The sequence below is a fragment of the Diplotaxodon limnothrissa genome, linkage group LG8, assembly GCF_057381915.1.
Source record: "Diplotaxodon limnothrissa isolate DT_005_m linkage group LG8, D_limnothrissa_male_GT1.1, whole genome shotgun sequence".
Taxonomy (NCBI): Eukaryota; Metazoa; Chordata; class Actinopteri; order Cichliformes; family Cichlidae; genus Diplotaxodon; species Diplotaxodon limnothrissa.
In genome coordinates this window covers 10,862,663-10,925,972 of record NC_140603.1, presented here as the reverse complement: position 1 = coordinate 10,925,972, position 63,310 = coordinate 10,862,663, and the positions used below count along the sequence as shown (strand labels likewise).

The following is a 63,310-nucleotide window of genomic DNA, read 5'->3' as shown; positions in this document are numbered from 1 at the left end:
AGCTGTAAGTAAGCTATTAAGACTCGACTGTACACTGTGTTCGTGTTTTCCTCCGAAACAATAGGTTCCGTAGGAGCAGTCTTTCAACGCCTCTCCCTGTCTCTCGCTAGCAAAGTTGACCCAGGCAAGAAAGTAAAGCTAGTTTTCGGCTATAAGCCCGACACGAACCCGACGTATTAGCCAGAGGTCCCTTTACTACGGTTCGGACCCGCCTACCTGTTTTATATACGTGCGGAATAGTTTTCTATATGAGATCGCTGCAAAAAGTGCAGCCTTACCTAATGTCCACCCTACTGTTACTCATTTTATATTAAGATTTAAATATCTAGTTGGTATTGATATGACGAGTAACCTTCAGTAATAGTAATAAATCACACAGCAATAGTACATTCATGTAGTAGTAAAAAGCTTGATAATATATTTAGTAATCCAAAATATTTCAAATACGTTACTCTCACTGAGTAACGTAACAGAATACGTTACAAAATACATTTTGGGGCATGTATTCTGTAATCTGTAGTGGAATACATTTTAAAAGTAACCTTCTCAACACTGCTGAAATCGGACCAAGAGGAGGGACGGATGGATGGACGCCTATTTGTGTAAATTCAATGGTCCTTGAGCAAGAACCTTTCTACACTGTGTTCAGACAGACATTCTATATACAAGTTACTGTTTTAACTCATGTTAAATGAACGGTTTTATTGTTGTTTGTAATTCTTAAAAAAATCATACAAGGACCTTGACAACTGGCCGGAGGAAACTGAACAGTAACTTCTTGAATTAGACCATATGAGCAGCTTTATTCAGTTTTCAGTTATGTTCAAATATATTGGTAAAAAAAATTAAGCTCGTTCAAGGGCCTGAAAGGCTTCTCTGACTCTGATCTAAGCTGGTCAGTCGAAGTGAATTTAGTCTTTGCTAAGGACTCCACTCTATACTACATTAAATCCACAACCTCTTTAAAAGCCAGGTGAATGATGTTCTCGTCAGAGGCAAAATCCAAATGAAAGTTTTCCAAACAGTCAGATTCAGCTTTTCCCATCCCTGTGCCAGACAGCTGATGGCTGAGTGGTGTGTGTTTATTTTGATGGCCACTGCCTTGTGCGTTACAGGGTCCCACTTGTATACACAGCCAAAAGCTTGTGTGTGAGACACTGGAAAATGTACAGAAAGGAAAAAATCAAGAAGGCGTAGGCAGAGGTACAGGAGAAAAAGTGTCACCCTTCTTTAGTACATCCTGTCTCCCTCAGATTGGACAACCTGACATTTAAGCGAGCTCTTAGGCCCAACAGTATATATCAGAGTTCTGGTGAATGTGTGGTGTACACAGAGCACTGGCCTGTGGTTATGGCTAAACAACAACAGAAAGGGTTGTTTGTGGGTTGCTCTGTTGGTTTGCCACTGGTCTCACTCTGTGGCTTCATATGTCCAGTCTCGAGTCTATCTTGCTTCTTCCTCTTTTATCCAACATTCCACACTGTGATAACACAACAACATGTGGATGATTTGGGTGATAAATATAGAGGGAACAACGCTGAGAGCCACACCCTGCACCGTGTGGCCACATCGCTTTAACCCAGCCTCAGTCTTAAAGGGAACGCTGGCACCGAAGGCTTTTCCCCCCCCCCACTGCTGGCTCATTTTGGCTTCTTGGTGTGTATGTGTGTGTGTGTGTGTCCCTCCTCCTTCCACTGTTTCATTGTAGCTTATGTGACCCCTATCTCTGTTTGTTTCAGCCTCATTTTGGCTCCATTCTGGTTTGCTCTCTGCGTGTGTGCGCTGGATCTGTCTCTGCATTTGCTGCTTCATTTTAGCTGCTTGTTATCTTGTGGGTATGTGTGCCTGTATGTGTGGAGACGCACACCCCTGACCCCCTCTGTGTCTCCCACTTTGCTCTGTAATAAGAGCAGCTGTGGTTGTCGTGAGGCCAGCTCTGATTCAATTGCAGTGCAGGACTTAAGGCTATTATCCTCTGTATGCTGGAGGAGGAGAGCAGCACAGCTGCTACAGCAACGACAGGTTTGATGCCGCCTTCCAGAGATGACTGAGAGCGGGATATTTCAGACATCAGACAGGGACAAACAGCCCTCTAACACAGAATATCCCTGTTAAACCAAATGCAGTCAAGGTATTTGGTCAATTTAGTCAATTTTGATACATTTTGTCCTAAATTTCTCAGTGAAATATGTTTAGATATTATGAATTTATTATCAGCAATAAACACGAAATGATATACGTAAATACTGGACAAATGTAGAGACTTAAGTCCTGTTCAATAACCAGTGTCCATCAGTAAAGTCATATTTTAACCAAAATTAAATCTGAAGGAAAAAAACAACAAATAAGCAGACAGTAAACATTACAGTGACATTGAATTTTACTGAAAAAAGCTTAAAACTAAAGAGGCATGTTCAGTTCATAAACAGTATAAAGGACACATACATTAGGCTAATTAGCATTTCGCTAGGCTAATTAGCTTTTAGCTAACTAGCTTTTAGCTTACTAGCTTAATGTTTTAGGACTATTTGTTTTGTTTATTTTGTCCATTACAATTAAATTCAGCTTTTTTACAAAAATGCTATAACAAATGTATCAACCAAAACAAATGGAAGTACATTTATTTCATTGTTGTAAGCGATTAGTTTTTTGGGTTGCCGGTTCGAGCCCCGGCTTGGCAGTCTCGGTCGTTGTGTCCTTGGTCAAGACACTTCACCCGTTGCCTACTGGTGGTGGTCAGTAAGCTCTGTCAGTGTGCCCCAGGGTGGCTGTGGCTACAATGTAGCTTGCCATCACCAGTGTGTGAATGTGTGTGTGAATGGGTGGATGACTGAATGTGTAAAGCGCTTTGGGATCCTTAGGGACTAGTAAAGCGCTATACAAATACAGGCCATTTACCATTATTTTTATTCCCCAGTTTAAAAAATATGCATGCTACACACTACCAAAAAAAGATAAAAAAGAAAACTACAAACTAACTCTTGCCTAAAACCTCAATTTCTTTTCCTTTTAATTGTGGTTATACTCTACAATGTGTAGTCCTGAGTAAGATGTCTCAGGTACGAACGCCAAATCCCCAAAGATTGGAGTGGAAAATAGTGAATTAAAGACACACTGCTGCTTTAATGATTCCTTTTTTTTTATTATGATTAAAGTTCAACAGTAAACACTAATTTACCTGCAGTGTTTGTTTGCTTGTTTGCATATTCTTCATTCCATAATTAGTGCTGACTCACTGATACAAAGTATTTGCATTATTTTAAAATCCCAAAATTTCACTATACAGGGAGTGCAGAATTATTAAGCAAGTTGTATTTTTGAGGAATAATTTTATTATTGAACAACAACCATGTTCTCAATGAACCCAAAAAACTCATTAATATCAAAGCTGAATGTTTTTGGAAGTAGTTTTTAGTTTGTTTTTAGTTTTAGCTATTTTAGGGGGATATCTGTGTGTGCAGGTGACTATTACTGTGCATAATTATTAGGCAACGTAACAAAAAACAAATATATACCCATTTGAATTATTTATTTTTACCAGTGAAACCAATATAACATCTCCACATTCACAAATATACATTTCTGACATTCAAAAACAAAACAAAAACAAATCAGCGACCAATATAGCCACCTTTCTTTGCAAGGACACTCAAAAGCCTGCCATCCATGGTTTCTGTCAGTGTTTTGATCTGTTCACCATCAACATTGCGCGCAGCAGCAACCACAGCCTCCCAGACACTGTTCAGAGAGGTGTACTGTTTTCCCTCCTTGTAAATCTCACATTTGACGATGGACCACAGGTTCTCAATGGGGTTCAGATCAGGTGAACAAGGTGGCCATGTCATTAGTTTTTCTTCTTTTATACCCTTTCTTGCCAGCCACGCTGTGGAGTACTTGGACGCGTGTGATGGAGCATTGTTCTGCATGAAAATCATGTTTTTCTTGAAGGATGCAGACTTCTTCCTGTACCACTGCTTGAAGAAGGTGTCTTCCAGAAACTGGCAGTAGGACTGGGAGTTGAGCTTGACTCCATCCTCAACCCGAAAAGGCCCCACAAGCTCATCTTTGATGATACCAGCCCAAACCAGTACTCCACCTCCACCTTGCTGAGTCGGACTGGAGCTCTCTGCCCTTTACCAATCCAGCCACGGGCCCATCCATCTGGCCCATCAAGACTCACTCTCATTTCATCAGTCCATAAAACCTTAGAAAAACCAGTCTTGAGATATTTCTTGGCCCAGTCTTGACGTCTCAGCTTGTGTGTCTTGTTCAGTGGTGGTCGTCTTTCAGCCTTTCTTACCTTGGCCATGTCTCTGAGTATTGCACACCTTGTGCTTTTGGGCACTCCAGTGATGTTGCAGCTCTGAAATATGGCCAAACTGGTGCCAAGTGGCATCTTGGCAGCTGCACGCTTGACTTTTCTCAGTTCATGGGCAGTTATTTTGTGCCTTGGTTTTTCCACACGCTTCTTGCGACCCTGTTGACTGTTTTGAATGAAACGCTTGATTGTTCGATGATCATGCTTCAGAAGCTTTGCAATTTTGAGACTGCTGCATCCCTCTGCAAGATATCTCACTATTTTTGACTTTTCTGAGCCTGTTAAGTCCTTCTTTTGACCCATTTTGCCAAAGGAAAGGACGTTGCCTAATAATTATGCACACCTGATATAGGGTGTTGATGTCATTAGACCACACCCCTTCTCATTACAGGGATGCACATCACCTAATATGCTTAATTGGTAGTAGGCTTTCGAGCCTATACAGCTTGGAGTAAGACAACATGCATGAAGAGGATGATGTGGACAAAATACTCATTTGCCTAATAATTCTGCACTCCCTGTAAGTGCTTCCCTATAGGTGATTCAGGCATGGATACTATCCGAATCTTCCTATAATGTGAATTTTTACTAATGTAATTGATTCAATCTAACCTGGCAATTATGTTTTAGCTTCTTCCCTTAAGCGAAACCTTCATGACAAAAACATGGATGTTGAAGATGTGAACTACAGCAGCTTGCTGAGTTAATGAAGTATCCTTTCTGCTAACCTGAAAAAAGAACACCTGTAACAACTACTAAAATGATTGAAATAGCCTCAGATTCCATAAAAGCCTATACAAGTTTACAAAATAGACAAAAATTTTACTGATGAAAGCCAGAAGTACTAAAATGAACAAAAAACAGCTTTGAATTTTCCTTCCCAAGGGCCACACTCCTACTCACTTTCCTGAGTCAATTACAGGCTGTCGCAGCTCAAGGAGACAGGACGTTGTCTTTTAGAAGGGGATCTGTATTTTTTATTTCCCCTGGTCTTTCTGAGTAGTGCCACTGGAATGCCTGGAAGGTGCAATTACAGCCTAGTGCATGAACTGGGAATTTCTTACACCCGATTTTGAACCGGAGGCTGTATCATTCTTAGAAAGCCAACGCTGGCAAAGATAAAAATGGATTGCCAGATCATAGGCTATAGAGGAATTTAAAAACAGGAACTGGGGTGAGAGAGGAAGGGAAGGAAGTGAGCAGATCAAATATTGGTACAGCAAGGAGGAGAGATGAGTGAGAGAGAAAGCAGGAGATGGGTGAGGGGAAATGAGTAATTAAGGGTGGAAGGCAGAGACGAGCTGCAGAGCTCTGCTGCTTAATTAGTGGCAGAAGGAGGAGACACCTGCCAGATGAGCACTCCTCCTCTTCCTCCCTTTTACAAACAGACAGATCTTGACGTAAAAAAAAGTAATCACAGTGGAAAATAAGAGCACTTAAAATCAGCCATCTAATAGCCAGTCAGACCCATTTTTTGGAGGAGATCCTCCTCATGTACCACAGGCGGATGTACCACTATGAATAATGTAAAAGGAAGGGGTGGAGGACACTGGGCGTGAGCGCAGGCATGGCAAAAAAACAGGGGTAGTTCCTCCCCCTCCTTCCCTTCACCACCCCTCTTCTCTTTCCATTCTCCTCCCCTCCCCGTGTTCACCCAACCCCCTAGCTGCCGGCTGCACTGCAGAAGGTCAGTGGGAGAAGGAGAGGAGAGAGGCAGAGGGAAACGCAGGGGTGGGGTGCGTGGATGTACAGGAACATGCCGACAGGAGAGCGTGCGGACGAGCGATGACAGCCATGCTGAGCCCAAAGATCAGACAGACCAGGAGAGGTAGGTTCACTCTCTCTGCCTTCACATGGACGGAGATACATCACGTCACATCTCACAGGGACTGTGGTGAGAGTTTTAGATGATGGATTAGTAGATGCACTAACTCCTTATGACACTGCATCGCACTTTTACTATAAAAAACAATTGCTCCTATACTTATGGTTTTCTAATACCCATGGAGAAGCACTTTTTCTCCCCTCCATCTGTTTGGCTCACATTTCTGAATGAAACAGGCGATCTGCCCATACAGGGAACCTCTCGCGTATATTAGCATTTTACTACAGCTGGTCGATGCCGTCGGTGTGAATTCTATTAGGAGGCGTGAGCAGCATCTCTAGTTTCATCACTGCAGCGCTAGGCACTATCAGGCTGCCGTCAGCTGCCGCTGAAGCTGCAGCCGTGTGGCATGTGTGTGTCTTTGTGGATGGATACATTAATATGTGTGTGAGAGTGTGCGTCTGTCTCCCATTTCTTTTTTGGCACCAATAGAAAACTACAATTATCTAACTGGATCTGATAAGATGACATGAATAGTTCCCAGGAATGGCAGAGCGATGTTTAAATCCTCTGGAGTGGCACAGAACTGGTTGCAAAGTCAGTTAAATCTGTAGTCTGACCTAAACAAGGGGTTTTATAGACAAAATCCCTCGTTTCCTATAGCATAAAGGTCAAAAATGCATTTTTATGAATCAAGGAAGGTAGTCTAGGGAAGAATATTTCGTATAAGCTGACACTACTTCACATCCTCGCTGCACATCTGAGACAGTGAAAATGAAAGAGATTATAGCGACTGTGTGAGCCCCGCGTGGGAAACATTCTCTGCATACCGTCTGTAAATTAGTGCTTCACTGCTGACAGCATCACATTTGTTGCATGGAGTATCGCACAGACGCATATCACAAGTTGAGCTAAGGTCACAGTAGGTCGAGAAGGGACGGGGCACCAACCAGCGTGGTGGCGACGCTGTGGATGATTAGGCTGCTTGTACAGGTAAGCCGAAGAAGACACTCATAATATAAATTAACGATGTGTCACGCATGTATTGATCATTCCTGGCTCCTGAATTCATGACAGCAGAAGGTCAAGCTATGTAAACCATACAGCGTAAAAAAAAAAATCCTAAAAAAACAGTAATATTCCGGCAGCTGGGGCGGCAAAATAACACCATAAAATAACAGAAAATAACTTTCTCATAAAAATACGGTTATTTTCAGTAATGACAATACAGTTTGTTGCCCTAATTTTCCATGGGATTTGCCTTTGTCAAGTGCTTTTAAACATTAAATTAGGAACATTTTAACGTGATTAAACAATGAAATTACCTATAAACTATGGGCTCAAAATGTGGTCATAAATATTTTGTACTTGTAAAAAAGATTTGTATGTGTAAAAAAGATTTGTGTGTGCGTAAAAAAGATTTGTATGTGTAAAAAAGATTTGTGTGTGCGTAAAAAAGATTTGTGTGTGGACTTAGAAAAAAAAAACCCTGCAAGTTACAAGTACGGATTTTTGACCCTATTTTTCTTCCCTTCATCTGATTGGTCAATGTCATGTCAATCACAAATGTAACAATCCAATCAGAGAACAGATGGGTTTGGCTGTCGAGGGGCGCTTTTTTTGAACTGCAGGTCTTTGAAGGGAATAAATGCCCTTTTACATGCCAACCCAGCGTTTTCCTTCATCACCATGAAGGAAAACAGTCTGTGGTCGTCCGAGTTTGGTGATTTTTATGTCACAGGTCTACGTGTTTAATACAGGGACTTCCACAGCCTTTTCAACAGCCCTGCGGACTGCGGGGTGGGGGCGGGCAGTGTTTTGGAAATGACAGTCTTCATTACAAAGCTTTCTTCGTTATGAATTAGCATACATGTTTTTATTGAACATTTGAAGAACTAGCAAAAAAAACAAACTCTTGTAGAGGACATAAAGTCAGAGATAGAAAAGACAAGGAGCAGGTGCATCTAGTACAGGTAGAGCTGCTGCAAAAACCCATAGAGCCCAGCAGCCAGCGTAACAAATTCTAGATCCTTTGCTTTTAGTTAGCAGTTAGCATTAGCAGCGTATCCTGCATCCGATGTGAAAGGACTTTTATGCTGCGCACTGTGACTCACAGCAATGGTCCTGGGTCAGCCCTGACTTTGTGTTAAACTAATCCTAAAGTAATAATGTTATTTCTAACCACTGATATACCACAACTTTTTCCTTTCAACAGCTACTGAAAGTTAGGGGACCTAGCTGCTATCGGATATTTATATAGCGATCCTCCAGCTTCAAACGGTATCACCCTTCAAGGACCTGCAGTTCAAAAAAGCGCCCCTCCGACAGCCAAACCCATCTGTTCTCTGATTGGATTGTTACATTTGTGATTGACATGACATTGACCAATCAGATGAAGGGAAGAAAAATAGGGTCAAAAATCCGTACTTGTAACTTGCAGGGTTTTTTTTTCTAAGTCCACACACAAATCTTTTTTACACATACAAATCTTTTTTACGCACACACAAATCTTTTTTACACATACAAATCTTTTTTACAAGTACAAAATATTTATGACCACATTTTGAGCCCATAATAAACAAGGTCAATGAATGCGGCAATATGAATACTAATACTTAAATGTACAGAAATATACAGTTAACAGTTGGTTTAAATAATAATGGATTGCATTTATATAGCGCTTTTCGAGACCCTCAAAGCGCTGTACAATTCCACTATTCATTCACACACTGGTGAAGGCAGCTAGAATCGTAGCCAGAGCTGCCCTGGGACAGACTGACAGAGGCGAGGCTGCCATAGCGCACCATCGGCCCCTCTGGCCATCACCAGTAGGTGAAGTGCCCACGGACACAACGACTGAGAGAGTCCGAGCCGGGGCTCAAACCGGCAACCTTCTGATTACAAGGCAAACTGCCAACTCTTGAGCCACGATCGCCCTAAATAACAGTGAGAATATTATTAATATCTAAATATGCATATGTACAGACAGATACATTTAAAAATTTTAACTCATTTTTAACCTTAATTTTTTATTCCTTCCTAGTTAAATTTACACTTTTTAATTTTTCATATTTATTTCCTATCTTATTCATAGCCTTTTCCTTTTTTTTCTTTAGGTCACGAGCAGTTGTCTAATCATTTCACTGCATATCGTACTGTGTATGACTGTGTACGTGACAAATAAAATTTGAATTTGACAAAAAAAATTTTTTTTTGAAAAACAAGAAAATTATGTTTTATTACATTTACAGTGATTTTACGTTAATTTACATTTGAAATGTAAAATCACAGTCTATTTATGTGAATTTAATGATATTCTAGAAAAACAGTACAAAACTGTAAAATACACAGTAAAATACTTTTATATTGCAATTTTTTTCTACAGTGTAGCCTGTATGTAAACGATGGCTGTGAAGTCACCCGTTGCTTTGTGATTTCTGTTTTTCTGAACATTTCAGTTGGCACTGTTTTGGTTTTTGGACGGCAGGTTAGAGATGGGGATTACCGTACACTCGTTTCATTACAGCTGTCACAGTCTGGCGAGGGCAGACTGTATGAATTGAAAAAGGACCCAAAACGCAGACGCCAAGGAACAGGGAACAGAACTTGAAATGTTAACAAAAGGCGAGCCGTTTAATAAGGCTAGTAGAAGAGGTACCTAGGCAAGAAACTTGGAAGCATGGCATGGGAAACATGGCGTGGACAACAGACGACCTGACAATCACACACTGAAAACAGAGGACTTAAATACACAGGAGGTGATTAGGGGAAGTGGGAACACATGGAGGAACAGCTGAGGGTAATAAAGCAGGACGAGGCAAGGGAAGCAAAACTAGAAACACTCACATGAGACATGGACCTTCAAAGTAAAACAGGAAACACACTGACTGAATTCTAAACATGCAAACTTAACAGCAACTGGGGAGACAGAATATAGGAACCTGAAATATGGTACAAAACCATCACAGTGGACATAACATGGAACACAGGGAAGCCATATGACGAAGCCAAAGAGCAAAACCTAAGATAACCATAACTGAGATCTAGGGAAACACGAAACAGTACCACAAAGGACTCAAAACATAATCCATAATATAAAAACACGAGATCTCTCCAAAATGAAACAGGAACATGAGAGGCAGACATAACAACATAAGACAACAGACATGAAACACACGAAGGGCAAGGGAGATTTAACATAGTTGGAACACGAGGGGGAAATAATAAGAACTAGAAACACTTAGGCATGATAACAAATAAACTTAGGAAACCTGATAAGCTTAAACATACACTATGAACATCAAAAGAACTGAAACTCAAAACACTGGGTCATAAGACCCAGGACCGTGACAACAGCACTGTTTTAACTTCTTACTTATTTTAACTGAATAAGATGAATTGCAAACAAACTGTCCTTATCGTGTCAACTTTAAGTCTTAATATAACATAAACTAATTGCATTATATTAAAAAAAATAACCTTTTCTCTTGCACAATGGACACAAAGAAAGGAAAAGTCAAAGTCAACTTTATTGTCAGTTCTAAAATATGTGGAATGTGGCATACACAATTGAAATGTCATTTCCGTCTGATCAAAAGTCTACAGCTAGACTGAATCAAAAATAAAACAGTTATAAGAATATGAGTTATACATGTGAAAAGAAATATTTAGTATAAAAGTATAAATATTAATTTCGCAGGATAAATTTGTGATCGGAAGTCCTCCAATGACCTTTCTCCACAATGGAACGATTTTACAATTTACATCTTTAATGACCCCCAAAAAACAAGAGTTGGTGGCACAAGCTTGAATCCAGCTGGAATCTCTCCAGTCCACTCTATAAAGACCAAAGATGTTTTGGTGTGTCAGTCTACAGAACATGTCTAGTTCTGTTGCTGGACATATTTACATGGGAGTCTATTGGGACTGACTCCACTTTTGGAACCAACCTCAACTACCCATTTGAGGAAATTGCCATTTCCACATTGGCTACATTTTTTAACCTCAGAGGTTGCTACTTGACGTGAACAACCATATGCTGTGTACAAGAAGTCTTGACAATGTCCCTGGTACAGTGTCCATTTTGGTTTTAGAGCTAATGGAGGCAGTTGCCCTTGTAACAAATTGGAGGGTAAATGACAGCATGTCACCCAGATCCTATAGGGCCTTGTGTTTTTGCAGATATTGAAGACGTAACACAATGTTCAGTCTGGCTGTTGCACACTGCTCTTCAGATGCTTCTGCTTCTTATTTAGCAAACAGACAAACCGTATCAGATTTATCTTTCTATCAAGGAAGCAAATAAAGGTCAATTTCTACCATGTCTAAACTACAGACTTGATATTATTTACCTTTTAGCTTCTATCTAACTGTTGGCTTTTAGCAATAACTGTGTCAGCCACTAACACATTGAAACTGTAACAGGGTTGTGGTTACAATGGTTGGCTACAGAAATAGTAGCAGATTTAATTGCCCACATATCAGCTGCGTCTTTTTGATCTGTGTTACCATGGTTTTGTGATCAAAGTGCTCCAATGTAGCAACACCCTGACATAACGCCTGTCAAAGAAACATGAACGAACACCCTCACAACTACATGCTGTGAGCAAGACTGTGGAGGAAAAATTCACACATATAACGTACATGTAGAGACGATAACGCGCACCCACCAGTGCAGATCACGTCCACCCCACTGCAGTTTTAACATAACAGGCTGTATATTATTTGCAGCCCCCACCCAAGAAATGCTACCACACACACATAACAGCTAACGCATTAATCAGCAGTGATAGGCTAACGTATTGATGCACCTGTAACTCCCTGTGCTGTTTTTTTTCGCAAGCCATAAATCACTGGACAAAAACCAGATTAATGAAATTGGATTCTTCCAACATGCCAATGTTTGTGCTTGCGTGCATGTGATTTAGCCATCAGTGTAGTGCTACTGAGCTACTCTGGAGCACTCGCCCGGCCATGCTAATGGATCCACTCCTCTCTGATGTGCATAACAGCCTTATATCAATTTCCCACTGGTGATAAATATACAGCTCCAAACTGTATAAAGTGACGTCACAGGCAGTGTGCGCGTTCAGGCATGTGTGCGAGGCATCATGTGTCTTCATGTGTCAGACCACTTGTGCTTTGTTTTACGTTTGTTGACAACCATTTGTTCACATTGTGGCATTAGTTCCATATGTGCCACTGCTGAGTCCAGGACAGGGCACTCCATCGCTGCTATTTTGAGGGTTGCATGAATTTCAGTCTCTGTGAGTTTGTCTATTTCTGTGGATGAACAATCAGCATCACCGTTCTCCTGTTTATACACGAGCAAACTGAATGAAGCTACATCCTCACATGGTTTTGCTTTGTGGAGTCCTCTGTCCTGTAAAGCCTTCTTTAAGGCTCAGTTCACACAAATTAGCAAACATATGCACTTATCTGCCATGTTTATACTGCGGCTTTATCTTCCACATAATACAATGGTGAATAAAACATTTTAACAATGAGCAGTAGACCTAAAAATTTCATCAATACTGGTGAAGTTATAAAAATCCACTGTTAACATGCCACTGTGAAGCAGTGAACATTATGTAAATTACTGGCCAAAGTAGGAATGTCATGATACCAGAAATTTAATAGTCAGTACAAATATCAGTCCTTTGTAAACATTTTAGCATGTAGAAAATAACTGATTTACAACGGCAGTGCTAACTGTCTCAATACATAAATAATAATAGGTAGTAACGTGTATTTCAGGACAACAATGCAAAGTACTTCCTTACATGATTCCTTAGCATGTAAGGATAGACTAAAATTCACAGAAGAGTTGCAGCTAGGGTTGCAAACTGACACTCTGGTGTGCCAGAAACACAGTGCACAGCTAGCTGGGCATAGTGTAAATATGCACTGTATGTTCATAATCAATACCTCATCTAAAACAATAAATGACAGAAATCACATGGGAAAAAAAGAAAAATGATCAAACAAAATACTGTAAATACAGGTTTCAATTACTCAGTTTATTAAGCAGACCAAATGGCACCGTATTTTTATGACTCACATATTACTCCTCACATCAGTTGTGACTGGACACAAGCACTCATCTGATATAATTACGGTCAAATCATATTTGGTATTTGTAAGAGTGCCAACTGTTGGTCAGAAAGTGACGTTGCAGGTAACAATCAATAAACGGGACATTTTAGTTAATATAAGGGATGCACCAGTTTTGCTCATTATACTGCATGTCCCGGCTAAAACAGGACAATTGGCAACCCTAACTGCAGCCTTGGGGATGCCTGCGGTGCTAAATAAAATAAGTACTGTTTCCGTTTTTGAATGTTGGTATCGTAAGTATCAGTCCTCATGACATTACTGGGCCAAAGCACTTTGAAAGAAGAATGAGTTTCAGTAGTAGCATTACTAATATCTAATAGTAATCATAGTAACCTCGTTTTATTTGACATGAACCAAAGGAAAGGTTCCACATCAGTTTGTAGCTGATGGCTGCTAGTGGACTATCCTGGCTTAAAAAAAAACTTCTAATGTATTTACATCCCTGTACTTGTTTGACTTGAAGTCGCTAATGTTAGTTGCTAGTGCTAGAGGCTTGTTGACCTAGGAGCTACTCACTGGGCTAGTTGGTAAACTAATGTAGCTGCTGAGCTAAAAGCTAACACAACTGTAATCTAAGAACATGCTAGAAGTAGTCAGTCACATTAGCTTTCTGTGCTTTAATTTTTAAGCTAGCTGACTTAGCTATCATTTAGTCAGCTTGTTTCTGGGGCTTTGAACGGTAAGTTTGGTCAAAAGGCACATTTGTACAACTAATTGGTCTTGAAAAGCACAAAGCATATAGCTAATAAGCTACAACAGCTTTCTACATTTTAGACTCTTGATTGTAACTCAGGGGTGTAGTGTACTGGACAGATAAATATAATTATTGGTAAATAGCACAAAAAATATGTTTTTTAAAGTGATCTACAGTATATGGCCTTTTTTTTTTTTTAACAATTTCCTTTTAACCAGCTTCAATTTTCATGATATCGTAACTGGATATGTAGCCAATCCATCAGGTATTCCTTGATATACATACAATTATTCCGTGACAGTGAAATAACATGATGCATTCTCTCAGTTACATAAGTTATCATCAGAGAAGTCATGATGGACAATAATGGGTATATTGTACTGCACAAAGTCATCCATGATGATGAGCCCTTGCAATTTGACTCAGCGCTTCCATAACCACACTGAATTGCAGTGATTGTGTATAAAGTGCACTTTTACAGCAAAATGGCCTTTTTTCCTTCATTGTAGCTGATAGTTGTAGAAGTGACCACAGACCAGCTCCACCCAAACCAAGGAACGTCTGAATCACTCTGAATAGAAGGTCCAAATTGGCACAGTGGGTAGTTGTGCTTGATACGCACACACACACACATGCACACACACACAAATCAAAAATCAGTTGTGAGTCAGGCGTGAATCATCGCCCTGCGTATGTTCCATTGAGTCCAAGATCCAGGCAGCTTATGTGTTGAACAGTGGTCCTCTTTTATGGGAGCAGTGGCAGGTTGAGGAGCGATGGAAAGGCAAGAGGGACGGGATGTGGTGCGAAAAAGGAGAGGTGTTAAAAAGGACAGGGAAGGTGAGTTACACAACTGCAATACAACTGCAATTTGTTAGTTGTAGCGATGATCCCAGTCAGGGTAAGACTGATTTGTTTACACCGCTGATGCTGCCCACATGAGACACTTCACCATGTCGAAATATCCAGCTGATCTGTGCAGGGGTTGTGCTATCACATTTGTGTAGTCAAGGCAACACTGGACAACCAAAACATCAAAGAATAGTGACAGCTAAGGAAAGCATAGCTTAGGATTCAAAAGAAAACTAGAGATCTACAAAGTAAAATGATATAAGAGAGATTCAAGTTATGCTTCTTCTGCTAAATATTAACTGGTTAGAGAAAAAGCCAGCTGCAGAAGAGTCTCTTGTTCAAAACAATAACAGATAACCCTATGCTTTGCAGTGCTTCAAATTGACTTCTCATGAAAAATGAAAATTATTTTACATGTAAAAGATTATATGCAGCCAATTAAAGTTTAGCTGTAATTCAAAAATTAGTTACCGTGCCAGTTTGATAACAAAACTGTCCTTTAAATGCATGTGCGCTGGGTGCTCTTTGATTCAAAAGACGAGAAGAATTAGAGCGAGTCAAAGTACGAGAAATGGAGGGTGTCGGGCAGAGGAGTGAAAATAAAGAGCCAGGGGAGACGGGAACTGTTAGCAGTGAAAAAGAAAGAAAGCCAATCTAGAGGAGAGAGGTAAATCATAAAGAGAGGTGAGTCTGCTGATATTAAAGCTTTTTAAAATATGTTATAATTACTTTAAAATGATTCAAAATGAACTCAACAGCAGAATGTGGAGAAATAAAGAGTCTGACCAAATTTCAAAGTTGTCTTGCATAACGTTGCAGAAATATTGACCCATAACAAGCAGCTAGTCCCAACCAGACCCTTGTAATCTGTCTTCGTAGCTTAAGAGGTGATAATGAGTCCATGGGTAGCACTGCCCACACTGCATATGATGAGCTTGTGTTATTAATGGCAGCCAAAGGAGACGGCTCTTTGCAAAAAAGGTATTTATTTTTATGTTTAACTAGCAACGCTGCCTCTATCCTCCTCAGTAAGTTGTGGGTCGGTACTGACAGACTGAATGCATCTGATTCCTTCTTTTGCAAGAGCAACTGTCTAAACAGAGATGTGGAAAAAGAGTGTTCCATGTATGAAAACATGAAATAAAGGAAAACGTCACTTCATATTAAAATGGAAAATGGGAAAATGTTACTTAGTCAGTGGCTCTGGCTCTACTGAGCCCTCAGATTCACTCCCCATCCCTAAACTGGTTATCTTTCCTCATGAGTCATGTGTCAATGTGACCATATAAATAAATCCCAATTAGAGGCACTCTCCATGACTTCAAGAGTCTTTTGAAAGAAAACCATCTAGAGCAATACGTGAATTCGTGCCAATCTTTAGTGTTTTGGAAAAAACTGAAGTCATAGGTGATTACAGTCACCTGACCAGAAGGCTTACCTTACTTTACTCTACAATAGTGGAGTATACCACTACAAAAGCATTCTAGTAATAAGCTGCTCTCCCTTGTGGGTTGCTGTTAATAGACTGTATATTATTATCTTACATATTACACCTTTAAACATGCCCTGAGCAGCAGCCCAAACACTAGCACCACGATGCAGTACTCTGTATCTGCCGCCAGTGTTTTCCAAATATCTGCACAAACATTCAGAATAAAGGAGCAAGCTAACAATGAAAAGCTGGATTAAACAAAAAGGGTAATATGACACCACTCTTTGTTGAAACCAGGGAACATGAATAATGCTTGGTCACTGGCAAAAAGGCTAAATTGCACAATCATAATGAAAGCCACACACTGAAGCAAATTTCAAACTGAATCCAACCAAGTTAAAGTCACAGCTGCACTAGCAAATTATTCTTGCAGTTTAGGCAGCATTTGTGTGCTCTCTAAAACCTTCTTATTAAAGAATGCAGACAGGACAGCATTAGACACAGAGTGGAAAAAAGATACCACTTTAAGGTAATATATTACTGAATATATATTACTGATATATATTAAAGAGGTTTCCACAGCAAGCCTGGACCCAGTTTGCATAAAAAAAATAGTGGGCCACACCACGTCTGTCAGAATCAACAGGCTTTTCAGGGTGTCAAAACAGGCTGTAATGTGCAATAAAAATGATATGAGCCATGTTCGTTAAGCTCAATGTATAGGCTGAAGGTAAAGATGTGGGACAATAAAAAAGAATAAAAATTGATTTTCTTCCCCTTCCATGCCTCAGTGCCATCGATTCCATGTATACGTGTGTGTGTGTGTGTCTGAGGTATGTGGGGGGGCAAAGAACACACACCAGCAGGGAGGATGTCAGCAGAATTGATTGCTCTAAATAATACATGATCATCAAATAGCCTTTCACTAGTTTGCCCCAGGTTTATTTATCTGTGCCAAACCTTTTTGTAAGTGTGTAAAAATAATGTATCCTTTAGCGTCTGATGAAAACACACCTCAGTGTAGAGTCACGCTCCTTTATGTCTACAGAAGTTTTATTTAAATGTCAGTGCAATAACTACAAAAATGACATTATTTAACCGCTGATGTCATACCAGGAAAATCTGAGTACCTCGGTAGCTATAAAGCTGCCACACACTCCCTTTTAAAACCCATCTTTGACTTGAGCTCAGGTTACACACATTTATTGAGGAGCATTCAGTCAGCCAGTCAGTCCCATGTGGTCCTATTATCTGAGCTCAAAAGCCTCAGCTATTCTGCTGGGTTGTACCTCTGCACAATAAGTCTATTCCAAGGACCTCTGAAATTGAAGGGGGGGTATCCCTGTCACCCGAGGCTATGCATGGTGTGGGTCTGTGTGGGTGTGTGTGTGTTTTTCCCCTTAGTTTTTGTGTCTGCTGCCTCTCTGCAGTCCCATTCCCTTTTATGTGGAGCAGCCTGGGTTAAAAGGCTGTCATGACTAAAGCCCCTGGTAGAGCACTATGTGCATTCAGGATAAAAAAAGAGGGACAACATACACCTACTAGAACACAAACAATAAGACAAATGGTAAATAAATCAAAACAAACAATATCCTTTGCTTTCAGCTGCTTGTGTATAAGCCTAAAAAATATGCTGTGTGTTGTGTATGTGTCATCAGCCAGGTCAAAGAGCATGGTGATGAGCGAGGTGTCGCGAGGATCGTGCCGCCCAGCCTCCCCGAGCCTCCACGAGGGGGCTCTGAAGGCGGGGTGGCTGAAGAAGCAGCGCAGCATCATGAAGAACTGGCAGCTGCGCTGGTTCGTGCTGCGCTCGGACCAGCTCTACTTCTACAAAGACGAGGAAGAAACCAAACCGCAGGTAATATTTCAGCCACGTTCACACACAACGGAAAACAGTCAGAGGGTGGCGAAATTAAAAGCTGGAGCACTGCTCTTTGGCCGGCGTGATTATATTTACATAATGAGGTGCAGCTTCCTTTTGGAGGACGGGACAGCTGAGTCATGCAGCTCAAACATATGGAGTTTAATGTGCAGCTGAATACATGAGAAACCTTCATGTAAATGATTTGATCTGAAGCTTTTGTTCAGTCTGAGTGTCTGAGTGAGGGAAGGGGAAAAAACTAATTTAGGTCTTTCAAATCAAAGCATGAGCAGCTCACGCGGCAGAGCAAATTGCCCATTAATTAAAGAAACTCTTGTTGATCCCTAAGTACTCTCGAGCAAGCCCTGTTTTCCTCTGACGTCATCTCTGTAAACGACTTTGTTCCCAAACATTTTTTCTGTATCATTGGAACTGATTGCAGTTTTGCCAAACAGCACGTTGAGCCATTACCTCAAGAAAAAATTATCCTAATTCCCATCTGTGAGAAATCTGCTTGTTTTAAGTCACTCTACAGTTGAGCACTGGACTTAAACCCACCTTAAACATTCATTCATTCCATTTATTGGCTACTTGGGGGCAATAGAGAGGTTTATGAAGTAAACAGGCTACTTAGTTTTAATGTTACTCTTTCTGGGTCACAAAATAAACTTTTAAGATATTTTCAGGCAAGAATGTAGCTGTGTAAATTTCAAATAACTGCTCGATTTATGAAGACATCACATATATAAGTGCTCCAACGTTTTTGGAGATGTCTGTTACCCACATATATGTGGGTAACATTATATGTGGCTCAGTATTTCATTTTCAGATTTTTAACATTTCTTTAGGGGTGGGAAAAATGCAACATATAACAACATATATCAATATCACTTCTTCTTGAGCACCTTATGCAGCTGCACTAGGCAGATACTGCCACTACAAATGATTACATTTGAATAAAGCAATAAATATAAAGCAATAAACTAACAGTAATAAATCAAAGACACACTGAAGATACGCAGAAAAAACATTTATCCCTATTTATCCCTAAAAACTTGAACAATGACTAATAAAAGTGCAGAGTGCAATAAGGCACATTCTTAAAGCTTATATTTATCCAATATTATTATTTATATTTGCTAAACACCTCATTTTTTTACATTTACATGTAAGTAAGTAACAAATTCCAATTCTGCCTCCTCATGGTTCTCATAGTTAAAAACATCAAGGCTTGGAGCTAATTATGTACAATGAGTGACCGCTACCAACAGTAACACTGCGTGTTTACATCATTGTAAAATTGTCTACAGAGTAAACCTCCAATCAATCCCATTGCTTCTTTGTTGAACTGTGGCAAACAGCTGACTCACATTTTCCCACTCTGCATTCCTACAAAACACAAACACACACACACTTATATCGAATACTTTTAGGTGGAGATTCAGTGAAGCTAATAGGTTTAGTTGTAGATGCAACAAGGAGTGATGTAATCCAACAATAAAAGACAGAAGGTTCATGATTGACTGATGCCCACACACACACACACACACACACACACACACACACACACACACACACACACACACACACACACACACACACACACACACACACACACACACACACACACAATGACGTGTTCCCCACTTCTCTGTCTCCAATTTTGAGGAGAAAAAATGACAGTCTTTAATCAGAGCTTGCCAATACTCATCCAGCTCATATTGATTCGCAACTTCCAAGGGATTCAAGTCACATGTGCTGAGTGTGGCTGACTGCACATGCGCACACACACAACACACACACACACCATCACAAACCCACTCATGCATGCACACCCTCTGAGTTGTGTGAGAAACTGTGATTCTGGCCTTTTTTTTTAACCCTCTCATCTCTTAATCAATAGGAAACCCGAGGCCGGGAGTGTGGTCGGGGGTGGAGGTGTGGGTGGGGAGGGTGTTGCGAACAGAACATGACTGCCCCACTACCAAGATGAAAGGATGTGATAATTGGTAGCAGGGAAGGCAGCGCTGGATGAGGATCTATGGGGGTTTTCTTTTCCTTTTCATCGTGTGTGTTGGTCTGGGGGGGTGGAATACACTGCTGAACAAACAGAGTCCAGTTATCTGGCGGTACACAAAGGGCACCACCATCACACAACCATGACTCTGGTTGTAATACACAAAACCTTTGACAAAATAAACAAAAAAAGCTTTAAAACAGCTTAAACTTAAAGTTTATATTTGGTTTTGTTTTGATTTGATTCATGCCCAACCCCATCACTTACTGCTTTCATATGATTTTAGATTTTTTCAGCCCGACATTATGGTGCTCCGAAACCTTGGCAGCATCAGCATTGTACATGGCTTTCTGTTCCAGTAATTCTTTACTGCTCCTTCGTTTCTTGCTTTACGTCCACTTCTGGCACCGATTACTTTTAAGAGGCGTGCGTCTATAGACCTGGGCATGGCACGCGCCAAACAGGACGAGTCTGGGGTGCTTCAGGTCCAGATCTAGACACACGGTACCGATCAACAGCACTGCGTAATGTCCATGAGTAACAATGCGCTAGCTGTTCATGTTGCACTGTTGCCAACGTGAGATAAAAGTGTGAACAAACCTCGAGAGGCCAGGCTAGAATAATAACTGACTGGCATTCGTGTACAAACGAGGTTAAAGTAGGCGTGGCCGCATCTGTTTGCAGCTGCTTTGAAGCTCTTACATGTGCGCACAGTTCCCGTATCATTGGTTAAAATGCAGGGAAGGACAAACAGTGCTATCTAGCCTACTTTTCTGCGTGATTTGTGTTCTCGGGTTACGTGTTGCCTTTTCTTAGTCATTCATCCCCAGCCAGCTACTTGTGTTATTCTGAGCACATAGCACCCTTGGGACACCCATCCTGCCCTGCCCCTGTGCTCTATCCATCCACAGCTTCCACCCCTTTCCATTTGTTGCCATGGCGACTAATGCTGGCGACAGCCCGGCCCTCAGGCTGAGGCTGTTTGGCAGACTCTTCTGCCTGTTTGATGGAGGATGCCAGTGTGGAGATTAACGGGGCCGACCTACAGACGCTGGCATCTCTTCACAGCTCACTTGGCCCTAAGTTCTCGGGGCTAAATGGGTATTGATCTGGGTAATGTATTCTGATAATCTGTGTGGGTCCCTGTTCAATCACAGGAGTAGCTGCTTAAATTTTTAGAGGGGCTAAGAGGTGAGTAATAAGGAGGGAGGAAACAGGAGGTGGGGGGGTGAGAGTAGGCAACTAAGTCAGACTCAAGCCCGTCATGCACACATTTTATTACGATGTAATGGCAAAAACAGGCAATCTTGCAGAATCCGAGTAACTCTGTGCGCTATTTTGTGGTTCATTTGGGGCTGCTTTTGGAATCAGTCACACCCAGTCCTCAGGTTTGCAGAGTCGGTTATTGACAAAGGACTGAAGATCTTTTCTTAGACATGGTCAATCACTCCAGATCAATCAGCCAGGGACGCCTCTTTGAGCAGGTCAGGGCATGGCACACTTGCCCAAGCACAATTTGCAGCAATCCCAAAAGAATCGGGCACTGTTGGTCCAGCATGCTTGGCCACACTTTGGATTATCCTAATGGGAGTACCCTCAGTCTTAATATCATTCCAAATGGCGTGCCAAATTTCAACTTAAAAAGATCATCAATGATGACTTAGACCTAACAGAGTTAAACCATAACCCTTGAAAACATGACACAGGTTTGGGTTTAGACCTCAGAGGGTTACGCAGGTACTAGCTGTACCTGTCTGTCAAATGATCTTAAAATTAGCCTGGAGTTTCCACCATATCCTGCCAGAATAACTGAGAGTTTAGTTAGGAATAGAGACCACAAGCAAACTATTTGGAAGCTGTGATAACACGTTGGCAGAGGTGACTGAAAACAGAGAACACCAATAATCAATGCAGAGCTCGAGAGAGGGTGTCACCACTGCAGGGAGTCAAGTGGGGCACAAAAACAGATTTTATCACAGGCTTGGACTCATTTGCATCCTAAACATTGGCCATAGATAAGGTTACCTGTTAAAATAAGATTTTCATAAACTACCAACTGACCGAGTGTTTCGTCACAGAAGCCAGGAAATTTACATCCATCACAGGTCATGTTGTAGGTCACGGTCACTCCAAACCACAAGTGTTTATCTCAGTGTGCCCAGCTCCTCATATTTGTCTTTCTTTCTTTCTTTCTTTCTTTAGCCAGTTTTCTGGAAAGTTACAGTAAAATATAAGTAAAAAGTCGAGAAACTAGTGAAAGTGGAGAAAAGACAAAGGAAATCGATGCTTCTGTGGTGGGAAACTATTTGAAAGCTTCTTCCTGTACGTTTCAGGGCTGTATACCACTGCAGGGATGCCTGGTCAATGAACTCACAGCTAATCCAGACGAACCAGGAAGGCACCTGTTTGAGATCGTACCAGGTGAGATCCCTTATTCTCTGCACCCTTATCACAAAAACCTGCAGGTTTCCCATTGTGCGTTTATCTCTGTGCTGACCGTCTGAGCCAAAAATGTAATATCCTGTTTTATGGTGAGCGATGCAAATATCTGAAGTCACGTGACCACAGATTAGATACAGGAAGCAGCAAGGAATTCCCATCAGTTGCTAGTTTGCATGACATTAATTTCACTGAGCTTCCTTTTGTATTAAAAAAGAACCTGTAAAATAATTTTACTCTCTCCTAGCTGTTATAGTTAGCATTAAATTTGCTATTCACCATCTCATATCACCTCACATACCTACTCGTATGCATTGTGCCTGGACTCTATTTATTCTTTAGTTCCTACTCTGTTTGCTAACACTAGAGAGCGCTGTTGTCCACAGTGTCTGCCTCCTTGTCTTGCGTCTCTTGACCTCAGTGCTGGCAGTTCCAGTGTTGTATTTCTAGCTTGTGGCGTGTGAGCATGAAAGTCAATTACTGTGTGAGCGTAACATAAAATAAGACAGAGAACAGCCTCGCCCTCCATCATGCTGTTGCTCTGAGACCGTAGATTTCAGGACTGTTAGTGAGCCGTCATGCTTCAAACACAGAAGCACTGCCTGTGGCCAACTGGTCTAGCTAGATTGACCTCACATGGCTTTCCAAGGTTTCACTCAATCAATACAACACATTTTATTGTCATGAAGGTGAAGTTTGTCATAATACTTAACCTTTTGTGTAACAGATTAAAATAATACCATCTCTGAGCAGCAGTTTAAAGTGTATATTAAGACATATCTAAGAAGATATGAGTATAAAAATGGGCCACAACTAAACAGCCACAGAGCTACAGGTATAATCTCTAAATCGGGTTGTCTAATCCAGCGGTCTCCAACCTTTTTTGCGTCACGGACCGGTTTATGCCCGACAATATTTTCACGGACCGGCCTTTAAGGTGTCGCGGATAAATACAACAAAATAAAACTAGTACCGGTACCGAAAAAAAGAAGATTTATTCATAACACATGACCCAAAGACCCAGGAAAATCGAGTTAACGAAAAAACGATAACAAAATAACGCTAAAAACCGATAAAAACCCTGAAAACCATACATTTTACACCTGAGCCTCAACTCTCGCGGCCCGGTACCAAACGACTCACGGACCGGTACCGGTCCAAGGCCCGGGGGTTGGGGACCGCTGCTCTAATCCATACTGCAAATGACCTCTGTAATAGTTTGACTGTTTATTACACATTCTGTGGTGTTTGCTTGGAGATCCTTTCTTCTGTTTAGACTGGCCGACAGGCTTGTGAGTGTCTATGTGGTTTGTTTAAGGCCAGTCAATATCGCAGACGGGTGTGAACCCCAGAAAAGTCTTAAGAACCCCGACATGTGAGTGGACTGTAAGAAGCACAGAAGGCAGGAGAAGAGTGTAAAGAAAGAGGAGAGGAGGAGGTCAGTCAAAGGAGACAAATATAATTTAGAAGGATGCAGGAACCACAAGACTCCAAAGAAATTCAGTTCATGTTAGGTGTGTACATGCTGAGTGTGGAAGTTAGTCACATCCACAGTCCACATCCTGCCGGATTCTAACTGTAATAAAAGCTTATCGGGATCAGTCTGTATAAGTTATGTTTTCCCTCCTGTCCATAATTTATGACGACTCCATCTGCTGTTTACATCACGTTAGATTTGTTGTCTGCTCAGCGCAGAAGCACGTGTTAGCATGCCCTTTCTTCCTCCAGCCTGTAATCGGCTTAGTGTGATGAAGGTTTACACGCTCCCGTTAGTATGAAATGAATAGGCTTGGAGATTTGAGTCTGTACCTTGTGTTAAAATGATGCTTCCTCTCATTTCTAAAGCAATCATTAATGTGTCTGGCCATGTGTGCAGCCAATTTCACAGAGCGGTCCCTCTTGAAACATACAATAATGAGCTCACTGAACAGTGATTCGCCACTATAACATATACAGTGGAGTGCCGTGTTGCTATGTTGTAGTCTCTGTTATACAATAAACAGGATTTTTGTCTTTTGTAAAATTTACATTTGCATACGTTTACATAGAGCAGAGACCTAAAAATGTTAATCTGTTAGTTAATTAGGTGGCAGCTAATTTTTTTAAGGGTATTTTTATTGTGCGTTTCCTAATTTTCAGTCATATTCTATATAAATGGGCTAGTATAGCACTTTCCTATTCACTCTGAGCACTGAAAATGCTTTCCATAATTTTGCCATAATTTCCTTAGGGATTATTAAAGTATTCTGATTCTAAGCAATTACACACACACATATATATGTGTATATATATGTAAGATGCTCACATCAGCCACACAGATCTGGTTGTGAGCGCAACAGCCTCACCCACCTGGAGTTCAAATGTTCTTTTAGTGAGGGACAGCCAATCAGAAAAAACCTGGATTCAAAGGGGTGGGGTGGCCTCATGGGGGATTTATGTTCCCACGTTGATAGTTGGGCCTGTAAAGCATAGGATCAGGACCTTTAACCTTCAGAAGTCTAAAGCCTTGATTTTCCTCCACTGCAGACAGCTGGAGACCTGATTGCAGAGTAGTCATTTCTGTTATATTTCTTTGAAGTCCACCACCCGGGGAGCATGTGTAGTTTGTCCATTGTAACGGAAATTCTCCGCAGACAAGTCTATGTGGTCACAAAAACCAAGGAAGCATGTGGTCCGCACGGACCCTCATCGCCCAATGACAAAATTTACATAACTCAGACCCTCTAATGGACTTGCAAATATAGAAAGTATAATCATCAAAGAAAACCCTAACGCTAGCCCTACCTCTAATTCCAGGCAAGCAGATTTTTTTGTTGAGCTGGAAATCAGGGAACAAAGAAAACCTCAGAATATGAGGTTAGAGTATGGGTAGGGCTAGCATCAACACCTATGATGATTTACAGTTCAGAGGGTTAAATGGGAAGGGTTAACAAGCTTGTTTCAGGTAGAAGATGACCTGAGGGGCTGCATTATTGCCCAATATGTAATAAAGATGAACTGAATCAAACATATTTTATGGTCAAATTATTGTCAGTATCCATAGTTTTTTTTCAGTTTTTATGATTTGTACACAAACAGATTTGAGAAAAAGACAAACAGATTGCAGCCCAAATTCACTCTCCCGTTTAAAATGGTTAAATAGTGCATGGATCTCTATGTTCCCTCACATTAGGTTCACCTTTTATTTCTGGCTGGAAAATGAATCATTTGTATGTAAAGGTTTAAAAGTGAACCATTTTGAACTACATCTGTTTGCAACAGGCAGTCATGAGCAGCAGTGCAACCCACACGCACTGCAGCTGTTTGGGACTTCTGCACTGGTAACCCCTCGATATGAGGTCAGACCAGAAATGAAGGTGGGGACTTTTCTATCAGTGCTGCTAGATCAGCGCCTGGTTTTCCTTCACTTTCAGCACTCTTTTGTCTGCTGTAATAGTAGCCTTGTCTTTCAAGGGAGCCCAGAGACCTTGGCTTTTCATCTGGGTCATGTCATTGACTGATAGACTCTGCTCTGGCAAGATTACGTTTGTGTGTGTGTGTGTGTGTGTCTGGCTGCAGAGTAAATCTACTGGTCATTCTTTTTTGTGGTGCTAAGTAGCCAACCGTATTGGAAAAGGTAGACGCAAGGCAGACACTAGCAACACAATAACCCCCATGCAAGCAAGCAAGTGCTGCTGAATGGTTTTCAGTGTTTGACAAATGTGAAACATCAAAGTCATAACCAGCCTGCATTTATCCTGCATCTCTGCAGACAGCCCTCTCTTAAATATCACTTGAGTGGAAGCAGAAAAAACACCAAATTCCTTTTGGCATTTGTCTGAAATAACATGAGTAGTTCTGCATGCCTGCAATTAAAAACTGGGCTTCTATTATGTTTTTTTTTTTTTTTTAAAATCAGTGTGTACTCGAGACAAAGCTAGCAGCGCACCCAAACAAAGCCGATTCAACAGTCATGTGCCTGAGTCTGAATTGAGCTTGTCTTAAAGTCTACAGGCATGAGGGAAATAAGCAAATAAGTAGATATCTTAAATTATTCTTTTTTAACTTAACGGCTGGCTCGGGGATATTAACCCTTTATTCTGGCGGTGCGGCGCAATGATAAGCCACCTGGACAAGAGCACATGCAATTGCGGTGTGCAAATGTGATAGCTTCTGCTGTGGACTAGTTGCTCACACAGTACATCACCCATGGATGAATAATACACACAGACACACACACATAGGATTTTTGTGTGTTTGAAAAGCCATTTTGCCTCATATGGCAACCCTAAATGTCTGACTGCAAGTAAAGAACCAGTTCTCTTTACACTTTGACCTTTGTAACATTAACACAGCTACATGTTGGGTCCCATGTTGATTCTCTCTGACTTTAAATGAGTCAGATGCATGCAAGATGCATCACATTAACAGTATTTTATAGCAGCGGGTATGAAAAATATGCTTGTGTTTTCTTTTTTGCTTCTTTTCTGTCAACAGAATACATGGTCACATATTGGCTGGTTAAATTGCTCAAGAGACATTTTACAAGACAGAACAACACATCTTCCTAAAGTTTTCTGAAATTGCAACCAGCTTCAGAAATGTCTAGAATAGTTTGTAAAAGGGATATGTATCAGTAACATGTTTTTTGTTCTGTCTCATTTAAGGAAGAATCTGTCTCACAGAGCCTGATAGGAACTGCCCCGTTTCTCTTTGTATATGTGTGTGTATATGTGTGTGTGTGTGTGTGTGTGTGTGTGTACGGGTTTGTTTGACAAAGACTGGAGGACAGCCCATCTCCCAGATACTGCACACTCAGAAAGAGAGAGAGAGAGACTTGTTACACTCCTCCTCAGGGATTTGCTTCTCCCCAGGGGGGCTGAGGGAACGGACCTGCTGCCCACACTGCTGAATGTGAGAGACAGGAAGAGAGGAGTGAATGGAAGGGCAGAATAAACGAGTGAGGAGTAAGAGGCTGGGGTCATTTGACGGGGTTTAGTTTCCGCTGGCATCGAGCATGCCTCGCTGGCAGGTTCTGGCCATCGGTGCTACCTGCGTACTGATCTGCTTCCAAACGGACTCGGTGGTGGCGGAGGAGCCACTACTTCGAGCTCTAGCTTTAGGCCGGAGGCAGCGCCTGCCCCAGCCCACGCCGCTCACTCAGCCATGGGGCCGGTCTGCTGTAAACCGGACAGACTGAAGAAACAACATCTCCAAGGTAACGGGAAACAGATGCTGGAGATTTTTTACAAGTGTAGTAGACAGTGAGGTGGAGCGGCCGAGCAGCTTTGAGACTGTCAGATTTACAGCATGTTTAGAACTTTTATTTATGGAGCTTTTTTTTCACAGATTTAACATGACCGCCCTGTCCTCCTGCCCCACAAAGAACACTTTTAACGGATGGTGTTTTTTTAAAATTTCTATGCCTCAACAAGAGCAATTATATGAAAAGCTTTGCTGCAAAATGTGAATACAAAAGAGAATGACATGCTGACTACTTTGCAGAAAAGCACTGAGCTGGCTAATTCCTGTCTAACAACTTTTCTTTTAGTTTAATCCACTCATATTTTCACACTGCAGTATACTGACTTGTTGAACTTCTTCCCTTCTGTTTTAGGTAAAGTGGTTTTATACCCTTATGAGCAAATTAATGTCTCTTGGCAGTTACTTGCATGACTGAGAGGTCACTTGCACACAGCTACTAGTAAATTACAGCTGTTCCTGTGCTGTAATGCATGTTTGGAGAATACAATAGTTCTACTTTGTGGTTACAAGGGTATCTGTGTCTTTGGTTATGGTTAGCACTGCTACAGTCTGTAATAGATTGTCAAACTATAGATATCTGTAGATAGAAAGCCTATGGGCATTTGACCCACTCATTTTGGACTACACATTTTGAAGGTTTGATGTTAGTGTTTTGGTTGCTGGCACGTGGATTTCATGGAACCAGAAGCTTATATGGAAGAAAAAGTGGAGTGCTAAGTCCAGGTAGCTTTGTGGAAAAGTTATTGCATTCAACCCCCTGTAAAGTTCTTATGAAGCAGGAAACCACCCATAGGCTGTAAACATTCTTGTTAATGCTCAAAAGTTAGGCGTTCTAACGAGACCGTCTGTTGGGAGTTACTTGCTTTCTGGTGCCTCAAGTGGCCACTAGAGGACGTGCAGTCTTTCAGGAACTTCATTTTTAAGTTTCAGAGGCTGCCACTTGGTCATACCACTATTTGATCTCGTAGCCATCACTCACTGTATAGTTGGTACAACATATCAGGAAGCAGAACCTGTTGTGTAATCTATTTTTATTGTTTTTATTGTTTCCCTTTCTTGGTCACTCATTCATTTGGAGCCTATCCCAGGTCAAGAAGCAGGGTACACCCTGGACAGGTCGCCAGTCTGTCACAGGGCTGACACATAGACACAGTTACCAATTAACCTAACCCCACTAACTTCATGTCTTTGGGAGGAAGCCGGAGTACCCGGAAAGACCCCATGCACACAGCTCCATATGTCCATTCCTGGAGTAGAGTAACTTCAGAGTAACTATAGTAACTAACAGAGTAACTTTATATGATTTCCCTTAAAAAAAAAAAACTTGACCTGCTTATCTTACACCAACCCTTTATGCAGTTCCTTAGTTCATCCACTATCTGAAACAAGCTGCTCATGCTCTTTAACCGCTCCCTCTCAAAAACCCACATTCTTCTGATTGTCCAGTTTCTGGAAGCTTACTGAGGGGCAGTATCCAGATTTATAAGCTTTACTTTTTATATTTTGCAGGTATGTTGCGGCTGAATCAGATGATGACACAAGTATATTACCTGTATTTCTTATTATTTGAAAACCTTTAATGCAAACATACTGAAACGTCTTTTGCTTGTTTGCTGTAACAAATAATAGTGTTACTTTTCCTGTCAATTAATTACATTTCAAACGATTTTTAAATGATAGGTAATTGATACATTTTTTTAAGCAACTTCATAGATGGGGGATGCCAGCAAAATAATTGTTCAATTTTGTTTAATAAGAAAACAGACAGCCAGTCCACAGGATAAAAATATAAGTGACATAAACAGGGCTGCACATAAGTGGTCCGCAGGTGCGCATTCGCTCTCTACATAAAACACGTGCACTAGATAAGACGTTGCAACGCACGTTTGCGTACATAAGATTTTCTGGAGGAGGACAGACCTTTGTTTAGAACTCCTAAAGATGTCGAAGAAGCAAGCTCTTTTAAGTAATTACTTTGGTGTTCCTCCACCTCCAAAGAAATGTCAGAAGAGTCCGAACCGCAAAAGAAGCGCGTATTCTCGGAAAAGTGGTTAGAGGAGGTGAGCTGGCTTCAAACAAATGATGAACGCACAAAGATGTGGTGCAGAATATGCTGTCTTTTGTGTTCACTTGTGTGCACCCCTGGACATAAATATACTTATGATGAGAAAGTAATGCACTACCTCAACTGAGTGCAGGTATCTCAACCTATTGTGACAGTTTACTAAGTTCTAACAGTAACTTCAGCTAGGAGAGCTCTTGTTTATACTCCTGTCCTCCTCCACTCATCCTTTCCACTCCTTATCGTTTATTCCACAGTGTCTATGAGCTTTGTGACATTTAAATACTGAAGCAGGATTTCTCCAGGGCGTATCTTCAATGGAATATACACAGGCACTCCTAACTCCTAACACTGCAGCTTTACGCATGTGCTCTGCAAACATTTATCCTCTTTGCAGGCTCAAATGTCAACCTCTGTCTCATGCCTGTGTGGAGCAACCAAAATCAAATTCATTGCAGGGAGCTGAAGAGGAAAACCCAGTCAGACGACTGTCTGCAGTAAACATTATCTTAACTGGCTGCAAATAGGATCTTTGTGTCGCTGGTCAATCCAGGCTTGGATGTTCCGATTTAAGTGGCTCTGTGTGTGTAGAGGAGATCTGGTAGCACTTTAATGTCCAAATCTCTTCTCTACATTTTTATCACCCCTCTTCTCCTGTGGACTTATTTACGACTCATGCTTCTATGACACTACAGATATTGCTCATTAATACAAGCAAGCTTGACAGTGAGTCTATTTCCTCACAGTATTCCCAGACAGTGGAGCATTTGTGATGACACGCCGCTGTGTATTGTTGATCATGGTAGTGTGAGTTTGAAAAGCTGGGTGACAATGGCACTTGGCTTTATAGCACCACTGTTTATATTTGGTTTCCCTTCTCACAACTAAATGACTGTAACAACAGTGACTGTGCAGCCACAGCCAATTGCCCACATCTAACCCTAATGCCCAAGTGCTGCTGAAGATCACATTTCACACATTTGAAAAACAAAAATAAGATGTTTGGTATTCTTATATCAACCTGGCGTCGCTCACTGTGACTCACACCGAGTTTACAGTACGATGTGATTTTCTTCCCCACATGTTTTCAGGCAGCTATGAGCTTTGCTAATGTTTTAGATCCCTCACTTCTTCTCTGGACCACAGTGTGGGTCACAGTGCAAAAGTACAAGCACCCAATAGGACAACTCTGCCATCTAGTGGTAAGAAACCCACATTTCTAAAGCACAGTGATTTTTCAACCTGGTTTATCCAAACGAAACAAGTTTAATACACAAAATTTAAAAATGGACATTTGCTGCTGTCAGAAATATTATAAAATATCTTTGATAAAATAAGATAATTTTCACTTTGAATTCACTAATGTCCCATCTAAATGTCTCATCTAGGGAGGGAAAAGAAAATCTGCTACCTTGTTCATCTTCAAATAGCATTTTTTAAACCTTTAAACGATGTTGATATTTGAGCCTAAATTAAGACCTTCAATTTAAATTTAAAAAAGGAGTTTTCAAGAGATTGAGGGGTTATTTCAAAATGTGATTATGTTATTTATTTTTTTAATTGTTTAGAAGTTGGATGTGTGTGTGTGTGTGTGTGTGTGTGTGTGTGTGTGGGGGGGGGGGGGGGGGGTATCTTCAAGTGTCATTGTCTGTAAAATGTTCAGTTTGATGAATAAACTATACATTTAGATATCAACACCCTACCAGCAAAACTGTGGTTTCTCCAGTCCTTCAAATCAGCTCTTGTTCTTTGTTGTTACATCATGAGGCCATATATGGGCTCAAAATGTGGTCATAAATATTTTGTACTTGTAAAAAAGATTTGTATGTGTAAAAAGAATTTGTGTGTGCGTAAAAAAGATTTGTGTGTGCGTAAAAAAGATTTGTGTGTGCGTAAAAAAGATTTGTATGTGTAAAAAAGATTTGTGTGTGGACTTAGAAAAAAAAAACCTGCAAGTTACAAGTACGGATTTTTGACCCTATTTTTCTTCCCTTCATCTGATTGGTCAATGTCATGTCAATCACAAATGTAACAATCCAATCAGAGAACAGATGGGTTTGGCTGTCGAGGGGCGCTTTTTTTGAACTGCAGGTCTTTGAAGGGAATAAATGCCCTTTTACATGCCAACCCAGCGTTTTCCTTCATCACCACGAAGGAAAACAGTCTGTGGTCGTCCGAGTTTGGTGATTTTTATGTCACAGGTCTACGTGTTTAATACAGGGACTTCCACAGCCTTTTCAACAGCGCTGCGGACCGCGGGGTGGGGGCGGGCAGTGTTTTGGAAAGGACAGTCTTCATTACAAAGCTTTCTTCGTTATGAATTAGCATACATGTTTTTATTGAACATTTGAAGAACTAGCAAAAAAAACAAACTCTTGTAGAGGACATAAAGTCAGAGATAGAAAAGACAAGGAGCAGGTGCATCTAGTACAGGTAGAGCTGCTGCAAAAACCCATAGAGCCCAGCAGCCAGCGTAACAAATTCTAGATCCTTTGCTTTTAGTTAGCAGTTAGCATTAGCAGCGTATCCTGCATCCGATGTGAAAGGACTTTTATGCTGCGCACTGTGACTCACAGCAATGGTCCTGGGTCAGCCCTGACTTTGTGTTAAACTAATCCTAAAGTAATAATGTTATTTCTAACCACTGATATACCACAACTTTTTCCTTTCAACAGCTACTGAAAGTTAGGGGACCTAGCTGCTATCGGATATTTATATAGCGATCCTCCAGCTTCAAACGGTATCACCCTTCAAGGACCTGCAGTTCAAAAAAGCGCCCCTACGACAGCCAAACCCATCTGTTCTCTGATTGGATTGTTACATTTGTGATTGACATGACATTAACCAATCAGATGAAGGGTAGAAAAATAGGGTCAAAAATCCGTACTTGTAACTTGCAGGGGTTTTTTTTCTAAGTCCACACACAAATCTTTTTTACGCACACACAAATCTTTTTTACACATACAAATCTTTTTTACGCACACACAAATTCTTTTTACACATACAAATCTTTTTTACACATACAAATCTTTTTTACGCACACACAAATCTTTTTTACACATACAAATCTTTTTTACAAGTACAAAATATTTATGACCACATTTTGAGCCCATAGCCATATTCACAGAGTCACAGTACCAAAACCTATAACTATATACCTTTTCTAGATTTTAAAATGCCCTTAAAAATGAAATAAATAAATAAATAAATAAAAAGTAAATATCCAGCTTTTAGTCCAAGAGCACCTTTGGGATGTTTAGGACATTCAATCGACTAGCAGAGGAATTATCTTTCATTTGTACTGTTATTCACACAACCATTACCGTTCTGTCTCTGAGATACCCCGAGCAACATTGATAGATACCCTTTTAGCCAAAGATGCTAGTCTCAAAAGCACTGTGTCAAGGATCTGCAATACACTAGCTCCCAAGTAGGCTTTGAATACAGTTCTAGAACAAGAAACAAGAAACTGTATCTCCACTTTTAAGATTAGGCTTGAAACTTTCCTTTTTTGCTAAAGCTTGTTGTTAGTGCTGGACAGTGTTGGTCAAGTTACTTGAAAAAAGTAATTAGTTACTGATTACTGATTACTTCTCAAAAAAAGTAATCCCGTTACTTTACTGATTACTTGTTTTCAAAAGTAATTAATTACTTAGTTACTTAGTTACTTTTAAAAAACATGATACACTACCTGAATGCTTGATAAAGCAATAGACCTTTTGGGCCAATGCTATTTTTTCTGCATAATCCATCATATAAAAGTGAATCAAATGGAAAAGTGTCTTTTTAAAAAATTGTTTATTACTTTTAATCTTAACTTTATAAACAGTGCATCAAACAAAAATTAAATTAAATTCAACAGTCTTTGACTTTAATAAATTTGTTTAACATTTGAACATATTTCTGCACATTACACCATATTTTAAGAAAATAAAGGCTTAAACTGTATTTCTGCATACTCCAGCATATAACATAAATTATTTTTGTGTATACACACATCTTTTCATATAAATAAAGCAAAAAATAAATAAATAAAATAAATAAAATTAACAAAAACATCTTTTAACAGTTGGTAAAGTGCAGAGAGGCATAATATTGAGATTACAAAAACAGAAAATGCTATTGCATGCTACATTCAGGCTGTTAATCCAGTCTCAGTTTGTGGCAACCCTGAAAAAGACCTATGTTTTATTGTTTTCTTTTGGACTGAAACAGTGGTTATATCGCATCAGCAGAAGCTTCTCAAACCTTCTATCAGACATTCTGTTCCTTTTTGGGGAAAGCACCAATCCACCTAAACTGAACAGCCGTTCCACTGGTGCACTGGATGGAGTTGGACTGTTGTATTTCATGTACATCTTTTTGAGATTTGGGAACTGATTCAGAATCTCAAGCTCATAGCCTGACCTTAAAAAGTCAGTTATTTCTTTTTCTGCTGAGAAGCTTTCTGTGGGCTGATTCTGAAATTCAAAAAAGTCCATTTCGGCTGGGCTGGCTGGGATTTGGGACACATTAGTGTTCTCAGTTGCAGGAGCAGCTTTACGACACTCTGTTATCAGGAGCTCCTTCACATACTCTCTCCTACGCTCATCTCTCAGCCAACGAAGTTTAAACTTGGGACAAGTGGCCGCTGCGAGAAGTCCTTCTTGGCTGTCCAGAACAGCATCAAAACGAGTCTTGATGGCCTGTAACATACAATATGATGCAACTAAGAATAAAATTATTTTACTGTATAATTACCTATTGTCAATATTTTGTGGGCTTTACAGCTCTAAACCATCTGTATTTTCTATTATCAATACTGTATGAGATTTAATTTTGGCTGAGGCTTTTGTTGATATTATGATTAATATTCATGATTAATGATGATCAATGTCCCTGATATTTAACAAGGGGTGAATACTTGGTCTTTTATTCTATCATTTTAATAATTGTACCCACTGCTTAAAACAAAGTATAACATCCACCCACTGTGAATGGTATAATAAATTTAACAAATCCACCCAAAGCAATTAATAATAATCTTACCTTTACAATGACATCTGGAAGGCTGGCTGTCATTCTAGAGAGGTCATCTTTCAGGGCAAGGGTCTTTGACATCAGGCTTGTGAGTGTTGGCAGTAAAGCCCCGTAGGTGCACTCATCCCCTTGTAAGATGTCCAGAGCCACTGTCAGGGGCTTCATCACAGTACAGTACTCTTTCAAGAACTGGTACTCCCTTTCATTAAGGCACTTGATTCCCAGTTTTACACACAGGGGATTAAGTTCATTCAAGGGAATTGTGATGATTCTAGAAATGGCCTCATACAGGGAATTCCACCTTGTGGATGTCGGTACCATTAGTTTCCTCCGACTGACTTCCTCCACCTGTTCAGAGGCTAATGTTGATCGACTTGCTTTAGTCCAAAGAGCAGAACATTTTGCAATGCTACTCCTATATACAGCCTTGGTGTCTGCACAGGAATTTAGATGTTTGTCAACATCGCTTGTTGAAATCAAGTTAATTGTGTGCGATGCACATCTGTAGTGTGGAGGGAGGCTGAACTGTGCATCACCAGATGCAGCTGAAAGAGCTTCTATGACATCAGTAAAGGTCGGTTCCTCGTCATCACCTTCTTCATTTTCAGATTCAGACTCCAAATGACAGGGCTGACATACTCTGAATGCTTTGGCAAAATTGGATGCATTATCCGTTACAGTGGCAATAACTTTGCCTTGTAGTCCATATGATTAATGGATTTCTTCAATCTCTGCTCCAATTACATCATAGGTATGGCTGCCTCTAATTCTCTTGCATGCTAGAGCGGCCTTGTTGTGTTGTAATGTGGAATTAATCCAGTGAACTGTTACACCCATAAAACTTTTATTATTTACCGTCCAGATGTCAGCAGTGGTGGAAACAAACTCTGCCTCTTCGAGTGTAGCCTTCAAGTTAGAGTTCATTTTGTCATATTCTCTCTCAAGGTATCCTACAAATGACTTTCTCTGGGGCAGCTTGACACCACTTTTAGTTGGTATTTTTTCTACGATGCGTCGGAATGATTCAGAGTCAACAGTGGAAATCGGCAACATGTCCTCGACGATATAGGCAGCGACAAGCTTCTTCAGTTCAGCGGCACTAAGTCCTGTCGCTCTTACGTCTAGTTTAACCTGTTTAGCAGGAGTGGGTCCATCTGAGGTTTGCCCGGTGGAAGTAGATGTGGTAGCCACAGCGGTCACGTCAGTGAGGGGATCCTGGGGGTTTTCTGTCAATTTAACATTCTTGTGGCAGCGTGCTAGGTGCTTGCTCAGGTTGGAAGTGGAATTTTTCGACGTAGAAAGAAGTTTTCTTCCGATGCAGAGTGTACAACGTACGCTTATGTTTTTGTCGCTTTTTAAAGAGTCAAATTCAAAATAATGTCGGTATTTCCAAGTATTAAATGCTGCACGATCGTACTCTATCCCTCGCTCCATGTTTTCTATTGTTGACACACGAGCTACCATAGCCGTCGCACTCGCTTGCGTCATTGTCATGAGACATTCTCGCAAAAAGTTCACGGTTTTAGTAACGCAGTAACGCAGCGTTCCTACGGGAAAGTAAAGGTAATCTAATTACCGTTTTTGCAATAGTAATCCCTTACATTACTCGTTACTTGAAAAAAGTAATCCGATTACAGTAACGCGTTACAAGTAACGCGTTACTGCCCATCTCTGGTGCTGGATCAGGAAACCCTGAATCCTCCCCAGGGCTCTAGACTAACTTTTTGACATGGGCGCACCGGTACGCCTAACTTTAAAAATTTAGGCGTACCAGCACAAAAGTTAGGCGCACTCAAATTTTTCAACCGCATCGCTTAACACCGCAGTTTTACTTGTGCACTTTCTTTGGGGGGGAAGTCCATACAGACAATATTCATTTCTAAATTATTAACTAACAAACTTGTGCTTAAAGTGCTTTGTCAATATTGTAGAAAATGTTAAACTTAATCATCTCGGCCTCCTCTGACGACCTGTTTGCTGCTGTCTGTTGCTGAAAGGCAGTAGGGAGAGGGGACACTTGGGCAGTGCATTTATTGCAGCATATAATGTGTTTCCTGGATACACTGTGCTTTTTCAGCATTCAAAGATTGATGGCACCGTGTCAGAGCACTGGCTATGAATTTCAGACAGATCAGGCCTTAACTTAACAAAATTTATTTTCATCTTTTTTTATTACCCACAGCTACATCCACTTCTCTCAGGCGTAGGCTGCTCACTAGGGCTGGGTATCATCACTGATTTCTATAATCCATTCGATTCCGGTTCTCAAAGTCCTGATTTGATTCAATTTAGCCTCAGACAGTCAGAAATAATATAATTCTGATCATTTATCAATACTGACACACATGAGACTTCATCAGAATTGTGAAAATCACAGCAGATGCCTTTGTGTGAAAGTAACTGAGAATAAAACACAGAAAAACATGGAGATTTTTCTGGTCTGGCTTTTGATAGCAGATAACCTTAAAAATATTCTGCAATATTCTGCAATTTTGCATAATTTTAAGAAGTTTAAATTTCTTCAGTATTGAACAGCAGAAATTAGACTTTCTTGTCCGAGGTCATTTAAGTGAAAAAAGAAAAAGACAGCGCTGTAAACAACGGTAGACTGGTGGGTAATAAGCAAATGAATAATGCAGAAAACAGGGATTTGAGACGGCAAACTGTTCTTGAAGTACAGAGAGAGAGAACTGTGCATGAAGTGCGATTTTTATCCTGGTGGAAGCAAAACAGCAAAAGTCAGAGGGAATTCATGACGACATTGATCAAATGTGAAGCGTAGTTTGCTGCTTCTTTTGCTGCTGGCTCGGCGAGTTTTGGTTGGAGAGAGACAAAACCTGCAGCTCAGAATCAGCGCAAAAAAGACATAAACACAGAGCGGACCCGACGCATCAGAATCGCTAAGCTCCGACAGCGTGTCCGTGTACGGGCTGTCGGGTGAGAAAGCCGAGAAAGACAAAGCTGATTCTGTGTCGGGTCCGCTCTGTGTTTACGTCTTTGTGTGGAATCCGTTAATGAATTGATATCGCTTTATTCAAGCTACTCACCTCTCTCTTCCACCTGCACTTTCAACTGGACCACGGCCAATCAGAGAGGTCCCGCCCCTGACTATCTCTGATTGGTTTAGTCCACGATAGGGGCATAATGTGTGTCTGTTGTTGACCACACAGAGAGTTGCAGAGATTTTTTTTGTTTGTTACCCGAACAGTTGGTCGCACAGGTGCGACCAAATATTTATTTTTAGTCGCACCACTGAAAAATTTGGTCGCATTTGCGACCAAATTGGTCGCACTCTACCGAATGCGATGGGCGCGTGAAAAAAGCCCCAAACGCCCCTAACTTGACGCGTGCACATTCGCACCTCTACGCGTGTCCAAGAAAAATCCATCGCGCCCCAAAATATCATATTTTAACGCGCGTGAACCGGAAATGTGGGAGGGATGTGGGAGGAAGTTTTGCAAGACCGGTATCTTTGCAAGATGGCAGCTGTCGAGCTAGCGCTTGAAGAGAGAGTCTCCTTTCTCTATTTACTGTGGAGAGCAGAGTAGCGGCGTAAAGGACATCCTTGCCGTACCTGGGTCCATCAGGTCCTCCAGAGGCGTGAGCAGTTTGGTGAGTTTCACCACTTGCTCCAGGAACTGCGCCTGGATGACGGCCGATTCCAGCGCTATCCCCGTCATTCACTCGGCCAGTTTGAGGACCTGCTGTCCCGCGTCGGTCCCAGAATCGCCCGCCTAGACACCGACTACAGGCGCTCAATCCCACCTGCAGAGCGCCTGTCCGTCTGCCTGAGGTTAGTAAAAGTGTTTAATACGTAGTCCTTTATTGATACCTGTGCTAATATATGCTAAACCATCCATTTATACACTGCTAACATGGATGTGCTATGCTAACAGTGAATGCTCTCGGTGTTTACTGAAAGCAAACTGTGGTACAAAGACGACTGTTTATAATATTTCTAGTGATACTCAGAAGGTCTCATCAAGTCCCGATTTAATTCGATTTATGCTGTTATCAGTGTTTGCATGATAGCATGGCTGTGGTGTCACATCAATGTATGCGCTCGGTGTTTGCTGATATCAAACTGTAGCATTAGGACCACTGAGTTAACCTTTGTAGTGATACTCACTCCTTTTTATTTAGACCTGGTTTAATTCTGGGATAGTTGAATGTTTGTATATAATCCCTGCAGCTGTCAGACTCTATAGCATGGGTCACAGCCTTTATTAAAACAGAGTTAGATAAAACTGTGAACAGTTTGGTTCATCTTTAGTTACATGGTTCTATCTTGATAAGCTGTCTTATCACAGATTAATTTTTCAAAAATATTAATGATTTAAGCAAGGAAAGGGCTACATGTCAACATACAACTCTTTATTTCTATTAATGTCTTACTTCATTCCTACCTGATTGACATGTTTAGGAATTATGAGTGATTGGCTCACTGTAGTGGCAAAAGTTGCTACCAATCAAATTATGATATATTAAAGTTAAAATAAAACACAACTGTTTTAGATATTATCTAATATACATTTTGTAATTATCCTTATAATTACAAAATGTTTTATGTAAGATTTAAGTTTTGTGATTTAAATCTGACATCACCAAAGTATTTTGGAATTTGAATAATGTATTTTGTAACTGCAGTACACATAATACTGATTTTGAACAATTTTGTCCAGGTTCCTTGTCACCGCGGACTGCTTCAGCACCAAGCGTTCAGTTACAGAGTCGGTGTGTCAGATCACCCCCCAGGCAGCGACGGCCATCTGGGACTGTCTAGTGGACGACTTCATGGCTGTGCTTTCACCTGGAGACTGGCGGTCCATCACAGAGGGACTCCAGGAGCGCTGGAACTTCCCTCTGTGCTGTGCAGCTCTGGATGGGAAGCACGTCCAGACAAAGGCACCCCATATATCATATAGGAGACACACACATTGATATACACTAAATATTTATTTCATTTCTTTTTTGTGGTGCCCAAATTTATGCACCTGCTTGATTTTGTTTAAATAATTATTGCACACTTTTTGTAAATCCAGTAAACTTCTTTTCACTTCTCAAATATCACTGTGTGTGTCTCCTGTATGATATATTTAACTGACATTTTTTTTATTGTAACAACCAACGATTTATACAGGAAAATGATGTCTATTAACAAGGTTGCCCAAACTTCTGCATCCCACTGTATTAGTATATTTTGTCATTAGTATAATATGAAATAAATTCTACATGTGTCAAGTCGTGTGCCAACATTTGCTGTGTAGTAGAACTGAGACATTAGTCATTATAAAAATGTATTTCAGAATCAGAATCAGAAAGGGGTTTATTGCCAAATGTTGAGCAGGTTTACAACATTAGGAAATTGCTGCGGTGCTTCAGTGCAAACATAGTGTCATAAATAGCACTTAAATAGACATGAAAAAAAAATAAAAGTAGGGATAAGAATTAAAAGTGCTACGTAGAAAGATATGTGCATGAGATATACATGGGATATATACATGAGAATAAGAATTAAGAGTGCTACGTTGAAAGATATATACATGAGTGCAGGTGGTGATCAGTGCCAAACATGGAATGATGCAGTGAACACAGCGTAGGGTCATGTGTTAGTGGCGGGAACAGTCATATGGTTATTGTTCATGTGTCCAACAGCAGAGGGGAAGAAACTGTTCTTATGGCGAGAGGTTCTGGTGCGAATGGACCGGAGCCTCCTGCCTGAGGGGAGCAGGTCAAACAGACTGTGTCCAGGGTGAGAAGGGTCAGCTGAGATCCGAGCTGCACGCCCCAGTGTCCTGGAGGTGTACAGGTCCTGCAAAGATGGGAGTCTGCAGCCAATCACCTTCTCAGCAGAGCGCACAACACGCTGCAGTCTCTGTTTGTCCCTGATAGTGGCTCCAGTGTACCACACGGTGATGGAGGAGGTGAGGATGGACTCGATGATTGCAGTGTAGAACTGCATCATCGTCCGTGTTGGCAGGTTGAATTTCTTCAGCTGCCTCAGGAAGTACATCCTCTGCTGGGCTTTCTTGATGACGGAGGTGATGGTGGGCTCCCACTTCAGGTCCTGGGTGATGGTGGTACCCAGGAAGCGGAATGAGTCCACAGAGGTGATGGGGGTGTCAGTGAGGATGATGGGGGGGAGTGGGGCTGTGTGCTTCCTGAAGTCCACAATAATCTCCACTGTCTTCTGGGCATTCAGCACCAGGTTGTTGTGGCTGCACCAGGACACCAGACGTTCAACCTCCCTCCTGTAGGCAGACTCATCCCCGTCAGAGATGAGCCCAATAACGGTGGTGTCAGCTGCAAACTTGATTAGCTTGACAGACTGGTGGGTGGAGGTGCAGCAGTTGGTGTACAGGGAGAAGAGCAGAGGAGAAAGAACACAGCCCTGAGGGGAGCCGGTGCTGATGGTCCGGGAGTCCGAGACATTCTTTCCCAGCCTCACATGCTGCTTCCTGTCCGTCAGGAAGTCAGTGATCCACCGGCAGATGGGATCAGGCACATTCATCTGGGAAAGCTTGCCTCGGAGATGGTCTGGAAGGATGGTGTTGAAGGCAGAGCTGAAGTCCACAAACAGGATCCTGGCGTAGGTTCCTGGGGAGTCCAGATGCTGCAGGATGAAGTGTAGGGCCATGTTGATGGCGTCGTCTACAGACCTGTTGGCTCTATATGCAAACTGCAGGGGGTCCAGGAGGGGGGCCGTGAGGGTCCTGAGATGGGAGAGAACTAGGCGCTCAAAAGACTTCATGACCACAGATGTCAGAGCCACGGGTCTGTAGTCATTTAGTTCAGTGATCCTAGGTTTCTTGGGGACAGGGATTATGGTAGAGGACTTGAAGCAGGCAGGCACATGGCATGCCTGCAGTGAGGAGTTGAAAATGCCAGAAAACACTGGGGCCAGCTCGTTTGCACAGTGTCTGAGGGTGGCAGGAGACACACCGTCTGGGCCGGGAGCTTTCCGAGCATTCAGGTTCTTAAACTGCTTCCTCACATCTGCTTCATGAATATGAAGAGTTGTGGTGGGAGGAGGTGGTGTGAAATCCTCTTTTGTGTGGGGTGAGGAGGGGGGTGTTGTAGGTGAACAGTTTGAAGGTGGTGATGGCTCTATGGAGGGGGGAGAGGTAAACCAGGGTTTGTCATTGTTATAACTCACCCTGGTGCGTGATGGCACAATGCTGTCCTCACAGAAGTGGATATAGGAGGTGACAGTGTCCGTAAACTCGTCCAAGCTGTTAGAAGCAGCCTTCAATGTGTCCCAGTCTGTGGTCTCCAAACACGTGCGAAGCTCCTCCACAGCCTCGTTGTTCCACAGTTTTTTAGTCCTCACGACAGGTTTGGAGAGCTTCAGCCTCTGTCTGTACGCGGGGATTAGGTGGATCATGACGTGGTCAGAAAGTCCGAGTGAAGCGCGGGGCACCGCGCGATAGGCCCCGCTGATCGTGCTGTAACAGTGGTCCAATGTCCTCTCCTCTCTGGTCGGGCATTTAATATACTGCTTATATTTCGGTAGCTCATGGCTCAGATTGGCTTTGTTAAAGTCCCCAAAAGCAATGATGAGAGAGTCCGGGAATGTCCGCTCCGTGTGGAGAATCTGCTCCGCGAGTGCGCACTGAGCTGCCTGCGCATCTGCGTCTGGCGGGATGTAAACAGCGGCCAGGATGAATGAAGCAAACTCCCGCGGAGAATAAAACGGTTTGCAGTGGATAAAAAGATATTCCAGAGAGGAAGAGCAGTGCTGAGCAATCACTGTCACATCTGTGCACCAGCCACTATTGATGTAGAAGCAGAGACCTCCACCTTTGGACTTACCGGAGAGAGCGGCCTGCCGGTCCGCGTGCAGCAGATGGAAGCCCTCCAGCTTGAGCGCGCAGTCTGGGATGTTCTCACTGAGCCACGACTCCGTAAAACATAAGACACAGGAGGAGGCAAAGTCTCTGTTCATGCTTCTCATCAGGGCCAGTTCGTCAATCTTATTCCCGAGTGAGCGTACATTAGAAAGGAAGATCCCAGGAAGAGCAGTTCGCAGTCCGCGTCTCCTCAAACGCACGAGTGCGCCGGCTCGCTTCCCTCTCTTTCGGCGTCTCGCTTTCCTGGTCAGAGTCAGCAGTAAATCTGCCGCAGATGCGACAAATATTGGAAATAAATCCACAGGCGTTGTAGTCCTGTAGTTAAGGAGCTCTTCTCTGGTGTACGAGTATCCAGAGGAGTGCCCAGACACAGAAGAAATGCACAAAAACAAAACAAAAGTAATGCACTGAAGCACCAGGGCAACCATACGCGGCGCCATCTTGGTTGATTTTTGATTTGAAATAATATTAAAATTCTCACACAGAAATACATTAAGCATAAATATATAAAATATAAGTATTTACAGAGAGACAGGAATAAAAAGGACCAGCTGCTCTCCAGAGCAGGAACCAGGCTGAGGAGGAAATGCTCCATTGGAGACTGGTGTGGCTCCAGCTCCACCACCGATGGACCGTCCTGGGACCCGTCCCTCATCTGCCTCGGAGCCGTCCTCCCCTGTGGGCCTGTAAAACAGCACAAAACACAAAGAAATGAGAAGGCTGCTACTAGATTTTAATTTCAACATTGAAAAAAACAAACAAACCAAAAACAGGATATAATCAGATTGGTTGTAGATCTTTAGTAAAGGTGATCACAGGCAATCCCACCGACTAAAAAGGTATCAGTGCTTGCTGTACATATCTGTGGGTGCAGCAGCAGGAGCTCAGGGACTGGGGAGCCAGGAGAAGCAACAGGGGATGCTCTGCTTCAGAATCAGTTGGTTCTATCAATACAGTATTAAATGTTAACAGGTTGAATATAATAATCATAGAGTAGACAGTGGTCCCTCATTTATTGCAGCAGGGGTTCTCAGAATAACTAGCCCCTAGCCACGCACTTTATACACTGTTTTCCCCACACACATGAACATTGGTCACAGTTCTCACAATTGATTCTCAAAGTGCAAACCTTTGTAGATTGCAAAACGTAAAAGTATTATTATGCCGTGTTTTGTCTTCATCTGCCCGCCACTTTCGTGCGCCTTTTTCCCTCGCGGTGCAGGTGTCTATTTCCGAATGAGGCTCATAGTTATGGGTGTTTTTGTGCTGTTTTTTCTATTGGACGTGATGGTTATCAAAACCAAACATGATAAATTTGGCAAGCGCAGGAGATTTGTCAATCAGGCTGCAGAATGCAATGCTGTCCGGTGCAAAAAAAAGAAAATGAAAATTAAGAAAAAAGAGGCAGTGACAGATGAACAGCGGGACCACTGTGTGCTGTTTATTAATAAACAATAAAATATATTCTTAAATGACAACATGCCTAAAAGCAGAACGGTATTTGTACGTCAGTGGGAAAATAGCGGTGGCTTGCTAGCTTTTGTGCGGCTTCCCCGGGTCAGTGAAAACTTTAGAGAAAACTTAAGAGAAATGAATGAACTTACCAGGTTGCCCGATCTCTTTACATATCTTCCTCCAAGCTCGGTCCTTTATATTCCTGTCTCGGTCCAGAAAGCAGCTGGTGTCGTACGGCTCCGGGTTGTTTGCTACGGCATTGATTAGCCTTCCTTCTATTGAAGAATAAAGGGCTTTGGCTGGATCTGCCTCTTTGAACTAGGTAACAGCCACGTCACCAGGCTCCTGATTGGTTGTCGCGGCGCGATTTGACGCTGGAGTTCAGATTTTTCCAACTCGAGCGGGGGACGCGAAACGCGTGTATGCACAAAATGCAACACATAAACTCACGCGCGTGGTTTTTTTCGCGAGTCAAACGCCTGAAATGCGCTACACTCACGCGCGTTTCAGGCGTTTTCGCGACGCAAATCTGCTTCCGAATTTTCGCGGGAGCCGCAATCGCGGGTCAGCGCGCCTTTCCATTGACTTTACATGTAAGCCTGACGCTCTGCCTGCCTCTATCGCGTTCGGTGTGAACACACCGTTAGTTATGCTGCAATAGGTGTAGGTTGCTGGGGGATTCCGATGATGCATCCTATGAGTATTTCTGCCTCAGTTACATTTATTACCCACTATGTGTTAACAGACCTCTCTACACTGAATCACACTTGTTATCAATCTCTGGCTCTTGTCCACAGCATGTCTTTTATCCTGTCTTCCTTCTCTCTCCCCAACCAGTTGCAGCAGATGGCCCCGCTCCTCCCTGAGCCTGGTTCTGCCGGAGGTTTCTTCCTGTTAAAAGGGAGTTTTTCCTTCCCACTTTCGCCAAAGTTTTTTTTACAGGGTTTTTCCCTGTATGTGTTATTGTAGGGTCTACCTTACAATATAAAGTGCCTTGAGGCGAATTGAATTGAATTGAATCCACCTTACCAAACCAAAACGTTTACCCCAGCATTTAGCCCACTCAAGTCCAGTGCAAATGTATGTTTTGGACTTGTTTTCAGTTTAAATTTATTATTTTGGTATCAAACATGCATAACATAGAGACCTAATAAGAGTTCAAAACCTCTTCACCTTAAGGTAAAGAAGATCAAATTCAAATTATATATGTGTAACTAGTAAACAATGCTCTCTGCGAAATCTGCTGCTATCACAATTCCAACTTAATCCAAATAATCATTTCCCCTTTATCAGATCTGTGAGGTTTTTGGCTTATTATTTATCATGTTACATGTTTATGATATCTGTAATAGTTACTTGTTAATTCTTAACAGTAATGGTTTGTTTTAAATGTTTTTTCTGTTAGAGTTCATCTTCTCAACAATTTATTATCTTGTATTCAACTGCTAGGATACTTCAGAGAAAGTCCTGAGCAGTTTGACATTTATTTCAAGGTAAATTTATGAGGCAGTTCCCTATGAAGACAAAAAAACAAACAAATAACCAAAAATAAAACCCATCTAGTAGCATCACACTGCAGAGCACAAGTTTGATTCCACGATTAAGCCCTATTTCATCTCTGTTGTACTCACTCATACGCTTCTTCCTTGTGTGTCCCCGCAGGCGGAACAGGAGAGAAGGATCGGGCACCCATCAGCCATGAATCCTTCCTGCTCATGGCAAACTCCCAGAGCGATATGGACGACTGGGTCAAGGCCATACGGCGGGTCATCTGGGCACCATTTGGAGGAGGTAAAGCCAAACCTTTGAACTGAAACACGAAAAAAACATATTAGGCCACCAATCAGTAGCAACTAAAAATCCATATTTCTCTAAGGAAAATATACAAACATAAAAGCCAAGCTAACACTGCTTGTTTTTTTTGTTTTGTTTTTTTTTTGTTTTTTTTTTTGTTTTTTTTGGCCTGTCCCGTTTGGCTCTTTTGCCATCAGAATTGTTGTCTAAAGGCAAAGAAAGATGCCCAACGGATTTACTTTACCAAATTGACCATCCCAGCCTTGCCATAATGGTCCATTTGATTCACCTTTTATTGTTTATTTTATTTTCACTTACTGAATATGGGACAGACTTGACTGGGGGAAAGAAGGGGAGAAAGAAAGAGGGAAAGAGAAACAGCTGAGAAGAGGGACGGGGGAGAAGGGCAAAAACCAAAAACCAACAGAATGAGCAGAAAAAGAAAAAAAAGAAGAAAAAAAGAAAAAAAATGCATATATCAATCACCTGGGTCACCTGCTGAGAAAGAAAAAAGAAAACAAGCAGAAGAGAACAAGAGTAATAGAATAAACAACATCACAATGATATATGGGAATATGACAGTAAATACTAAATGTTAAACATTATTGTGCAGCACATAAGATCAACAGAACACAGTGTGCTTTGAGGTAGGAGCCAAAAAGGGTGTAGTTTGTGGGTGTGATCACCCGTGTGTACACCTGTGAGCATGGACGCGTTTGTTTTTTGTTTTTTAAAAGGTTCCTTCATGTAATGATCTGCTAGAGGGTGTGGGGGGGCCACAGCCCCATCCTCCAGGGCATGAAGCAGGTATGGAGGAGATCAAAACTCCAGACATCCAGAGGCCCCCAGAATACAAGAGACCAAGGAAGACCAACAGAGGGGCAGCCGCGCCACTGTCCCAGAAAGAGCTGAGGAGAGTCCCAGATGAGGGCTCACTCAGAAGCCGCGGAGCAGAAGCCAGGGGGAGTTACAGTGACGCGCCCGTGAGCTCCGCCGGCAGCCAGCCGTGCCTGAGTGACCGAGCCCCAGGCCGAGAGGCCGGGGGCACCCCACCTCCGAAGTGGCCCGAGCAAGCCCCAGGCTCCAGGCCCCGATAAGCGGCCGCCAAGGAGTGAGCCGGTGTGTACCTGGACGCCCATCCCCGGACACAAAGAACCACCAACGCACCGATGTCTGAGGGAGTCCGCCACTGGCAGGGGAAGTGGTGGTAGGGGGAGATAGGCCTCCATACCTTGGAGGGCCTAAGATGTCCCCAGAGAAGTGGCGCCTGACACCCAACCTGACATATAGACACAGACATACAGGCACACACATATACAAACATCCATTCCCACCCTCATGCTCTCATATACACTTACTCCACACTCAACCAACGTGGAGACCGACATAAAGAGACGCTGTACACACGATCACACTCCCCAAGCGTACTCTACAAACCGGGTCTAGGTGCCCCCGCCCCTGGAGGGGGAACTGCACCCAGACCCAGGTGGTGTTACCCTTTTCCCTGCGGTGGGGGGAGGCAGACCGCCCCGACTCCGCAGCAGCAGGGAGGCCCCACACTCCAGACCGCAGTCGGACGGCCAACTCCTCCTCCTAGCCCCCCCGCTCCAGCAGGTCGCAGAGAATGGGGGTGAGAGAAGACTCCGAACCTCCCTCCACCCGCTCATTGTAGTGTTGATGCATGTGTGTTCTAAGGTGCATTTAAAACCCAGGAGGGCATGGAGCTACCTGCCAGAGAGCAGCAGGTAAGCGCATGGTCCCTCCTGCTGGCCCTCAATGTCTACGTGTATTTAACATTGAGAGGTGGGCAACGACGCCAGGGGTGGGGTGTACACCCTGATGGTACTTTGGATTCCGTGTATCGTGCCCACCCCCAAGATCCTATATGTATGTGTAATGAGAGTGTGAGTAATGTGAATGTCTAAATTGTGGGATAAAATTGAGGCAGAGGCAGCCAGAAGGGGACGGGGGGGTGGCCTCCTCTGCACCCTGGTGACATACCCCTACTCCAAGGTCCTGCATGTGTGGGTGGTTGTGGTGGAGCGGGAAGAGGGAGTCAGCTGGAGATGGGGAGGGAAGGAAGGGAGGGGCAAGTGACCCCTCCCTGGGGCCAGCTCCCCCGCTGACCCCAGTAGGCACCCCCATACTCCGCGACCCACCAGGGAAAGGGGGCCCAGGTCCATCCAGACCGGGGCCCAGCGCAGCAGCGCCTCCCGGCCCCACAGAGCCCAGGACAGTCCACCCAATCCCACCACAGAGAAAACTGCACCCACCCCACCATCCACTCTTCTTCCAGACTACATAAGACAATAAACACCCAGGCTGAGATCTTCCTCCACCTCTCCTGTATCTCCCCCTCCTGTAGAGAGAGCCCCTGAGGAGAGGAAAGCTCCTGCAAGATGTGACAATCTTCCCCACCAGTTGAAGAGCCCCCCAGGTGGCTCGATGCACCGGCGGCACCCTGCTCCAGGGCTGGGCCCCCATGCACCCACCCGCCCACAACCCCGGCAACACACCAACCAGGACCCAAGCCCCCGAGGCCCGGCCCGGGCCCCAGCCCAGAGACGGAGCGCCCCCAGAACCTCACGCCCATCCCGGACCCACCCAGGGGCAGCCAGGCTACCAGGTCAGTAACCCACGTCCGTCAGCACAGACCCTCCCCTAGTCCCGCTGCACGCAGCCGCGAGGAAACAGTCACCTGAGAGCCAACAGAGCCCCTAACCGGACATGACCGCTACCCCGGGTTGAGCCCCCCAAGGAAAATGCCTCCGGGGAACCCCCCGACGCCCAGCTAACACTGCTTTTGTTCATCATCTTTGTGTAAAAGAAAGCAAGATATATTATTCATATTTCTTTGCCAGCAATAATTCAAGGCATGCCTTCCAGTGCAGGAGATTTCCTCTCTGCCTTATAAGCTCAACACATCGCCCAAAATATATGAAACTTGCTCTTTCTGCTAGAATAGAAAAGACTGCAGTCCACATCTCTGCTCTGTCTTTAATGTTTAGGTAACACACTTGAGCTGAGCTATGCAAACTATCTCCAACCCCAACTCTGTCTCATTTCTTTAGCCTGCAGGTAATTCTCACCCTGTCTGCTCGGGATGTCTAAGGCCAGAAATATAACCAGGCCTGTCTGGTTATGATGTGGGGCATAAGGAGCAGCTGAGCAGGAAGGTGTTGGGTTACAAAGCAGCTCTATATTAACAGGGGGATAAATGTAGAATAACACATAAATAATATACTGTATGATATCATTAATCTAATTTTAATCCTTGTCTTTAGTAAAGCATGTTTAAGAGCTGCTGGCAACTAGCAGACCTATTCTTTATGAAAATTAGTCATTTATCTTTGTTTATTCCCTCAATTTTAGAAAATAAAAACACCCAAAAAAAGAAGTTCTGTAAGCTTGGCTGATGGAAAAATAAGGGAAGATCTATGACAAGCATGACTAGCTTAAATGTCCACACAAGAAACACAAATAACAGACGTTTATAAATAGCTAGCATAGGCCTAATTAATTAAGAAAAAGTTGCAATACCACAATGCTATGCACGGAGGTTAGCACTGCTCTCACAAAACAAGAAGTTTTAAATGTGGGCTTGAATCCACTGGCTTGCTGGGGTCTTTCTGTGTGTAGTTTTCATGTTCTCCCTGCGTCTGTGTGGGTTCTCTCCAGCTTACTTCTACAATCCAAAGGCATCCAGTTAGTAATTGAAAGGTCCCAAATTACCATTAAGTGTGAATGTGAGTGTAACGTATTTGTGTCTGTGTTAGCCACCCCCTCAATTTGGATAATAGAAGAAAATGGATAGATAGATTTTATACTTGGTGCATGAAGAAATGAGAGTAAAGAGTCCTGGGTCATCTTTCCAGTCACATGTTTATCGTTTTGGACAATGACAGCATTTCTCACTATCTGAACTTTTTTAATACCCCCCAAAAGATTGGAAAAATAATAATTCATTTTAATCTTGTAATAAATATGTGCTAGTTTTTTGTCTATGCTAGCTTTTTATTAAAACACTAGCATTTTGTGCTAGCAACTGATAAAATTCTAACAGCATTTTTGTCCAGCTTTTTGTTAACTTTTCTGAAATGCTAGCTTTTTGTGCTGCTAGGACAAAAAGCTAGCATGTTTTTTTCTAGATTTTTGACCGTTGAAAAGATGGCAAAAAATGCTAGCTTTTGTGTAGGTCTTCGAAAGGAAAAAAAACTAAAGCACCTTTAAAAAGTTTTTTTTTTTTTTTTTTTTTTTGCCTGTCCCATTTGGTTCTTTAGCCGTCAGATTTGTTGTCTGCAGACCAACAAGGATACCCAATGGATTTACTTTGCAAATGGATCATCATGGCCTTGCCGTATTGGTCCATTTGATCGACCTTTGTTGTTATTATTTATTTTATTTTATTTTCAGTTGTTACAAACAGGACAGACATGACTGAGGGATAGGAAAGGGAGAAAGAAAGATGAAGGAAAAGAAAAACAGAAGGGGAGAGGGACAGTGGAAAAAGGGCACTTAAAAAGAGAAAGAAGAAAAAAAAATCTCCTGGATCACCTGTTGAGAGAAAAAGAAGAGAAAACAAGCAAAAAAAACAGAGCAACATACTAAACACAACAGCATCGCATTAATCTAGCTAAGTGTAAACAGCAGTAAATACTAAATATTGAATTTTGTTGTGTAGCAAAAAGGACAGACAGTGCACAATATGCTTGGAGATGGCAGCCAATAGAGGTGTAGTTTATGTCTATGAACAGTGAACACCTGTGTGCACACCTGTGTGGATCAGCGCGCTTGTATTCAAATGGTTTCCAGGTTTCCACATGTAATAGTCTGCTAGAGGATGTAGAGAGCCATAGCCCCGTCCCCCAGGGCATGAAGCAGGCATGGAGGAGATCCAGGCCCCAGACATCCAGAGGCCCCAGAGTGCGAGAGCCCAAGGAGGACCACCGGAGGGGCATCCGTGCCACCCTCCTGGGAAAAGCTGAGGAGAGCCCCAGATGAGGGGTCACCCAGTAGCCACGGAGCAGAAGCCAGAGGGGGCTGCAGTGGCGCCAGCTGCCGGCAGCCAGCTGTGCCAGAGTGAACTGAGCCGCAGGCCGAGAGGCCGGAGGCCCGAGGGCCCCCTTTGCCCCAGAAGAGGTCTGACCGAGCAACAGGCACCAGGCCCCGCCAAGTAGTCACCGGGAGTGAGCCGGTACATACCTGAGCGCCCAGCCCCGGTCACCAAGAACCACCAACGCACCGACCCCTGAGGGCATCAGTTAACGGCAGGGAGTGTGGTGAGGGGAGATAGGCCTTGGAGGGCCTGGGAGTTCCCAGAGAGGTGGAGTGTAAGACCCGACCTGACATATAGACACGGACACAAACATGCATTCCCACCCTCATGCACACATATACAAATACTCAGCACTAACCCAACGTAGGGATAGACATACATGGACACTGTACACACAATCACACTCCCCAAACAAACTCTATACCCCGGGTCCAGGTACCCTCGCCCCTGGAGGGGGAAACGGCACCTAGACCCAGGAGATGTTACCCTTTCCCCCGGGGTGGAGGCAAGCAGACCACCCCAGGCTCCGCAGCAGCAGGGACGGCCAACACCTCCTTCCAGCCCCCCCGCCCCAATGGCCAGCAGAGAACAGGGGTGTGTGAAGACTCCAAACCTCCCTCCTCTCGCTCATGTGTAGTGTTGCTGCGTGTTGTTCTAAGGTGCATTTAAAACACGGGAGAGCATGGTGCTGCTGCCAGAGAGCAGCAGGCGTTAGCACGGCCCCTCCCGAGAACCCTCAATGTCTACATGGATTTAAAATTGAGAGGTGGGCACCGGCGCCAGAGGTGGGGTTGAATACACAGACCATCCACTGGACGCCGTTAACGTGCCCACCCTCAAGGCCCTATATGTATGTGTTATGAGAGTGTGAGTAATGTGGATGTCTAAGTTGTGGAATAAAATTGAGGCACATGTGGCCAGAAGGGGACTTTATCCTTGGTTCTTTGAAGCGTTTTTAAGCTGATACGCGGGGGTTTATCTTTCCAAAGGAAAAGTTTTAAAACGAGATAGAAAAAAAATTGTGAAAAAGAAACAATAGAATGAATATATAATAATATATTTTTGCGCATTAGCTTAGCTTATCATTAGCCTATATCACTAGAATTTTCACTTTCCCCTCAACATTCATACTAAATGCACAGTGAAAGTCAATACACTGACACCTACACAGCAAAATCTCCAGTGTTAAATTAACACTGGAGATTTTGCTGTGTATGTTCAGAGTGAATCCCCTGACCGGCTGGGTGGTATTTCCAGCCTCCCTCTCCAGTTCACAGGCAAAATGTGCCAGTCTGCTGCCTCTGTGTCCAGAATAGATCTGTGCCAAATCATAGACCCCTCCTTAACAGCAGCACTGCAGTCACAGCAGATCCCATGCAACATGTCTCTGCTTCCTCAGCTGCTCTTTCCAAGCTTCTCTGTCATTTTCCTCAACTTGGCTTGTTTCTGCTGAAGTCTGTGGGATAAATGAAAGATTAATTACCAGCTACAAGAGTCAAATGCCTGAACAGGAATGGATGAACATGGTGAAATGTGGGCTGGGGAGGTATGACAAACGCTTTCTGCAACTGTGCAGCTCCTGTTCTTTCAATTACTACCATTACTGCAAGCTAACATCCAGCTGTGACTGCTGCAGCCAAACAACAGGTAATAACCTGGCATAAAATTGCATATTTATTCTGGGCATTTTTTTCCTCTGTTCATGTTAACTGTCACTTTTTATTTATTTATTAATTATCTTTGTAATCATATGAAGGCTACAAATAACCAAAAAATGCTGTTCCAGAAACATCCTGTCATATTCAATTTTCCCACAGAATAAATGTACATATTTTCATCACTTGCTCCACAATCCAAAAACCAACTACGGCCTCGTGCCTTCAGAAAGCCCTGACATGTTATGTTTCTTCCATCTGTCAACAGGGATATTTGGCCAGCATCTAGAGGACACAGTGCAGTACGAGAAGAAGTTTGGCCCCCGCCTTGCACCCCTGCTGGTTGAGCAGTGTGTGGACTTTATCAGAGAGAGGGGTCTGGATGAGGAAGGTCTCTTTCGAATGCCAGGACAGGCCAACCTGGTCAGGGAGCTGCAGGAGGCCTTCGACTGTGGGGACAAGCCCCTGTTTGACAGGTGGGTGAGAGGATGAAATGGGAAAATTCACTTTGCCAAAGACTTTTATGATCATCACTGATTTGAATTCTACTGAATCATCTTTCTTTCTGACTTGCAGTAACACAGACGTCCACACAGTGGCATCCTTGCTGAAGTTGTACCTGCGAGAGCTGCCTGAACCAGTTATCCCCTTCTCCAAATATGAAGACTTTCTAACCTGTGCGCAGCTTTTGGCCAAAGATGAGGAGGAGGTATGTGCTGTTTACCTTTGGTGTGAGGACTTTGAGTGGTACTGTGAGTAGAATAAGGATGATTTGTCTCATATCAGGGAGTCCAGGAGCTTGGAAAGCAAGTTAGCACTCTACCTCTACCGAACTACAACCTCCTCAAGTACATATGCAAGTGAGTGACTTCACCCGTTAGGTTGAGAACTTAGGCTTTTGTAGCCTAATCAGTTTTTTACTCTAGTTTTTCACTATATCTCTCCTTAGATTCCTTGATGAGGTCCAGTCCCACTGTAATGAGAACAAGATGAGTGTCCAGAACCTTGCCACAGTATTTGGACCTAACATCCTTAGACCGAAGATGGAGGACCCAGTCACTATCATGGAAGGTACAGAAAATTAATGACAATCAAATAAGGTTCTGTTTTTCTGTAATTTATTTATTAAAAATGATAGTTTAGAATAAAACTAAAAAAGTTATACCGACACCGGCTGAATGTGATTTGTATTGTCTAGGAACTTCTCTTGTCCAGCACCTGATGACAGTCCTCATCAGGGAACACAACCGTTTGTACTCAGGGAGGGAACAGGAGGGGCCAGCTCTACCCCAAACTGAGATCCCCATCCAAGGGCATCATCTCCAACACCGCAGCCTGGGAGCCTGGATCTCTGAAGAGGACCTTCAGAGTTGCCCCGTCTCCAACCCAGACCAAGATCTGCACAGCAGTGCCTCATCCCTGGACGCCAAGCTGTGCGCAGCCGTCAGTCCCACTCAGACCCCTAACCCAAACCCTGGACCAAAACTTGGGTCTTCATCGGGAAAGGGTGAGACGGTAATCAGTCCGAGTAAACAAGCCAAGACCATGCCTTCCTGGAAATATTCCTTCAAAAGCTCTTCAGCGCCTCGTTCCCAGCCGCAAGCTAAGCAAACCAGCAGCAGTGGCTCCGCAGCAGATACAACCAGTCTGTCTTCTGGTGGTGGAGGAGGTGGAAGCGGGGGCAACTGGCTTATGAACGGTTTGTCCTCCTTGAGGGGACACCGGCGCACATCTTCAGGGGAACGGTCCACCCGTGACCGTGACTCCACCGGCTCGTCCCAGAGGCTGTCCACGTATGACAACGTGACCTCCTCCTCTAGCATGGGGAGCGTTCCAAGTGTATCCAGCACACCGTGGTCCACGTCCTCCTGTGAAATATCTGTCCCGGACTCAGCAAGCGAGCCCCCGGTGCACCAGAACTGTGGAGGTGTGGTGGAAGATGGAGAAAGCCACAGAGAGATTAACAAAGAAAGGGATGGAGGGATGACGACAGACGCGAGCTCCGAGCAGGACAATTGTGAGGCCATGGAGCTGTGCAGCAGCAGCGCAGCCTGCAGTGAAAATGGAAACGTGGCCACGGCAGCCGGGGTGCCGTCCATTATCATGTCCGAAGATGGAGATGGGGAAAAACTAACACTGAGCAGCCTGGTAGAGGGACTGAAAGACGAGCTGAGAAAACAGAAGACTACATATGAGGCCAGGATCCAAAAGTAAGTCTCTGATGCAGGATCTTTCAAACTTATAATAGTAGTGTCGGTCTTTTATATGGTAAATAGAAAGACATTTGAATGAACTTTATGGTTTTGGATGTCAGGCTTTTATTTCATTAGCACAGAACCAATGGAAGTACTTCAATTACAACCTGCTGTGAGCCCTTTAAAGGGCACTTTCGTATTGCTGTTCTTTACAGTTGGGGGAACACGTCAGGAAGACAGTGAATAAAGACTGAATAAATAAATATGAAATACATCCTGAGATGGAAAAAGTTCCCAAAACAAAAGATTGTATATTTACCATAATTCCAATTACCATTTTTTATACTAAACCCAAATGGCATGGTTAAAGCACACCTATGCTCAGTTTGTAACACACCAATTTAAGTGTGTTAACACTTAAAATGTTGTTATCTGTAACACTGAAAATGAACTGGTATTTTCAAAAACCTTTCCCTTTTTGCAACTAAAACCTGTCATGGAAATAAATGGCATGTTTTTTAAGACATAGAGTGTCACGGCGGGGTGCACCGGTGTGAAGAAGAGGTAGACCCAGATGCAGACACAGTGGAGACAGAACTAGGTTTCCAAAAATAAAGCGAGCCTTTATTGTGGCTGATGGCATGACAAAAACATTAGAGAACACTGAAACTGGGAAAACTAAGGAGACTAAGAACACTGTGTAAACTAAAAAGACTATGACACTCTGTGAAAGAACTATGAAAAAACTATGAACACAGAGTAACTAGGCAGGCTATGAAACAGTGAGACAATAACGGAAACTATGAAAAGATGAGGTGAGGATAACAGACGATCTGACACCGACTGAGCAGAAACACACGGATTAAGTACACATAAGGAATGATCAGGGGAAGCGGAATCACACGGGGAAAACAGCTGACAACAATTAACATAATGACAGGACAGGGGACGCGAAGCTAAATACAATAAACAAAAAACACAAGGATCCTTCAAAATAAAACGAGAAACATAGCGAGACCCAGACATGACTCGAACTTGACAAACAAAGAAAACTTGGACATGACACATGACAGATAAGCACACGAAGACTTAACACAAAAAACTTCACACAGGGATGAGACAAATGGGGAGCTTGATAATAATAATCAAAGTGTTTTTATTGAGTTTTCAGAAAGCATATCATTCATACAGAAAAGCTCGAACTCAAGTCCTACCGCACAGTGTAAGACAAAACTATACCCAGACAGAGGAAGAAAAGAAAAGGGGAAAAAAAAAAGGGGGGGGGGGGGGGGGAGTTGCCAGTTATGGAGTGGAAGGAAACTCATCTTCAAAATAGGAAATGAAAGGCTGCCAGACCTTAAAGAATTTCTTGGTGTTGCCCTGTATAGTAAATCTGAGATGTTCTAATTTGAGGTGTGCCATCACCTCCTCCACCCAGCGTTTATGGGATGGCGGTGTTGCCTTTATCCAGTTAAGTAGAATCAATCTCCTAGCCAGCAATGAGGCGAATGCTATTGCCTTCCTCTGAGAGGCTGTTAGTTGAGTTTCCCTCGGTGCCACACCAAAGATGGCTGTCAGAGGCATTGGTTCCATATCCTTATTAGAAATGAATGAGAATGTTCTAAAGATGTTAGCCCAAAAGTCTTTCAGCCTGGAACAAGACCAGAACATGTGGCATAAGTTGGCTGGTACCTGTTTACATCTGGGGCAGGTCGGATTGGCCCCCTGGTACATTCTTGCCAGTTTCTCCCTTGACAAATGCAGTCTGTGCAACACCTTGAACTGTATCAATCCGTGTCTCACACATATAGAAGCAGAGTGTACTAGATCTACAGCCCCCCCCCCCCCAGTCAACCTCTGAAATGTCCAGCCCCAATTCTTCCTCCCATTTCCGTCTTACATTGTCCAGGGAGGGGGAAGCCACATTCTGAATATGTGTATATAGCGTGGAGATTGTCCCCTTAGTAGTCGGATCTGTGTCCATCAACTCGTCTGTCCATCCGCTTTGTGGAAGCTCGAGGGAGGGGCTGAATGACTTTTTCACAAAGTCCCGAACCTGGAAATATCTAAAGTAATTAGTCTTGGAGGAAATTCCATAGTCCTTTTCCAGTTGAGCAGCAGACATAAAAGTACCATTTTTAAAAAGATGTTTGACACATTCCACCCCAGCTCTATGCCATTCCCTAAAGGCTGTTCCCCCGAGGGCTGGGGGAAACAAGTGATTTCCATAGATGGGAGCAGACAGGAGGGCGGTTCTGTTTTTAAAATGTGATCTGAATTGAGTCCAAATTTTCAGAGAATGAGATACCACCGGGTTGTTTGTGTAAAGATGTTTGCTCAAGGGTAGAGGAGCGCAGACCAGGGAGCGCAGGGACACTGGACTAGAGACATACCTTTCCATATGAACCCATATTGGGGTTTCATCCTCATCCAACTCTTTGACCCAAAATAACAACTTATGTATATTAGCAGCAAAATAGTAGTGCATATAGTTCGGCAGAGCCAGACCTCCCTCTTCTTTCTGTCTCTCAAGAAACTCCCGTCTTATCCTGGGGATAGTTTTTTTCCAAATAAAGGCAGACGTACATTTGTTCAATTCCTTAAAAAATGATTTAGGAATGAAAATCGGTATCGTCTGAAATAAATAGAGGAGCCGCGGCAGTATAATCATTTTAACAGAATTTACCTTCCCTGCTAATGATAAGGGGAGCGACGCCCACCTTTCCATATCTAATTTCGCTTTGTCCAGTGCAACTTTAAAGTTATAGTCCAGTAAATCTTTATACTTACTAGTTACATTAACACCTAAATATGCGAATCTATCCTTATGTATTGCAAAGGGATAGGCCCGGAAAGAAAGTTTCCTCGCCTGTTTATTAATGGGGAAAAGAACACTTTTGTCTAAATTAATTTTATAGCCCGACACCCTCCCAAAATCTTTGATAATACCAAGGGCCACCGGGATACTAGTGGCAGGGTTTGACAGAAAAAGGAGGAGATCGTCAGCATATAAGGACAGCCTATGGTTTTGTGTCCCCCTTTGTATCCCTACCAATTCAGCAGCCTGTCTCAGCATCATCGCAAGGGGTTCAATTGCCACATCAAAGAGCAGGGGTGACAAAGGGCACCCCTGTCTTGTTCCCCGGAATAGAGAGAAGGGTTCAGATATGATATTATTCGTTCTCACCATAGCCTGGGGGCTCGAATAAATTATTTTAATCCATGAGCAAAATGTTGGACCAAAGCCGAATCTTTCGAGGGCCGTAAATAGATAGTAATACTCTATTCGATCAAAGGCTTTGTGGGCATCTAAGGATATCACAATCTCTGGCATAATGTTATCTTCAGCAGTATATACTACATTGAACAGACGGCGGAGATTGCTGGAGAGTTGTCTACCTGCAACAAACCCTGTCTGATCAGGATGTATTATCTTACTTATGACAAGCTCAATTCTAGCTGCCAGTACCTTGGTCAGTATTTTATAATCACATCCAAGTAAACTTACTGGGCGATATGACTCACATTTAAGTGGGTCCTTATTCTTCTTAAAAATGGGGAGCTTGATAAATCATGAATTAAAACTGTAACCTAGGCATGACAGAATGTAACTAGATAAACTGAAATGAAACTAGACTGAAAAAAATAACAAAACTCAGAATACTGGGTCACATGACCCAGGACCATGACACAGAGGTGCTTTAAGCAACAAACAAAATGTTAAATCATTGGGCTGGAAGCAGCATATTTATATACCTGTGCCCATGCGTCATTATTAGCGTGTCCAAATTCATGGGCTGCATCCTCCTGAGGACCCGGCCTTCGCGGTCTACGTGGGCCGGGTCCTCAGGTTGGGTAAGCCGGAAGTAAACGACTGTGAAATTGGACGGTCTAGCCTTCTGATTAGCGTTACCGCTGTCTCGGTGGAGTTTAATAAACTTGGCCGTCTGCTCCTTGCTATCTAAAATATAACAGGACACTGGCGTAAATCTCACACTTCTGTTTAATCCGTTTTCTGTTTGACGTTTATTCAGCTGTTTGAAAACCAAGGAGGAACCCACCCGGAGGATTAATAAAGTTTTATTTTATCTAATCTAATAACTTTACAACAAATAAAACACTGAAAAAAGCCAAACAATAACATTTTAGGTTGTCTAAGTGACTTATATATTACGTTTAACCTGAGTAGCGAAAGCCCGCGGTGATCTGAAAATGATGTGCCGGGAGTTGTGCCATTCTCTGCGGCTCTAGTGACCCTAGATAGCCAGCTCTTGGCTAGCTATCGAGCTGGTGGATAACAGACGTCTCCGAAAACATTGAAGCACTTTTGGAAATATGTGATATCTTGATAAACCGAGCAGATATTTGAAGTTTACACACCCACATTCTTGTCTGAAAATATGTTAAAAGTTTATTTTGTGACCCAGAAAGATTAATAAGAGTAATTTTAAAACTTAGTAGCGGCCGCCATTGCCGGAAACTGGAGTTTGGCTGGGCCGCGCTATGAATTCTGGGATATGGTGGGCCACGAAGGACACACCCGACCCATCCTTCAAATTTGGGGAAAAGGAGGACGCATTTGTCGGCTGCATTCGGAGGAGTCTACGAATTTGGACAGCCTTCGGCGCGTCGCTGTGATGTAATCGGTCTACAAATGCGTCCTCAGGAGGATGCAGCCCATGAATTTGGACACATTGTTTGGTCTATAATTTTAGTCTGTTGTTAGGTGGTTGCATGGCAACATGATGACATCATAATATATTATATATAATTAAAGCTGGATATAAAGGAAATTTTACCGTTGCAAAATTAAAGTTATACAACGCTCTTATAAGGCATTAGAGGTGCATAAATGCTGCAAATGGGTCATTATAGCCCTTGGTAGGTGTTGGCTAGGCAACGTGATGATGTTATTATCTGCTATAGATAAGAACTATAAGCTATACCTGTGTGCCAGTTTTGGTAGCTCAGCTCCAGATAGTGTTGGAAATGTTTGCAGAAAACTGATAGAGATTATATTATGCAAGTAAGACATATATATATGTAGAGAGAGAGATAGCTAACAGCGGTTCTTGCAGGGCAGATTTGTTTTATTTCCTCCAATGCCAAGAATATCACATTAGTATTAATCTGGGCACACGGGTCAGACAAAAAGTTGGGAAGGTAGGAAGTTGTTTGAAATGTGCTTTACTGGGTGGTTCAGCCAAACAGAAAAAAGGCAAATGTCCGTGACCTTTTCTGTGTGTATTGTGCTTCCACACAGATTGGAAGAGTCTAGTGCTGCTCTGTGTGCCCAGATGGAGCGTTTGGAACAGGAGATGGAGCAGGAGAGGAAGAAGCAGCGCATGCTGGAGATAAAACTCAGAAACTCTGAGCGGGCACGGGAGGATGCGGAGAATCGCAACCGCCTCTTGGAAAAGGAAATGGAGGATTTTTTTGCCACGCTGGGCGATCTGGCCCTTGGTGCAAGGACTAGTGACCTTTGATACACGGCCTCTCATCTGTCTTGGGGTGGGGGTGGGGCATTTTGTGGTATGAGTCCTAACTCAAAATAAGACTGAAAATAGAAAATAAAGAAAACCTACTTGTGCACATGCGTAGAGATCAGATAGAAAATTCTGAAGGAAATAAACTTTGACTGTTTTCTTTCTGAGGATCATCTCTACTAAACAGCAAGTGGTCTTGATTTTGTTACGCATGCTTCAAACTCATTTTACAAAGATGGCCCTCCTGTGATTACTGCAGAGGTTTGTCTTACAAATTGAGTTCAGGTGCCTGGATATAAATGGTGGAACATAATGTAACAATTTATGAAGTGGATAGCACTGACTTCTTTAACCACTACTTTAAAAGGACAATAACTGAATGGATTTTGTGTTAAAAGTGTGCAACTTAAGACAGTGGACTGCTGTCTATCTGTATGGGATCTTAAAGCAATAGCTTCACATTTTGGGAAATACACTTATTTGCTGTCTTGCAGAGTTAGATGAGAAGTGTGAAACCAATCTCATGCCTGTATGTCAAAGAAGGTGCTAAAGCTAATAGCCATTGAGCCTAGCTTAGGGGCACAAACACGAGGCTCTAGAACCATTGGTAAAGAGCCATTTTTTAAGAAGTTTTTTTTTTTAAGCTATTAGGCTATTGATTATAAAATGCAAAAGCCTACTGGGCTTATGAACACAGCTTCATAGTGATTGTTTCAAAGTAGGTGTAAACATGTTAATAGGTAGCTAAGACATAAATAGCTAATACCTTAGAGATATTTTCTTACACTTCACAGTTATTCTGCTTTGTTGATGATTTTAAAAAAGGGAAAGTAATTAGTTTTTGTTAGATCAAAATATCATTTTAGTAATAAAAACTTAAAACCAACAAAGAATCATTAATAGACAAAAGCTGTTATGCATGGTATGGTAAAAGACTTTAATTTACACCTGTTAGTAATAAGTCATTATACACCTAACAGGTGGTGTTTCCTACGGAGCCCCGCAGGGGACATGGGAGAAAAAAAAATTAAGACGGACTTTTGCGAGATCTCGCAAAACTAACTCGGGATCTCGCAAAAGTTTTGCGAGATCTCGCAAAACAAACTCGGGATCTCGCAAAACTTTTAGCCGCATTCTTCGGACGCCGAGGTCGAGGCACGATGTGCCGGGAAAGCGGTGTTCCTCCCGGCTGAAGTAGGTCTCGACCTCCTGTTAGCTTCGAGCTAACGGGAAGAATGCGGCTAAAACTTTTGCGAGATCTAGCAAAAGTTTTGCGAGATCCCGAGTTTGTTTTGTGAGATCTTGCAAAAGTTTTGCGAGATCCCGAGTTTGTTTTGCGAGATCTCGCAAAACTTTTGCGAGATCCCGAGATAGTTTTGCGAGATCTCGCAAAAGTCAGTCTTAATTTTTTTTTCTCCCATGTCCCCTGCGGGGCTCCGTAGTTTCCTTCATCATACACCTCAAAAAGCATTTTGGCCCCATACATAGATTTTTTGGTCAGAAATTGCTAGAAATGGCTCGTTTGATAAAGGTAGCTAACCAATTAGCCTAGCGTAACACAAGTTAAAATGGTGGCCTAGTACTGTTTATATATAAAAACTTCACTGACACTTGCAAAGCTAATTGATTAACATATATAATTTCATTTTCTGGGCACTTAAAAACTGAAATATTAAGAAAATATTAGGTTGTGGTTTTCATGCTAACCCGAGGTAGCTATGTCTAGCGTTAGTATGCATGATGATATTGGACTTTTTAGCTAAAACTTGGCAAGAAAGCAAATACACTTCCCAAAATGTCAAACAGTGTCTTATACTGCAGGGTCAGTTTAGGCTGTAGAGGAAGCTAGCAAACGCTTTTCTGTTTCAGAATTTGAAAATGTTAGTTTCTAAAAAAGAACTGTAACTTTTACAAATTGACCCTTTTTAAATATCATTTTAATCTTTTAAACACCAGACACTGAAATTATACTAGGTTAGTGCTGGCCAAAATCCCATTCATGTACTGTATATCTTCAAATCTGGGCAAATGAAAGTTTTTGAGTAGCTTATAACTTCTAATTACGAGTATTTTGTACTATTTGGGTAAACTGACTCCTTAACTACAGTGGTAGCTTTAGGAGGTTCAATTTGTATATTGCAACACAAAGGCAGGTTTAAGAAAACTACTCTTTCCAAACAGTTTCTTTTCAGAGGGGAAAAAAAAAGCAAACGCATTAACAGATGGGACTTCTGCCATAGCTCTTCTTTTATCCTCAGGCTCTTCCAGTGCCTCTCATCACCATCGACATGGTTCCCGAACTCATTTGATGGCAAAGCCTCAATCTTTGGTTCGCTCTGATCCTCACTGATGTCAACATACCTTTAATGTACAGATAATATAACAGGTTCTTTTCAGCTTAGCACACGGGATATGTGCCTCAGTACATGAAGTCCATTTACAGTACACAGTAAAATACCAAAGCTAGACCGCCTCAGTTCGCTCACGAGAGATCAGAATGGCCTGCCTGGAAGCCATGTTGATTTTGGCACACGAAGCTGAACACTGCCCTCAAAGAAACAATGGAGTTTCCTGGTTGTGCCTTCAGGGAAGTGTTCTGAACTAGGAAAAATGAAGTGTTGCTTGCTTGTCCACAGATGTGGTGCATATACTTCTCCATAATAGCTTTTTTAAAAGACATATGGAATAAACTGCTGATGCTGATGAGTCCCTCGAAGGTGCCAATTCTTGTGAAAGTGAATTGTGAATTGAATGGAAGTTTTGCATTAAGAATGTATCTTTATAGTGAATGTAATGTGTCGTTGATCAAACCAGCCCGATAGAAAATTGTAAACAATAGAGAAAGCATCAAACTCACTGTAACACTCAAATGTCTGCTCCCAAGATGAGTGAGTACTACTGAGTTTTGTGAGAACGTTATCTTCAGCATCTTACCGTTAA

General features: G+C 42.5%; 2 protein-coding genes across 2 annotated transcripts; one reads left to right on the top strand and one right to left on the bottom strand.

Moving 5' to 3' along the window:
- Nucleotides 1-14,729: 14,729 nt before the first annotated feature.
- Nucleotides 14,730-60,370, top strand: arhgap22b (Rho GTPase activating protein 22b). The gene is made up of 10 exons (XM_085360461.1): nt 14,730-14,793; nt 17,896-18,095; nt 22,449-22,536; nt 45,847-45,975; nt 52,958-53,165; nt 53,266-53,398; nt 53,476-53,549; nt 53,639-53,760; nt 53,888-54,899; nt 60,148-60,370. The coding sequence occupies exons 1-10, from the start codon at nt 14,730-14,732 to the stop codon at nt 60,368-60,370; spliced, it is 2,253 nt and encodes a 750-aa protein (XP_085216587.1).
- LOC146626331 (uncharacterized) lies at nt 33,944-35,256 on the bottom strand. Its single transcript, XM_085360462.1, has 2 exons — nt 34,889-35,256; nt 33,944-34,545 (listed from the first exon to the last, which is right to left on the bottom strand). Exons 1-2 carry the CDS (start codon nt 35,198-35,200, stop codon nt 34,042-34,044), a joined length of 816 nt encoding a protein of 271 aa, XP_085216588.1. The 5' UTR covers nt 35,201-35,256; the 3' UTR covers nt 33,944-34,041.
- Nucleotides 60,371-63,310: the final 2,940 nt, after the last annotated feature.

Excerpts from the sequence above, each read along its gene's own strand:
- arhgap22b (XM_085360461.1), top strand. The coding sequence starts at position 14,730 with ATGGAAAGGCAAGAGGGACGGGATGTGGTGCGAAAAAGGAGAGGTGTT. Across the intron at positions 22,537-45,846 it reads CCTGTTTGAGATCGTACCAG|GCGGAACAGGAGAGAAGGAT; the intron begins GTGAGATCCCTT and ends GTGTCCCCGCAG. Across the intron at positions 53,761-53,887 it reads CCCAGTCACTATCATGGAAG|GAACTTCTCTTGTCCAGCAC; the intron begins GTACAGAAAATT and ends TGTATTGTCTAG.
- LOC146626331 (XM_085360462.1), bottom strand. The coding sequence starts at position 35,200 with ATGGTACCGACATCCACAAGGTGGAATTCCCTGTATGAGGCCATTTCT. Across the intron at positions 34,546-34,888 it reads TTCCAGATGTCATTGTAAAG|GCCATCAAGACTCGTTTTGA; the intron begins GTAAGATTATTA and ends TGTATGTTACAG.